The 63,169-nt window shown below is 43.5% G+C and overlaps 2 protein-coding genes and 4 pseudogenes across 5 annotated transcripts in view; all 6 read left to right on the forward strand.

Moving 5' to 3' along the window:
* LOC132457298 (uncharacterized) overlaps nt 1–2,973 on the forward strand; it is a 14,468-nt gene extending 11,495 nt beyond the window's left edge. Inside the window, exons 12-13 of the transcript XR_009525598.1 lie at nt 2,671–2,776; nt 2,919–2,973. The gene's annotated coding sequence lies outside the window, so the exon portion shown is untranslated. The remainder of the gene's footprint in view (nt 1–2,670; nt 2,777–2,918) is intronic.
* LOC132457269 (uncharacterized) overlaps nt 1–13,478 on the forward strand; it is a 17,919-nt gene extending 4,441 nt beyond the window's left edge. For 2 of the 4 annotated variants that reach the window (XM_060051485.1, XM_060051487.1), the window contains 12 exons: nt 7,321–7,536; nt 8,943–9,080; nt 9,696–10,131; nt 10,536–10,653; nt 10,914–11,003; nt 11,112–11,212; nt 11,332–11,433; nt 11,675–11,804; nt 11,989–12,090; nt 12,306–12,461; nt 12,569–12,687; nt 13,098–13,478. In XM_060051485.1, the coding sequence (XP_059907468.1) occupies nt 7,321–7,536; nt 8,943–9,080; nt 9,696–10,131; nt 10,536–10,653; nt 10,914–11,003; nt 11,112–11,212; nt 11,332–11,433; nt 11,675–11,804; nt 11,989–12,090; nt 12,306–12,461; nt 12,569–12,687; nt 13,098–13,230 (1,841 nt within the window). In that variant the 3' untranslated portion in view covers nt 13,231–13,478. Of the gene's footprint in view, nt 1–4,908; nt 5,073–7,320; nt 7,537–8,942; nt 9,081–9,695; nt 10,132–10,535; nt 10,654–10,913; nt 11,004–11,111; nt 11,213–11,331; nt 11,434–11,674; nt 11,805–11,988; nt 12,091–12,305; nt 12,462–12,568; nt 12,688–13,097 lie in introns of those variants that run through there. The other 2 variants (XM_060051486.1, XM_060051488.1) reach the window with 2 other exon arrangements.
* Nucleotides 13,479–17,467: 3,989 nt separating this feature from the next.
* Nucleotides 17,468–17,586, forward strand: LOC132458334 (5S ribosomal RNA; annotated as a pseudogene).
* Nucleotides 17,587–27,771: 10,185 nt separating this feature from the next.
* On the forward strand, nt 27,772–27,890 carry LOC132458333 (5S ribosomal RNA; annotated as a pseudogene).
* Nucleotides 27,891–36,290: 8,400 nt separating this feature from the next.
* Nucleotides 36,291–36,409, forward strand: LOC132458336 (5S ribosomal RNA; annotated as a pseudogene).
* A 14,629-nt stretch (nt 36,410–51,038) lies between these two features.
* Nucleotides 51,039–51,153, forward strand: LOC132458341 (5S ribosomal RNA; annotated as a pseudogene).
* Nucleotides 51,154–63,169: the final 12,016 nt, after the last annotated feature.

Raw genomic sequence — 63,169 nt, forward strand, 5'->3', positions numbered from 1 at the left:
TGGTTGTGGATTCCCTCAGGTACGCCTTAAAAGCCATTTCAAAGACAGAGAGGAGGATTTTCTGCTGACGGAGATGAAGGAGATGTTCAGTGCTGAAGACTGTTGTCCAGACGTCCAGAAGGTAGAGGGAGACTTTCACTGGATCTTCTCCCTCGTGTGCTTGGACCTCAGCTGTTGATCAATCCGTGTCCTAATAACATCAGGTGTTGGATTAGCTGTTTTATGAATGACAATCTATTTGCTTTACTTCTCTCTCTCTCTCTCTCTCTCTCTCTCTCTCTCTCTCTCTCTCTCTCTCTCTCTCTCTCTCTCTCTCTCTCTCTCTCTCTCTCTCTCTCTCTCTCTCTCTCTCTCTCTCTCTCTCTCTCTCTCTCTCTCTCTCTCTCTCAGGAGGCTCTTGACCTGGCCTATGAGCGGGTGAGTACCTTGTACCTGCACCGGCTGGTCGTCACCAAGAAGAAGGAGCTGGAGAAGCGATGGGGTCGTGACGTGGGTCAGAGAGTGACTCGGGACGCACAACATCTTCATAAGACCTTCTCAGACCTGGTGAGGGCCCCACACACCGCAGTCAGCCCTGCTCCGACCGTCGTGTAACGCAGGGCTTCGTGTCCGACGTCTGGAGCATGGAAATCTCCTATCAGTGTGTGGACAAAGACGAATGAGCGTGGGAGTGTGTCTGGATGATCCTGTTACACTGTTACAAGGTCCATGCTACCCACCAACTTTAACATTAACTTTGGTACACTTTGGGCAAATAGGTACTAAGTTCAGTACTCGTTCATGTGATTTGACAATTGAGTACAGAACAGTACTACAGTGCTGCTTAATCCGTCCTTACAGTCTGTGTGTGTGTGTGTGTGTGTGTGTGTGTGTGTGTGTGTGTGTGTGTGTGTGTGTGTGTGTGTGTGTGTGTGTGTGTGTGTGTGTGTGTGTGTGGGACAGCACCCTGGTGTCCGCCAACAGAACCATGTGCTCCTGAAGGTGGAGGAGCTGATCCAGAGCCAGGATGTGAACTCAGTGAAGATCATCCTCTCTGGGATGATGCAGCTCTGCCAGTCGGAGTGAGTCCTCTACAGTATCTCCATCTCCATCTCTCTCTCTCTCTCTGTCTCTTCATCTCCCTCTTCATCTCTCAGAACATCTCTTCAACTCTCTGCCTGTCAGCATGTCTGATCCATGTTAGCATATCTGATCTATCTGTCTCCATCTCTCTGCTTCTCTTTGTCTCTTTATCTCTCTATATCTCTTCATCTCTCCGTACCTCTTCATCTCTCTGTATCTCTACATCTCTCTGGTTCTCTTCACCACTCTGCATCTATACATCTCTGTATCTCTTCATCTCTCTTCTTGTCTTCGTCTCTTTCCTTTTTCTCTGTAGCTTTTCACTTCATGTCTCTATTTCTCCATATATATCTCCATATTGTTTGTTTGTTTGTTTATTTGACAGGGACAGTGCATATTAATAGACATTTCTGTAAATATGCCAGATTTAGCCAGAAGGTTAGTTTCCATCTGCAGTCCTTGGCCAGATGTAACAATAGGCTCCCTAAAAAGCAAATAAGCAAATAACAGAAAGAGTTTAAAAAAGAACATAGAAAAGCAACAGATAAAACATTAATTATAACCACATACAAGTATTCAGTAGTTCAAGCATTAAAATACATGAAGCATGCAGGACAAACAAGAGTCAGCATCAAACAAACACAAATTGAAAAGGTAGACTAGGACTTATAGAGGACATCTATATGTGTCAGACATATACCTTTGTCACAGTATCTCTCTTCATCCATCTGTACCCCCCCTTAACCTCTCTCTTCATATCTCCTCATCTATGTCTCCGTCTCTCTTCCTCCATCTTTTAATCGATAATTTTCTATTGTATTCCCATCTATTATCCCTTTGCATTTTTGTTCTATCTTAATCTCTTTTTCTTTCTGTGTCTGTGTAGCTCTATTCACCTTTGTCTCTCTCACTCCTAATTTCTTTCTATCTCTTCTCATCTCTCTCTCTCTCTCTCCCAAGCTTCAGGCTTTTTTGGCATTGAAAATGTTACTTTACATTAATAGAGTTCAGAAAGTAAAACAAGATACAATGTAGGAAATGCAGTATTAAAAATGCAAATGTCATTTTTTTTATTAAAAGGTCTAAAAAACGAAGTAAGACAATTTAATTCTCAACACTCTCTCTCTCTCTCGCTCTCTGTCTCTCTGTCTCTCTCTCTCTCTCTCTCTCTCTCTCTCTCTCTCGCTCTCTGTCTCTGTTCTCTCTCTCTCTCTCTCTCTCTCTCTCTCTCTCTCTCTCTCTCTCTCTCTCTCTCTCTCTCTCTCTCTCTCTCTCTCTCTGTCTATCCGTCTCTCTGTCTCTCTGTCTCCCTGTCTCACTGCTGCAGGAAATCTAAGAAATTGTTGCCTTCTCTGTTGAAGTGGAACGGCCTTTCTGGAGCTCAGGTACAGGAGGTCCTGGAAGCAGTTCAGGTGCCGAACACCAGAGAGACCAGAACATTGTTCTCATGTATCCCCAACTAGCGACCAGCGACTCTACTCTAACGATTGTACCAGATTAGAAGACTCTGCTGGCTGAAGACAATATGAATGCATTAAATAGGTTAACGTGTAAGTTAACCTAGGAAACTGTATATTTATCAATTACATTTACATTTGGGGAATTTAGCAGACGCTTTTAACCAAAGCGACTTACAATAAGTATGTTTTGTCAGAAGAAGGTCAAACAATATATCGCTGTCGGTACAGTAAGGTACAGTTACAGTACAGTAAAGGTATAGTACTCTGTCGGGACAGTAAGGTACAGTTACAGTACAGTACTGGTACAGTATAATCTGTCGGGACAGTAAGGTAGTTACAGTACAGTACAGGTATAGTACTCTGTCGGTACAGTAAGGTAGTTACAGTACAGTACAGGTACAGTATCGCCAACAAAAACTCCCATGATGCATTCTGATGTATTCTGCTCTATTGTTTTATATATGGTTTCATTTATTTGATGATTGTAAATAGTTAATGTCAATGAATCAATAAAGTTTGCGAAACATCAATGCAGCAATGTGTGTTTATATTCTCTCAGACCAACGGAACCACCCTGGTCAAGTGACATGAAGACTCAAGACCTGATCGACCCTCACACAAAGCACTCTTACACAAATTTGCTTCTGGTCCCGGAAGTAAATTTCCCATTCATTTTCTCCATTGACGTTTCTTCAAATCGAGTTTCAAGCCTGGAACCAAGCCAATCATTCGTCATGGTAGTAGTATCTATCAAACATTTGTTTAGGAGCAAAACTATGCGCTCTTTGTTTTAGGCAAGGCAAGGCAAGGCATCGTTAGGCCACTTTATTTATATAACACTTTTCATACACGAGGCCGACTCAAAGTTCTTGACATAGAAACATTGTCATACAATAAAATTTAATACATAAGTAAAAGAAAAATATAGTAAAATATATAGAAAATAAAGGCAAAGTTAAAAAAAAGCATTTTAGACAGTGCATTGTATTTAAAATCAGATCAACAGTCTCTCTGGTACCCAAGTCGGGACTCCAACCCGGGAACTTGGTCCTTTCTCTGGAACTCCAACACGGCCTAAAGAAACTTGTTCCTAATTTTACTGCAAATAATGTTTTAATTTTTAGTAAGGAGGATTTAGGGGAAGTCCCTTATTGGTGCTATGATGAAGCCATTCAAAAAATGTCATTAAAACGGCATGTGTGTATTAGCTATTTTCTTAGTAATCAATAATTAATTTCTAAATTCTTTCTATTTTGTAACTGTTACTGTCATTTTTTATTTAAAAAATAATATACATATAATATTTAGTTTTTCATGCTTGGTTTCGCGCCCCTAGCGACGTAACTGCACATGCATGTACCACGGTTACGGGCTCAGGTGTAGAGGTGTTGCGTCCTGTAATGAGGACCACGGGGACTTTCAGAGTGCAGCCAGGTCACCACGGGACGGGACTGGAGGGAAAGCACCTGAGAACCTGAGCGCTGGGGGAAGCCCCCAGCCCCCCACTCAGGTAGGCTACTGCGGTCACGGGATGTGGACCTTTGTAGATACATGCGACAACCTTATTAGAATTCAACAGATGTTTCATTGAATCCATAATCACCTTTAACCTCACTTCCTGGTTTGGAGCACTGTCCAACATCCATATACCCACTAAACAGAACAATCAAACTGAGCAGCAAAATAATCGGACAACAGCAGGAATCACTCATATATGCCTACAACAAAAGGACTAAGCAAAAAGCAACACAAATCACCTTGGACGTCACACGCCTACACAGCCAGTATTGCCTCTTCCTCAGGCCACATATACAGAGCTCATACAGTAAGGGCAAACAGTGCTCTGTCAAGCTTTGTCCCGGCATTCATACGACTTTTGAATGGTTGAACCCCTTTTCAAACGGTCTCCTCTCGTTTTTAATACTTGGAATCTTTTTTAATTATTTATTTATTTCTCCTCCACTATGGAGGTAATGCTATTTATTCACTAGGCTTAGCAAATATGTTTTATTTGGTGTGTGTGTGTGTGTGTGTGTGTGTGTGTGTGTGTGTGTGTGTGTATGCGCGTGTGTACGCGTTTGCTTATTGTATGTAGCCTACTGTTGGGTATGGACAGACACACCCGGCTGCTCCTCCACATGTGAAGTTCCTAACGGATGAATAAAGTTCTTTGAATTTAAATTGGGATATCAATGCCATGACCGACTTTGATTGAGTTTGACTAGGCGCACTAAGTGACCTCTGTAAGGTGACCTTGGGTGTCTTGAAAGGCGCCTCTAAATAAAATGTATTATTATTATTATTATTATTAAGTGTTGACCGAGAAACTACCTGGTCTAAGTTTACCAATCAGGACGCAGCACGCTACATAAATCCCCCGGCATACCGTGATGCGCTTGCGCTATAAACACCGCACGGCCCGCACCTCACCCCTTTAAACACCTCAGGGAGCGCACATCACAGCCACACTTCGGACCTTAACAAAGATAATTCAAGAGAATTCAACTACGATGGATTCGAGGAAAACAAGCAACGCCTCTGCGTCTATAGGTAAGGTTATTGCTTATATGATATGATATTATATGATTTGTATTAGCAAACATTTTCTTATCTGTCGTCTGATGTATCCGAGTTCCGCCTCTGGATCGTATCCGTCAGTAAAAGCAGGCTCAGGAATGAAAGTGAAACAAACTTTATCAGATAAGAATCCATACCTTTTTTCCAGGGGAAGATTATCAGTTATAATGATCTTATCTTCAGGACTAATTAAAGCATTAAAACGCGTCTCCACTATGGAAATCTGGAGGGACACGTCTCTGCTCTACATGCAAATAAACTCGAAGGCTACAAGATGAGAAAAGGACGAAACCTGACATGTACGAGAATAACAGCTCAGCTCAGCAAGATGCCCAATAACAGCACCAGTCTTATAGGCCTATACAATAATCAGAGATCTAACACTTTGCTGGCCTGGATATAAAACAGTAAATTCATATCAGCAATTATGCGCATTTTCCATTTGTGCATAAAAAAGGGTGCATCCCTATGAGTCTGATTGTATGAAAAGAATGGTCTGTCATGTCAATCGTTTGTTTCCGTGAACGGCCGAACGATTCATCGCTTTTGATGTTTCTGCCGAAAGGACTTCTGGGACGGCCTTACGTCCTTTCCATTCGTAAGGGAAGATGCAGGCTGCGTTCCAAATCGCATATTTTAGTTTTACTTGTAGTACGAACTGCAGCTACCCTGACAAAGTACTACTGTCATTATTATTTGTCGCACACAGTATAAATACAAGTGGAACACACTACAGGTGATTTCACTGATAAGCACACCTGTAGGGCCACCCACGCCTTTTCTTTGCAGAGGATTGTGGGGCATAAAAAACAGTTTGTTCACTAACTGCGAAGAGCGACCTACGGAAGAGGATTAGGGATTTACAGAAGGAAAACAAATATTTAAAGAGTTTAAAGTCAGAACTCTGAGATTAAAGTCAGAACTCTGGCTTTATTCTCACAATTCTGACCGTAAAGTCAGAATTCTGGATTAAAGTCAGAATTCTGAGATTAAATCAGAAATCTGACTTTAATCTCAGAACTATGGAACTCCGAGTATACAGTCAGAATTCTGAGATTAATGTCAGAATTCTGAGATTATTATTCTTTTTCTTCTTATATGTGGCCCTAATCCTCTTCCGTAGCGACCTGATGTAGTACAACATCCTGTGCCGCGTTCCGATATCCATACTTCCATGAGTACACTTAAACGAAGTACACTATCCGCACTCACTAATGCCGCTTTTCCACCGCACATGTAGCTCGACTCGACACGACTCGACACGACACGACTCGACACGGTAGCAGCACGGGTGCTTTTCCACCGCAAATAGTACCTCCTGGACGTGGGCGGGGTCGGCTGCGCGAAAGGGCCGTGACGTATTTGTGTACGCGACGCAAACAACACATACGCAACCCACACATGGACAGAACCCACATAACAACAATGGAGGACATCGATCGCATTACTATTATTAGCTGGCATGTTGAAGAAGTTGGAGAAGTGGAACATGTTGGCTGCGGCGCTGCTATGGATGTTACCAGCATGGTTGCCATGTCGCTCTCGTGACTTCGTCACACTCTCTGGCCAATCAGTCGCCGGCCGTCTGCCGACGTCACCTTTTAGCATCGGCTCAGCTCGCTTGGAACCTAGAGCGAGTAGGTACTAGAAAAAGCAGCCACTTCAGGTACCAGATACCATGGTACCGCGGTGGAAACGCAAAAAATGCGAGCTGAGTCGAGTCGTGTCGAGTCGTGTCGAGCTGGTACCATGCAGTGGAAAAGCGGCATTAGTGCGCTAATTTTCAGATGTCAGTGCTGTTCCAAATCGAGTACTCCGTGGTGCACTAACCGGAAATTACGATCACGACTGCCGCTGCGGCTCCTCCCCCGCAATAAACATCCCGCTTTGAACGGTGAACTCTTTACGCCTAGCAGCTATAAAAAGCTAATAAAACTATAAAAACTACAAAATGACTATTAATGCAGGCTACGTGAAAAATGCGACGACTTTGGCTCAGCCTGGCTCCGCCCTCTTCCGCTACGTAGCTAAAATGGCTGCCGTTGAGTACGCAAAGAGTACATCGCACACTTCGCGATTTGACCGTTTTGAGTACACCATCCGGGTCCCTTCAGTACACTTATTTTCGCCCGATCTGAATCGGAACGCCCTACGTACTCAAACTTAGGCTAGTAAGTACGGATAGGATGGATATTGGAACACTCTTCCTCTCCGTTCACAGATAGCGCCCATGATGACGACCCTTCCATCTCCCGGAGCGACACAAGCGTTGAAGAGGAGACCCAGGTTGACGGCCCATCCGGCGCTCTGGACGATCAGGACCTGGAACCACTTCCCGCGGTTCTGGGTGTGGATACGGACGCGACTGCCAGCGCAGAAGAGCCGATCAAGCGGTCAGCGGGGAAGTACTTCCCCTCGCCACCACCAGGGGGCGACGGTGCGTAAACCTTGGATAGTTACTGTCTATTTTAAATTCATATCAGCAATTATGCGCATTTTCAATTTGTGCATAAAAAAAGAGTGCATCCCTATGAGTCTGATTGTACGAAAAAAATGGTCGGTCATGTCAATCGTTTCGATTGACATGACGATTCATCGCTTTTGATGTTCCTGCCGAAAGGACTTCTAGTCATTATGTCCTTTCCATTCGTAAGGGAAGATGCAGGCTGCATTCCAAATCGCATACTTTTTAGTTTTACTTGTATGCACTGCTGCTACCCTTACAAAGTACGTATGCACTCACAGTATAAATACAATTGGGACACACTACAGGTGATTGTGTAGGCAAGTAGCCTATTGGACAAGCCACGCACCAGGCAGAAATGACACAAGGCCATATACAGAAAGCCAGGGCTGGCTTCAAAAAGGTTGAATGAACAAACGGTTTACCGTCAGAAGAGTTGCAGGCGACGAGTAGTCCTGCTGCTGCTGAAACGTCTAAGTACTGTGTCCTTCCATTCGCTTGTGCATTTGCGTGTCAACAATTTTCGTAAAACCATTTTTTGTTGATAATCAGGCTAACTGTCTATGATATAGGCGGAGAAACTGTCCGCCATATTATTTTCGATTCAAACCAGGATTCTGCGCGCTGCAGCTCAACGTTATGTTGAATCAAATGTCACAATTTATTCAGCAACCAATGAGCATTGACCAAGCCTAACCCGCTATGCATGCACAACCTAAATTATGCGATTTCCCCGTTTATTTATTTTATTTTATTAAGTTACAGTTTGCACATTTAATATTAGAAGAATAACTAAAAGGGATTTATTTTGGCCACGGCATGACCTGTGGAAGGAGGGGCATTAATGACCGCTAGGGGGGGCACGGCCCCCAAAATGCGCCACCTTAGCGCCGGCACTGCTATAAAGTCAGAATTCTGAGATTAATGTCAGAATTCTGAGATTAAAATCGGAAGAATTTTTTTTGTTGCTCTAATCCTCTTCCGTAGCGACCTGATGTAGTACAACATCCTGGTATTTTTGTCATACTGCATTTTCGGCTTCCACTAAAGTACTTCCAGGTCATTTCAACTGGAGGACCGTACCCGCCCCATGTGCCGGTCGACGCTGATTTAATCACCACCTCCATCACATCCTTGGGCCTACGTTACTCTTGCAGAATATCTTCAATGGAGATGGCTCGACCTTGGATTTGCGTGTCGATTTGTGTACACTTGTGGATGGAAGCACTAAACTGCCCCCTTGTCCCTCCAGATTTGAACAGGACAAGGAAGTATAAAAGCACGATGCATCATGTCTCGGAAGTCCAGAGATGGAAGGGTGGGGTCTGCAGAAGTGTGAACACAGCACCACGTGTGACACTCTTCCTCTCCGTTCACAGATAGCGCCCATGATGACGACGTTTCTATCGCCCGGAGCGACACAAGCGTTGAAGAGGAGACCCAGGTTGACGGCCCACCCTGCGCTCTGGACGATCTGGACCTGGAACCACTGGCCGCGGTTCAGCTACCCTTACAAAGTACGTACTGTTGCACACAGTATAAATGCAAGTGGAACACACTAAAGGTGATGTCACTGATCAGCACACCTGTAGGGCCACCCAGGTATCTTCTGCTGCGCAGAGGATTGTGGGGCAGTAAAACCTGTTGGTTAAAGATTAAAGTCAGAATTCTGACTTTAATCTCAGAATTCTGACTTTAAACTCCAAATTCTGAGATTAATGTTAGAATTCTGAGATTAAAGACATAATTCTGAGTTTAAAATCAGAATTCTGAGATTAAAGTGAGAATTCTGACTTTAAAATCAGAACTATGGAATTCTGACTTTAAAGTCAGAATTCTGAGATTAAAGTCAGAATTCTGTCTTTATTCTCACAATTCTGACTTTAATCTCTAAAGTCAGAATTCAGAGATCAAAGTCAGAATTCTGATGTTAAACTCAGAACTATGGAATTCTGAGAATAAAATCAGAATTCAGACTTTAATTCTGAGATTAAAATTCAGAATTCTGAGATTAAATTCAGAAAAAAAAATTATGCGTTGCCCTTATCCTCTTCCGTAGCGACCTGGTGAGGTGGGGTCTGCAGAAGTGTGAACACAGCACCACATGTGACACTTTTCCTCTCCGTTCACAGATAGCGCCCATGATGACGACACTTCAAGCGGACGGAGCATTGAAGAGGAGACCCAGGTTGACGGCCCATCCCGCGCTCTGGAACATCTGGACCTAGAAACACTGGGCGAGTATCTGAAAGTGGAACAGGACGCCTCTGCCAGCGCCGAAGACCTCATCAAGCGGTCAGCGGTGAAGCACTTCCCCTCGCCGCCACCAGGGGGCGACGGTGTGTTAACCCCGGAGCTGCTGAGGGAACACCTGAACGTTGTGAGGTGGGCCGTGCACGACGAGCTGCAGCGGCTGAACCCTCTGCGCGAGAAGTACAAGAACCTGGCCGGTCTGGTGCCGTCGTACCACCGCCTCACGATGGACCACGTGCACGCCCTCCTCGAGAGGATCTCGTCGTCACAGCAGGCCTTTGTGCTCCTGGAGTGGCTCTGCAACACTTACTTAAGGTTGTCCGCAGCGCACACACTTTTCAGAACCATGTATTTAACCATCGGTGGGTGTGGCTACCTGTCAAACACATACACGTGACATACAATGACATTATGAACACCCGTTGGTTAATATATTCATACATACATACATACATACATACATACATACATACATACATACATACATACATACATACATACATACATACATACATACATACATACATACATACATACATACATACATACATGTCATCCATACACCACAGTTGGCAGATGTTTAACTGGAGTCAGGGAAACCTTGTAGTTAGACCTTCAGCTCTAGATAGTACCTTGTTGTTAGAACAGCAGCTTTAGATAGAACCTGTATCTTGTTTCTTGCCTGTATCTTGTTTATTTTTTGTATCTTGTCTTCACAGTCTGGGGTTCATGGGAGACCCAGACTTCAGTGAGAGCAAACAGAGGAGTTCCGTGGACATGCACTTGTACTCTGCGACGGTCGAATGCGTCAACCAAACCCTCCGGACCACACTGGAGGTAGGAAGACATGCTGCAGGAACTAGAACACCCACACAGGGTTTGCCTCTTCACCGGTTCCTGAAACCTTGAGGCTCCTGGAGCATGTTGGTACTGACCATCGACCGCACCTTGTGGAAGGGGATTTACCCCACTGTGGTGGTTTAAAGGTCCCATGGCATGCTACTTAATGAATACCTTTGAATTAATCCCTCTGACGTAACTAACAAACTAACAGAGGACCGGCTGGCCTAGATTCATCTTGTCTTGTTTGACTGCAGAAGGAAGTCAAGAGTTCTCTGGATGAGATCATTAAGCGCCTGGAATTAGAGTTTTGGAGGTCCTGGGATCTCCACAAAGACGTCATTAAGGTACTGCGGACACAGGACGGTTCTGCACACTGGAATAACATTAATACTGTGTAGAAACATATGAGCAGAATATATTGAGGACACAAAATATGTTGTTTTCTTCTGAAGTGCATCGATGGACCGACTGTCAGAGCGGGGTCCATCAGTGAGAACGTGCAGGAGTTCACCCGGCAGGTCTGCAACCCCAAACTCCTGGAGTTCCTAGAGACGTATGACGCCCTTTTCTCCCTGACTTTTGTTGTTTCCATGGTAACGTTGTTATTAAGTTGTTTGCAGTCAGGTTCTTTGGCTGTCCAGAGGCCTAAATGAATCCTCCTTCTGGCTATAGGTTGAACACGGCCAAACAGAAACTTCTGAAAAGATACGAGAAAGATCCCAAGCTGAAAGTGGAGACCTGCCTTAAGACACTCAACACGCTCAACGGCCTTGTGTGAGTGAAGGGCCATGCTACATGCTAGCATGTGCGAGCATCAGATCCATGTCGGCATGCCTGATGTCAGCCTGTCTGATCCATGTTTGCGTGTACTTAGTTTACATGTCTGATCTATGTCAGCATGTCCGATGTTAACGTGTCTGAAGCATGCTAGTATGTCTTCTGCTGTATTGTACACATGTATTGTATCATGGTAGGAAAGTGTCACGGTATATCAATAAAGGTTCTTGTTTTGCAGGAACTACATCCAACCCTCCACTGATGGAGGAACCCGGGACCTCCCACCAGAGGGGACCCTGTCCTCACCAAGGACATTGGAGACAGACGCCCAGACGTCCATGGAACAGGCTCTCGTTAAGATCATCAAGGTGCAGAGAAGAACCGCTACTGTTGTTAGCCAGCAACTTACGTTCTCAACTAATACCGTGCTGACCAGGACCTTCTAGAATACATGAGTGATGCTCCAGTAATACATGCATGGTTGTTATAGCAAGTCTGGTGGTGAGAAGACAATAACCAGTTCATAAAACCTGTGGTTGTGGATTCCCTCAGGAACGCCTGAATGGACATTTCAAGAGCAGAGAGGAGGATTTTCTGCTGAACGAGATGCAGAAAATGTTCAGGGCTGAAGGCTGTTGTCCAGACGTCCAGAAGGTAGAGGGAGACTTTCTACAACTTTCTGTTAGTTGCTGGGTAAGCTGTTTTATGAATGACAATCTATTTGCTCTCTCTCTCTCTCTCTCTCTCTCTCTCTCTCTCTCTCTCTCTCTCTCTCTCTCTCTCTCTCTCTCTCTCTCTCTCTCTCTCTCTCTCTCTCTCTCTCTCTCTCTCTCTCTCTCTCTCTCTCTCTCTCTCTCTCTCTCTCTCAGGAGGCTCTTGACCTGGCCTATGAGCGGGTGTGCACTTTGTACCTGTACCAGCTGGTCGTCACCAAGAAGAAGGATCTAGAGAAGCGATGGGGTCGTGACGTGGGTCAGAAAGTGACTCAGGACGCACAACATCTTCATAAGATCTTCTCAGACCTGGTGAGGGCCCGGGTACAGCACAGTACTTCACACTCAATGTTTCTTACTGCTTTATCTACCTCATTACTTACAGTGTGTGTGTGTGTGTGTGTGTGTGTTTCTGATAGCACCCTGGTGTCAGACAACAGAACCATGTGCTCCTGAAGGTGGAGGAGCTGATCCAGAGCCAGGACGTGGACTCAGTGAAACTCACCCTCTCTGAGATGATGCAGCTCTGCCAGTCGGAGTGAGTCAGGGTCTCCGTCTCCATCTCCCTCTCCATCTATGTGTCTCTTCATCTCTCTCTCTTAATCTCTCTCTCCATCGCTCTCTCCCTATTCTTCTCTCTGTGTCTTTTCATCTCTCAGAACATCTTAGTCTCTCTTCATCGCTCTCTCTTCATCGCTCTCTCCCTCTTCTTCTCTCTGTCTTTCCATCTCTTCATCTCTCAGAACACATCCATCTCTATTCATCTTTCACTCTTCATCCCTCTCTTCATCTTTCTCTTCATCTCTTCATCTCTACATCTCCTTTATCCTTCTCCTTCTCTCTACTAAAATAGAATAAAATTAGACAAATGTTTGTGTATATACAGCACACTGTTGAAGGTAGGATTATAGTATTCAGTCTCTCTCTCTCTCTGTCTCACTGCTGCAGGAAAGTTAAGAAACTGTGTTCTGATCTGTTGGATTGGAAAGGAGGTCTCTCCGTCGATGAGGTCAAAGAGGTCCGGGCCGGTGTCCAGGTTCTGTCCACCAGAGACACCAAAGGGACGTTGGGACCAGAGTAGAAAACGATTTGAGCTGTGCTGGCTAGAGACAACATGAATGTATGAAATAGATGACCCAAGTTCTACTTTAAGATGCACCACCTGGTGGGGGCTCTCGTGATGTTCCTGCTGGTCGTGCTGAGGGGTTTGTCCTTAGATCTCTATGAAAAATAGTAAATATCAATAAATAAACGATTGTTTTCCTTCAAATGAAATATCAGTTAACAGCAATGAATCAATAAAGAATGCGATGGATGCATGCAGCATGACGGTGTGTTTATATTCTCTCAGACCAAAGAAACTGCCCCTGGTCACGTGACATCAAGACTCAATTCAGACTCATACTTCATACGTCACCTTCAATGATGTTGTTTATCTTCAGAGGGGCAGCGCACATTTTAAAGTATTGCCCCAGAGTTATCGCACAGCTAATTTAGATCTGTTTTTTATTTACTTTATGCCGATGTCTAATCCCATGACATCGTGGGAGCTTGATGTCTGGTCCCATTACATCGTGGGAGCTTGATGTCTGGTCCCATTACATCGTGGGAGCATGATGTCTGGTCTTGAAGGCTCTGATGCTTTCATGCAAAGTGTGTTAGTAACTTACTTAACCTTGGACAACAAGTGGCCCCAGTGGGAATCAAACCCCTAAGCCTGCACCGTGTCCTCATCAGTAGTTCAGTGCAGTGGTTCTAGAACCGTTTATACTAGTTGTACCCCCTCTAAGATATTTCTTCGGCTGAGTACTCCCTTCACTGGTACAATTTTGCGATAAAATAAAATGAACATAAATAATGTATGTGTGTTCTATCTGGCACTGCAAACAGTATAAGGGTGCAGATTCTAACAGTTGAGTGAGAAACATGGGCCTGTGCTTAATGCAACTGTTGGCTAATTGCTCCCGGGTAATGAAGCAGAACACCTCGGGAGGGTCAGACCATGGAGAGGGGAATCCTATTCAAGTAATTTCTTCCTACATATCAGACACTTTTCCATTTTCTTGATTTTCAATTTCATTTTATTTACTGTACATTTTCTGAATGCACCCTGCAGTACACCAAAGTACACCTAAGGGTACGAGAACCACCTGTTTAGTGAATAGGATGGTCTGTGACTGGGTGTGTAAGGTGGACCGACTTTGTGGGGCCCAAGGCAGCGCGGGGCCCACGGAAATTTTGGATTATTATCTTTTTTTATTTTACTACCACCTCCTAGTGGTAGGAGCCTCACACTGCGCCCAGTGGCCACTTGCTGCTGTATTTAGGTCACGTGAATGAGAAATCGCGAAATGACTGGCTTTCCATCCCACTGCCAGCTCTGCCAGTACTCTTCCCGATCACCCGCCTGCACCGCCCACCTCATCCGTGCCACCACCTTCACCTGTGTCCCCTCACCTGATTTAAACCCACTCCTTCCACTCAGCCTCCAGATTGTCTTCAACAGCATGAAAAGCTCTCTAGCACTATTTCCAGGATTGCCTTCTTGGTTTCGACCCTGCTTGTCCCTGCCCCGTCCTCGTCGTCCCTGCCCCGTCCTCGTCGTCCCTGCCCCCGTCCTCGTCGTCCCTGCCCCGTCCTCGTCGTCCCTGCCCCCGTCCTCGTCGTCCCTGCCCTGGTGACCCGAACAGCCTTCTGTCCCCCTGACCCCTCTGCCTGCTCGCCCCCTGTCTGTCACCAGTAAGCTTGGATTCCCTTTTTGGACAATAAACTATTGAACCGTTCCAACGCAGGTCTCGGTCTGTGCTGTTCTTGGGTCCAACCTCACGTCTGTCTCCACAGATAACTTTTCACTTTTTTTCCCCGCACTTGCTCTAGGATAGGAAATACAACCAAATGACATGCTAAAGTATGCAGATAGGATGGAAACATTACTAGCAGCTTCTCCCAACAGGGACGCTCGATGGGCGGCGTTGAACATTTGCAATCGTTATTTGCACAGGCTGACATTGCTAGTTTGAATGCCTGACCCCACCTGACCCGCCGATTGAATATAATCTGATAATATAATACAATTTGAAGTGAACCATCGCAACCGCAATTTACTTTTTATGTCAACGCGTTCTATGAAGGATCAGGGGAAAGACTTCCCTTTGATCTGTTGGGATGTCAACGAGGAATGGATTTATTTTTTTACATGTTCAGGCTTATTAGCCTTGTCTTGGAAACTTGCAACTGCACCCATTGTACAGCTGGGAAGTTTGAAGGTGGTTGGATATTTGCAAACATTATTTGGATTATTTGGATATTCGGTATGGTCCTAAGCAGGGGCGGTGCTAGACCTAGAGCTTTACGGGGGCACAGGCCCCCACCTCCCAATACTCTTCTTTTCTTTTATGTGCGTGCAATAGGAAATATAGTGTAGGCTATATGTTAAAGCACTGGTAAAGATTCAAAGAGTCATGAGTACCGTACAATGATATTATTTAAACACATGCAAACCTCATAGATTTGCAAACAATAAGATCCTCTTACTGCAACCAACCAAGATAAGAAAGACTGATTCTTAGCTACCTCAATCCAAATTTAAAATAAGTATTTCAGCTAAATAAAGTAACTAAAACAGTCTCTTTATGACCTACACCACTATATGACCTTCACCTTATCTAAAGCAGTCATATGCAGGATGCTCTCTTTTAAGGAGAAGTTGTGCCTTAGGATAACAAACTCTTACAAGATGGCAAAATCTAAAACGCACATGTATACTTATTTACAAGCTGTGTGGAAACAGCATCAATTTGGCAGAACGACATGGACACACAATATATCTCCCCTAGGTCACAGATATCCTCCTCCATATTCTGATCCAGCCCCCCATCATGTCCTCATCCGATTCTTGCCTGTCTCTCTCCTCCTCCTCCTCCCGCTGCCTGGCTCTGGACTGCCCAACCTGATCTCCTTCTCACCTCTCTCCTCCTCCTCTCCTCCTCCTCTTCTTCCTCCTCTTCCTCCCCCTCCTTCTGCAGCACTCTGCCCCACAATTAGTGTAGCAGCCACTGGCCAGCAACATCCACATAGGCCTAAATATACTCACTGCATGCATTTCATAGGCTTTCCTACTTAACGACCAGGAAGCTGACCTATTTCAGTTTAGACTAAACTGAAATAGGCAAAATTGAGATGGACTGGCAAAACCAGTCAGAAAGCCTATTACAGTTGTTTTTTTGACAATGATAAAACTATTACATTTACCGTAGGGTCCTATAGTCATCCTGTCAATACTGCAGTTCTTTTTTGAGACTTGAGACAGTTTTGTTTACAGCTCAAGTTTAAAAAAAATAATAATAAAGCAGGCTACATTTGTATTTTGTAACACAGTTGAGGCATTTTCATTATTTAAGAGCAGATTGAATCAAATCGAATCGTGATTAATGGATTCAGAACCTTATGAATCGAAATCGAATTGATTCAGGAAAATTGGCCACGATACCCAGCCCTGATAATTTGTATAGACTATTAGGTATAAGTATACTGACTGGACCGGGAAATTGCTCATTTAACACCATGTGACGCGTTATCAGCGAGCCATTAGCCAAAAGTCTTTGTGTGAGACACGTCAACAAGCTGCATAAAAGAGAATATGTGATCTCTGTGTGAGAAAGGGAACATGGACACAGTGTCTCCATTCTATTTCTTGTTGTTCCTTTGAATTGAGCTACCGACTCTGCGGGTGAGTAAATCTCAAATCAGAGAGAGAGAACTCTTTTAGAGTTTTATTGTTTTGCTTTTTGATTGTAGATTCCTCACTTTTGAAAGAATGTTAATACGATGTCTACCAAGTAGCTTGTACTATTTATTATCTGAACAGGTTATTTCTCAAGTATCAACTATGGGGTCCATTCGTCTCATTTGCAGTTTGATTGGTAGGTTTTCCACGGAGCAGTATTAATCATTATCCAGTTCATTGAATTTAATTTATGAAAATGTACCTGCCGTAACTTTTTCACGGCTTAACTCTTTTTTTTTTTTTATACACACACACACACACACACATAAATAAATATATATATATATATATATATATATATATATATATATATATATAAAAATTACAGATATAAAAATCATTTTTGTCACGGATTGAACATTGCACATATTGACAAAACAGGCATGAGGGTCATGAATGTAATGCAGTTCAATACAGAGTATTTAAAATAAGAAATAAATATCCAAAAGAAAACATTGATCAGGGTTTCCAGAAGTGTACAGTATTAGGTCTCAGTCTTGGCCCTTTATGTACAACAGTGGAGGGTCCCAGATCAGACAGACTTACCACTATGAACCCGCCCGGTCTCGTCTGATCTCGGAAGCTAAGCATGGTTGGGTCTGGTTAGTACTTGGATGGGAGACCGCCTGGGAATACCAGGTGCTGTAGGTGGTGTCGGGTGGTGTCGGGTGGTGGCTAAAAGGTGGAACTCTTCCCTCTGGCCTTAACATCAATCCCAGTGCAGTGACGGGGACACTGTGCTGTGGAAGGCGTCGCCCTTCGGAGGAGACGTAAAACGGAGGTCCTGACTCACTGAGGTCATATAAAGATCCTCGGGCACTTATCGCAAAGAGTAGGGGTTTTCCCCGGTGTCCTTGCTAAAACTGACCAACCAGGCTCATTCAATCTTGCCCCATAATCATCCTCCTGCATAATTGGCTGACTCATTAATTCCCTCACACTCCACCTCAAGCTGGTGTGTGGTGAGCGTTCTGGCCCAGATTGGCTGCCGTTCATCACCCATGTGGGTGCTACACACTGGTGGTGGTGAGTGAGGTACCCCCGTTCACTGTGAAGCGTCTTTGAGCGTCTAGAAAAGTGCTATATTAATTCAATCTATTATTATTAGATCTAATCAAAGTATTTCAATTTTTCATTGTTGTGAATGTGATATCTGATCTTTTCAAGGCTTAGTACTTTCCCCATCTCCCTTTGCCACGATTCTTGACTTGTTGCAGAGTCATTTATCCACATAGTTGCGGGATATATGCTTGTAAATATTAGCTGATAATAGCTGAGATATTTCTTATTTTCAGTAAATAGTATTTTCTCTTCACCAGGTGTTTTGGTCCTCTTGTGGAAGTCACCTGGTTTTTCAGGTATTTCTATGTGCCCAATTTAGGGGCAGATTACAAGTTATCCAATCAGGCAATTATTTCAATATGTTTTTTCAACTTGACAAACTAGTCTTTGGTTTCACTCTCCATTAGCTGCAGCCCGCATTAACGTAGCGTTGAGTGGTACGGCTATTCAGTCTTCAACCAGTTCGGGAGGGCTGGCCGAACGCTCCATCGATGGGAACAACGACCCTCAGTGGGAGCACAACAGTTGCAGCTGTACCGCCGGACAGGCTAGAGCATGGTGGAGGCTGGAGCTGCCTGGTGTGTACCGGGTGTCAGAGATTGAGGTCACCAATAGGAATTCCAATAGGTGGAGGCTCAACAACGTGGAAATTCTCATCGGGGATTCACTGTCAAACAACGGCAATGACAATCCAAGGTGAATCACTGGTCACCGTCCCTACATTTACTCAAAACTGTTAGACTCCCAGCAAATCTTTCTGGGTTTTATCTCTCATGACCTCAACCTGCTTTTAAGTGTCTATGGATAAAAGTATAGAATAGGAAACACAACCAGTGCTCTGCTCTAGTACACTTGGACACACACCAGTTACTGGAATTTAGCCTCTGATACCTACCTTCACCAGACTACTGTATCGTCTCTCTCTCTTTCGCTCAGGTGTGCCATCATCAATGATGACCCAGGCTGCTTGACTCAGACTGTCAAGTGTTGGGGAATGGAAGGAAGGTTTATCAACTTCTACCGGTCCTCTGATGCACCAGAATCTCTGCAGTTCTGTGAGGTCAAGGTGTACGGAGGTAGGGACCCCGTCCATCATTACATGATCATCATAGGGGGATTGGTGTACCAGTACCATTGCTGGTAAAACATATTTGGTCAATGGTCAAACACTGCTGGTCTTGTGTAGCTCAACTGGTTGAGCATGGCAGTAACACTGCCACGTTAGGGGTTTGTTTTTCTCTGGGCTACCTGTTATAGCAATGTAGGCAGAGGCAGTATTGTAAGACACTTTGGTAAAAATACGCTTACTACTGGTGGAACACGAGGGTACTGCAGGTGGTACGCTTACTACTGGTGGAACACGAGGGTACTGCAGGTGGTACGTGGAATTTTATTTTTGAAAGAGGCAAATGCAAGATAAAGGAAAAGAAAATACAGATCAAAGATTTAATTATAAATATTCAGTAAACAAAGTATTATGGTTTGTTTGTCTAATGTTCTCAATTGATGATTTGTGTTGATTGGTGTTTGCTGAATATACACAAAGGTAGCATAAGCAGCGTTGCTGACTTCTTCTTTCCGCTGTTTCCCACTGGCCATGGCCTTCCTGCAGTAATACTTGTGTATAAAGGGTTTGATGGCACTCTTTGCTCAAGCACTGCATTTGTATTTACCTTTTTTCTGCTGTTTGCATATAAGGTGGTCAGTGAATGGTCTTGACGACAATTTAGTGGTAAAAATAAAAGGTTAGTCCCCACTGATCTACATGACTGTTCTGTATTGGGATATTTCAGAGTGAAATATGAAGTATGTGGTTTTCTGTATGGGCCAAGACATCCAATAGACGTCGACATCAATTGAGTTCACGTGTGCTGAGATTTCTGAGGGAAAAGTAAAGCCAAGTGTCTGAAGGTGTTGTATCTGCATTTTAAAAAACATCCCACACTGTTTGACGATTTAGTGTCAGAAATGACTCTTTGGTAGATGTAAAAGTGTCTGCTAAATGTCTTAATAGTAGGTAGGGATAAGGTGTCTGCTCAAAGAGACATAAAGGGATACTTAAATGGCTGAGAGTAGTAATCCCTCACAGCCACACTGTCTTTTGGTTCCCCAGAGTTAGGGCATGCTCCACCCTCCGTCAGCATTCAGGAGACGGGGAGGAACATCACTCTGGTGGGGAGGCGGCTGTGCTGGTCAGACGCCCTGCTCTACTGCAGAGACTTTCACTGGGACCTGCTGAGCCTCAGGGACCCAGAAGACCAGGAGAGGATTGATGAGCTGGTGGCTCGCGCCCCCTTCCCACTAACCAGCCACCTCTGGGTGGGCCTGCGCAGGTACTGCCCAGACCTTAGTGTCTATCAGGCAATCAAGTCCTTAGGATCATCTTGTTGTCCATCACTTTGTCTGATGAAATACTATGAATATTACAAAAGCTAAATATTTGGCCACATTATTCTTGCTTCAAACCAGCTCACCCTTTATCTCTGTCAATGTTGTTAGGTCCATTTTAGGAAGCTCCTGGTTTTGGATGTCCGGTGACCCGATGGACTTCAGCCAATGGGACGAAGGCTCTCACCACTCCAGCCCCTGTGGGGGCGTGTCCAGTGTGGAACCTTCCACATGGAGGCAACGCTCCTGTGAAGAACATCTTAACTTCATCTGTTTCACAGGTTGGTCCAGACTATTAGCAGGTCCTTATCAAGCTAAATATATATATACATTTATACCATGGTCTTGGGGATTACTCGATTCTGATTGGCTAATCCCTGATATATGGACACCTACTAAGTAGTTCCAGTTAAATTGTCTGTTCAGCCTTCAAAACGAGAGCTGGTAAATTGTGTACAAATTATAAATTCGTACACTTCATGTAGAAAGTATAAACCGTCATGATTCCCTTTGAAACGAATGGCGCGTTATTTCTCTTCAAAACAAGAGCTGGTGAATTGTGAAAAATTCATAAAACTGTAATCAGACAACGCGGTTATATGTTATATACCCTAGACTCTAGGGTATATAACATATCGAAATTCGTCCCAGCCTTTATACCACAGATACTCTAGGGCCTAGAGTATCTGTGGTATAAAGGCTGGGACGAATTTCGAATTATAATATGTACAATGTATAACGTTAGCTCTCAGATTCAGATTCAGCTTTATTTGCCAGGTTTGCGTAACAAACAAGGAATTTGACTTCGGTTAGGGTGGGGGCTATTTCTGAGCGTTCAACAGAAGCTGACTTTGTGTCTGCTGGTTTTGGCAAACAGCGTCCTGTATCGCGTACCAGAGGGAAAGAGGTTGTATAGGTTGTGACCATGATGTGAACAATGTTTCCGTTGCATAAGGAGGGTAATGATTGTTCCAGGTATTAGTCAAACCCTCAGGCATACCAGGGAAACTAAATTATGGCTTGTGAAAAACTTATATCTGGATTGTCTGGAAATCTAAATTAATGGTCTTAATTTATTTTCTTTGGCAAGTGACCATGGTATAAGCGGGAAAATGCCCTTCAAGGTGTCGTCCTCCGCGCGTCAGACGGTTCAAAGACCTCCACGTCGTCCATTAATTCCTGATAATGGACACCTCGTCGGGCATTATCACTTGAATATATATATCTATATATATATATATATATATATATATATATATATATATATATATGTATACATTCAATCCTTTTTAATTGGACATTTAAACAATTACGAACTGCTTTACACAGTAAGAGGGTCGAGATTCCAGTTTGGGTAAATTAAAGTCCTCGTAAGTATTGTGCTCAACCTAGGAGTGTGAATGAGTGTAATCAGCTGTAGGTATTCTACGCCACTTTCATTATCCTTCTTGTATATATTTATGTTTCCGCAGGTCAGACCGAGGGAGTGAAGAAGTTGCACTTCTATAGTTCCACAAGAGAGAATCAAATTCGCTGCACCTAACTTGGCCTCACTGGGGAACAGAGCTGCTGATTCCGACAAGGTCCTCAGTAGTGAAGCCTCTGAATGCTGTAGCTCAGAGTGTCTGTGGTAGATGGCTTGTTCTGCATAATATCACATTATGGACAATGTGACATAGCATGTAGAATACATTCACTTTAGAAGTTAATCAATTCATTCCTTCACGAGCAGATGTAGGTGTGTCATGCATCAGTCTTTTGTTTTGAAATGTTGAGCTTGTGAGTTCAGGATTGTATCGAAAGACTAGATAAAGTATCTGTTGGCTTCTTTCTCTGTCTGGCTAAGCTGATTCAGAAATAATATCCACACAGTAGAAATGTTTCTTAAACTCTGATCGATTGAGTTGTTTTCAGGGAATTTAGAGGGGGGGTAATATTTATTTATGATTTGGATGATGAAAGCAGTTCAAACACAGAGATACACCATTTGAGAATGTGTAAAATGTTATTTCCAGTCAAACTTTATGAACCAGTGTGTGCGTTTTAATAATGTTAACACTTTATCCAGTTGTGATTGTGCTGTTTTTTCTTTCTTTTTGCATATAATTGCAACATAGCGAATGTTTGTTGCTAGTGTCATCCTGCTATCACGGACCCAAATACCCAATCATTAGAGTTTGAGATCCATATATATATATAAGGCTAGCCTATTCTGATAGGTCATTCTGGAGGTGGCATCTAATTGTTCTGATAGTCCCTTGACCGCATCCGTTGTCAAATTGACCAAACCGTTGCTGATTATAGCATATATAATTTATCCAATCGACATTTTTGTTAATGGTGGCCCACCAAAACAACTGATTCAAACCCTGCCACTATTTGATTGCATCATGTGGCTGTTGCTCTTGGCGCGGCTGGCTCTGGGCCTGGGGTAGTTGGTCGGCTCTGTGCGTGTATGCATCTGGCTCCGGAACTTTGTGTTTCTCTTGTTGGAATACAAACTCATGTATAGCTGTTAGTTATCAAACATATATTTCTTAATTCTATGTCTAATTGCTCCCTTATGGGGCCCTCGAAATGTAGGTGAAGGCATGAGTCGACCCGTAAGCATTTCATGCGGGGTTAGATGTGTCATTCTGTTAGCTTGCATGTGATAACTCATTAGTGCTACTGGTAGTGCATCTACAAAATTCAATTGAGTAAAATTTTTGATTTCAGCATCCGCACTTTGATTTAATTTCTCACTAGGGTAGAATAAAGAGTCATTCGAACTTGTAGCAATTCATAAGTCATACGATAATAATGGTACAGTGACATACAATAAACACACACGCACATGGTACTTTCTTCTTCTATTTTATTTTCACTTCACTGTGGATAACGTGAATTAGAAATGTAGGTAACATTTTATCCTACTTATTTCGTCAAATTTTAGGCATTGTCGATTATTATCTCTTGATTAAATGATCACTTTTAATATAATGTCTGTAATTAACGTATCTCTCAGGGAATATGCTGTGGACAACTTTAAATGCTAATTGTTGCTCTAGATTATAAAAGGTACATTTTCAAATGCAGCAAACTTATTTAAGTTTGCCATTAAACCATTAATCAAATCACAGCACATCATAATAGCAATTACCAGCATAAATATTAATGTTAACGTTAATGTGGGCAATTATTATACCTCCCTCGTCCACCTCAGCTCTCCTCACTGCTCCTCTGCCTCTGCCTCTGTTCATGAAGAATTTCCTGAAGTCATTATTCAGAAGGCTAATGTGTAGTTTTACAGGACATCTTCACAAAACAAAGGCCTATACTTTTACAGGGCTCCTCGAGTATGGAAGACTCGAGGAGCGAATGCTTATTACGTGGGCAACATTCTCTAACAGCAATCAATTTGTCATTGTTTCTGTCCAACAGGTTGTGAATTTGTTGTAACATTATAACAGGGGATTACTTACTCTATGCTGTTTCCAGCTCCCGTGGTTTCCACTGTGTTTATGACGAAACATTCAGAAGAATAACGTGAACGATTCCAGAATTACTATTCTCCAGTCTTTTTTCATGTTGTACCTTAAAATCGAATTTAGCATAGACAGAGCAAACCTTGTTTACCTTGTTATGTCCGACACCTCACAATTGAATAGCATAGTATATTTTCCACACCCCACTTTTGACCTTCTTCCTTCTCCTGGTCGACATCCTCAACCCTTCCCAACTGCGCCGCCTCAGTGGCCAAGACAAAAGCCCACAGTGAGCGCACCTTGGCTTCAGGGCACAAACCACAGGGGGCTTGAGGACTGGGGAGGCAGCAAGAGGCATCCGTCTGCGACACCGAAGACCCAGGCTCCAGAAGGGAGGTGGGGACAGGTACTCCCTGGAGAGGGTGGAGCAGGCTCAAGGAACCAATGGGGTGTCGCAGAATATACTTTTTGGGTTAATTGGGAGACGTCAGACATAACATGGTTAACCAGGGGTTAGCAAGACCATGTGACAGAGATTAACATTATCCTTTGTGACATTGACGGGTCTCACGCAAAGTAAATTGCTCGCTGCATGTGAGTTAGGTGACCTTCAGCACTCACTTGATCGGCTGGCGGCCGAGTGTGAATCGGCTGGGATGAGGATCAGCACCGCTAAATCTGAGGCCATGACTCTTAGCAGGAAACCGGTGGATTGCTTACTCCGGGTAGGAAATGAGTCCTTAGCCCAAGTGAAGGAGTTCAAGTACCTCGGGGTCTTGTTCGCGAGTGAGGGTACTATGGAGCGTGAGATTGGCCGGAGAATCGGAGCAGCGGGGGCGGTATTGCGTTCGCTTTACCGCACCGTTGTAACGAAAAGAGAGCTGAGCCGCAAGGCAAAGCTCTCGATCTACCGGTCGATCTTCGTTCCTATCCTCACCTATGGTCATGAGGGCTGGGTGATGACCGAAAGGACGAGATCGCGGGTACAAGCGGCCGAGATGAGTTTTCTCAGAAGGGTGGCTGGCGTGGCATCTGGTAAGGATGCCCACTGGGCGCCTTCCTTGGGAGGTGTTTCAGGCACGTCCAGTGGGGAGGAGACCTCGGGGAAGACCCAGGACTAGGTGGAGAGATTATATCTCAACACTGGCCTGGGAACGCCTCGGGATCCCCCCGTCAGAGCTGGTCAATGTGGCCCGGGAAAGGGAAGTCTGGGGCCCCCTGCTTGAGCTGCTCCCCCCGCGACCCGACCCCGGATAAGCGGATGACGATGACGACAGGGACGCAGGAAGTGGGGTGCTCCGGGTGCTGCAGCACCCCCCTAGTGGACAACAGACGCAACTACAACACTTGAACTCAGGCAATGCCGCGTTTTTTTATTTTTTTTCTCCGTCATTCGATTACATACAGCACCCAGTGCCGCCGCTCTAATGACGTGCGCATCACGCTGCGCGTTATAGGAGCGTTTATTATTCCTCCCGCACCCCCCCTTCATATGACTTCCTGCGTCCCTGGATGACGATGAGGATGAGGATGTGAGTTAGGTGAGATCAGGCAGTAAAATGAGTTGTGTCACAGACCGGTCGTCAGTTGACTGTGACCATACCTAATCTAGTCTATGGAAATAATGTTTGCAAATATCCAACCACCTTCAAACGTCCCTGTTGAATGGGTGGAGTTTAATGTTTCCAAGACAAGTATTATCAGCCTGGACATGTCAAAACTATTTAAAAAAATAAATCTATTACTAAGAATTACAAATAATTACATATAATACTTCTAAAATTATACTTCAGAATGAATACATGGAGGAAGAAATACACACATGTATTTCTCCCTCATTGAATATCTTTGCACATGAAATTGGAGAAGAAGGTACAGAGACTGACAAGAAAGACAAGGCCCTAGCTGGTGATCAAACACTTCAATGACAAGATTCTCCTCAGCCCATAGATTACCCAGCCAGACAATATCATGTGCATGTAATAAGCCCCATGGTTATTTTATTGTTCTGCCTGTAATACTTTTAAAGTGAGCTACTCACACTTCAGCTTTCTAAATTACGTTTGATGAATTGCTTATGTTAGCTTGTTTGTTGGTTGGGTGAAGGTATTAGGTTAGAGGTTATTTACTGCAGCTATAGAGATTAAAGGTATAATATGTAACATTTCCACATTAAATTATTCACCAACAACGAGATGTTTTATATTGTGTATCTGTGAGAATATCTCTTCTGATGACAGATAGATAGAAGGGAAACATTACTAGCAACTGCAGAGGGAAATTTGAAGGAGGTTGGATATTTGCAAACATAATTTGTGTAGACTATTACGTATAAGTATACTGACGACCGGAACGGGAATTTGCTAATTTTACACCATGTGACGCGTTTTCAGCGAGCCATTAGCCAAAAGTCTTTGTGTGAGACACGTCAACAGTGTCAATCAGTGTCTCCATTCTATTTCTGTTCCTTTGAATTGAGCTACCGACTCTACTGGTGAGTACCATCTCAAATCAGAGAGATAACTCTTTTAGAGTTTCGTTGTTTTGCTTTTTGACGGTAGATTCTTCACTTTTGAAAGAATGTTAATATGAAGACATGTCTACCAAGTAGCTTGTACTATTTATTATCTGAACAGGTTATTTCTCAAGTATCAACTATGGGGTCCATTCGTCTCATCTGCAGTTTGATTGGTAGGTTTTCCACACAGCACTACAGTATTAATCATTATCCGGTTCATTGAATTTAATTAATGAAAATGTACCTGCCGTAACATTGGACTGCTTACCTCTTTTTATATATATATATATATATATATATATATAAATATATATATATATATCATTTTTTTTTACAGATATGTTATAAAAATATTTTTTGTTATGGATTGAACATTGCACATATTGACAAATCAGGCATGAGAATCATGAATGTAATGCAGTTCAATACAGAGTATTAAAAATAGGAAATAAATATCCAAAAGAAAACATTGATCAGGGCTTCCAGAAGTGTGTACAGTAGGGATGGGCAAAATGATTCTTTTCCGGGAACTAGTTCTTTCAGTTCAGTTCACTATAACGATTCGTTTATTTGATTCGTTCGTTTTGATTCGTTCGTTACGTCAGATTACATCTTAAAAAAAATAAAAAATAAAAAAACTCTTTTTTACAATTTATTAATTGGTCGTGGGTCCGGTTGGACCTTCAACACCGCAGTCCGCCGTTTGGAGATGCCTGCAGTTTAGTATGTTGAACGTCCCACCAATATTTATACCACTTGCTTACTCTCTATATTTCATTCATGGTTTTACATTTATAATTTTATTTTACTTTACATTTAATTCTTCATTCTTCAGGCATTACAGAACTTGCATGGTCATAAATAAAAAATACGAACTGCAGTTTAATTTCTTTGTTTGTTCTTAAATTGACGTCGAATGGAGCAAAGACTCCTGGGATTGGGAAATGCGTTTATCCAATAAACAGATGGAGGTCAAGTCTATTTTTGAAAAAATGTAGGAGGATATATGAGTCGAATGGTATGACCCAAGATACGTCAGACAGAGAAAGCGCGCATATTCGACGGTACCGCCTTGTCATTGGTTTACCCAGGTGCCATTCCAACACCATTGCTACCTCTCATTGGTTGAATCTTTGAGAAAGTTGTAGACTCAATCAATGGAAGTTGCGGGGAGACGGAGCTCTGTTCGTTTGTATATTTTATTTACGTGACCATATGTTTGGTTTATGTAAAAAAAAAAAGAATCAAAGAACCAGTTCTTCTTGTTTTGGGGAACCAGTTCTTGTCGTTCACGTGCGGGATTCGTTCGTTGTAACGAATCAGTCGCGACCGACACATCCCTAGTGTACAGTATTAGGTCTCAGTCTTGGCCCTTTATGTACAACAGTGGAGGGTCCCAGATCAGACAGGCTTACCACTATGAACACGCCCGGTCTCGTCTGATCTCGGAAGCTAAGCATGGTTGGGTCTGGTTAGTACTTGGATGGGCGACCGCCTGGGAATACCAGGTGCTGTAGGTGCTGTCGGGTGGTGGCCAAAAGGTGGAACTCTTCCCTCTGGCCTTAACATCAATCCCAGTGCAGTGACGGGGACACTGTGCTGTGGAAGGCGTCGCCCTTCGGAGGAGTCGTAAAACGGAGGTCCTGACACACAGAGGTCATAAAAAGATCCAAGGGCACTTATCGCAAAGAGTAGGGGTTTTCCCCGGTGTCCATGCTAAAACTGCACAACCAGGCTTGTTCTTGCCCCATAATCTTCCTCCTGTATAATTGGCTGACTAATTAATTCCCTCACTCTCCACCTCAAGCTGGTGTGTGTTGAGAGTTCTTGCGCAGATTGGCTGCCGTTCATCACCCAAGTGGGATATAAACACTGGTGGTGGTGAGTGAGGTACCCCCGTTCACTGTAAAGCGTCTTTGAGCGTCTAGAAAAGTGCTATATTAATTCAATCTATTATTAGAGTCATTTATCCACATAGTTGTGGGATATATGCTTGTAAATATAAGCTGATAATAGCTGAGATATTACTTATTTTAAGTAAATAGTATTTTCTCTTCACCAGGTGTTTTGGTCCTCTTGTGGAAGTCACCTGGATTTTCAGGTATTTCTATGTGCCCAATTTAGGGGCCGATTACAAGTTATCCAATCAGGCAAGTATTTCAATATGTTTTTTCAACTTGACAAACTAGTCTGTGGTTTCATTCTCCATTAGCTGCAGCCCACATTAACGTAGCGTTGAGTGGTACGGCTATTCAGTCTTCAACCAGTTCGGGAGGGCTGGCCGAACGCTCCATCGATGGGAACAGCGACCCTCAGTGGGAGCACAACAGTTGCAGCATTACCGCCTTCCAGGCTAAAGCATGGTGGAGGCTGGAGCTGCCTGGTGTGTACCGGGTGTCAGAGATTGAGGTCACCAATAGGAATGCCTATGAGTGGAGGCTCAACAACGTGGAAATTCTCATCGGGGATTCACTGTCAAACAACGGCAATGACAATCCAAGGTGAATCACTGGTCACCGTCCCTACATTTACTCCATACTGTTAGACTCCCAGCAAATCTTTCTGGGTTTTATCTCTCATGACCTCGACCTGCTTTTAAGAGTCTTTGGATAAAAGTATAGAACAGTTTATTCCCAGAAAATAAGGAAACACAACCAGTGCTCTGCTCTAGTACACCTTGACACACACCAGGTACTGGAATTTAGCCTCTGATACCTCCCTTCACCAGACTACTGTATCATCTCTCATTTTCGCTCAGGTGTGCCATCATCAACGATGACCCAGGCTGCGTGACTCAGACTGTCAAGTGTTGGGGAATGGAAGGAAGGTTTATCAACTTCTATCGGTCCTCTGATTTAACAGAACATCTGCAGTTCTGTGAGGTCAAGGTGTACGGAGGTAGGAACCCCGTCCATCATTACAAGATCATCAAAGGGGGATTGGTGTACCAGTACCATTGCTGGTAAAAACATATTTGGTCAATGGTCAAACACTGTTGGTCCTGTGTAGCTCAACTGGTTGAGCATGGCAGTATAACTCCCAGCATTACAGGTTTGTTTTTCTCTGGGCTACCTGTTATAACAATGTATGCACAGGTATTGTAAGATGCTTTGGTAAAATAATCTAGCAAAGGACAATCTGCATACAGTGTTTTCAACCTGTGGTACGCTTACTACTGGTGGAAAACGATGGTACTGCAGGTGGTACGCTTACTACTGGTGGAACACGAGGGTACTGCAGGTGGTATGTGGAATTTTATTTTTGAAAGAGGCAAATGCAAGATAAAGGAAAAGAAAATACAGATCAAAGATTCAATTATAAATATTCAGTAAACAAAGTATTATGGTTTGTTTGACTAATGTTCTCAATTAATGATTTGTGTTGATTTGTGTTTGCTGAATATACACAAAGGGAGCATAAGCAGCGTTGCTGACTTCTTCTTTCCGCTGTTTCCCACTGGCCATGGCCTTCCTGCAGTAATACGTGTATAAAGGGTTTGATGGCACTCTTTGCTCAAGCACTGCATTTGTATTTACCTTTTTTCTGCTGTTTGTATATAAGGTGGTCAGTGAATGGTCTTGACGATAATTTGGTGGTCCACCAAAAGTCAAACGTTAGGCCCCACTGATCTACGTGACTGTTCTGTATTGGTATATTAAACATCCCAATTGCTTTGGGATGTTTCAGAGTGAGTGTGTGAAGTATGTTGTTTTCTGTATGGTCCAAGACCCCCAATAGACTTCGACATCAATTGAGTTCACGTGTGCTGAGATTTCTGAGGGAAAAGTAAAGCCAAGTGTCTCAAGGTGTTGTATATGCATTTTAAAAACATCCCACACTGTTTGACGATTTAGTGTCAGAAATGACTCTTTGGTAGATGTAAAAGTGTCTGCTAAATGTCTTAATAGTGGGTAGGGATAAGGTGTCTGCTCAAAGAGACATAAAGGGATACTTACACGGCTGAGAGTAGTAATCCCTCACAGCCACTCTGTCTTTTGGTTCCCCAGAGTTAGGGCGTGCTCCACCCTCCGTCAGCATTCAGGAGACGGGGAGGAACATCACTCTGGTGGGGAGGCGGCTGTGCTGGTCAGACGCCCTGCTCTACTGCAGAGACATTCACTGGGACCTGCTGAGCCTCAGGGACCCAGAAGAGCAGGAGAGGATTGATGAGCTGGTGGCTCGCGCCCCCTTCCCACTAACCAGCCACCTCTGGGTGGGACTGCGCAGGTACTGCCCAGACCTTAGTGTCTATCAGGCAATCAAGTCCTTAAGATCATCTTCTTGTCCAGCACTTTGTCTAATGAAATACTATGAATATCACAAAAGCTCAATATTTGGCCACATTATTCTTCCTTCAAACCAGCTCACCCTTTATCTCTGTCAATGTCGTTAGGTCCATTTTAGGAAGCTCCTGGTTTTGGATGTCCGGTGACCCGATGGACTTCAGCCAATGGGACGAAGGCTCTCACCACTCCAGCCCCTGTGGGGGCGTGTCCAGTGTGGAACCTTCCACATGGAGGCAACGCTCCTGTGAAGAACATCTTAACTTCATCTGTTTCACAGGTTGGTCCAGACTATTAGCAGGTCCTTATCAAGCTATATATATATATGTACATTTATACCATGGTCTGGCGGAATACTCGATTCTGATTGGCTAATCCCTGATATATGGACACCTCCTAAGTAGTTCCAGTCAAATTGTCTGTTCAGCCTTCAAAACGAGAGCTGGTAAATTGTGTACAAATTATAAATTTGTACACTTCATGTAGAAAGTATAAACCGTCACGATTCCCATTGAAACGAATGGCGCAGTTATTTCTCTTCAAAACAAGAGCTGGTGAATTGTGAAAAATTTATAAAACTGTAATCAGACAACGCGGTTATATGTTATATTCCCTAGAGTATCTGTGGTATAAAGGCTGGGACGAATTTCGAATTATAAATATGTACAATGTATAACGTTAGCTCTCAGATTCAGATTCAGCTTTATTTGCCAGGTTTGCGTAACAAACAAGGAATTTGACTTTGGTTAGGGTGGGGGCTATTTCTGAGCGTTCAACAGAGTGGCTGCCTGGGGAAAGAAGCTGACTTTGAGTCTGCTGGTTTTGGCAAACAGCGCCCTGTATCGCGTACCAGAGGGAAAGAGGTTGTACAGGTTGTGACCATGATGTGAACAATGTTTCCGTTGCATAAGTACCTTACAGGAGGGTAATGATTGTTCCAGGTATTAGTCAAACCCTCAGGCATACCAGGGAAACTAAATTATGGCTTGTGAAAAACTTGAATCTGGATTGTCTGGAAATCTAAATGAATGGTCTTAATTTATTTTCTTTGGCAAGTGACCATGGTATAAGCGGGAAAATGCCCTTCAAGGCGTCGTCCTCCGCGCGTCGGACGGTTCTAAGACCTCCACGTCGTCCATTAATTCCTGATAATGGACACCTCGTCGGGCATTATCACTTGAATATATATATCTCTATATATATATATAGAGATATATATATGTATACATTCAATCCTTTTTAATTGAACATTTAAACAATTACGAACTGCTTTACACAGTAAGAGGGTCGAGATTCCAGTTTGGGTAAATTAAAGTCCTCATAAGTATTGTGCTCAACCTAGGAGTGTGAATGAGTGTAATCAGCTGTAGGTATTCTACGCCACTTTCATTATCCTTCTTGTATATTTTTATATTTCCGCAGGTCAGACCGAGGGAGTGAAGAAGTTGCACTTCTATAGTTCCACAAGAGAGAATCAAATTCGCTGCACCTAACTTGGCCTCACTGGGGAACAGAGCTGCTGATTCCGACAAGGTCCTACGTAGCAAAGCCTCTGAATTATGTAGCTCAGAGTGTCTGTGGTAGATGGCTTGTTCTGCATGATATAACATTATGGACAATGTGACGTAGCATGTAGAATACATTCACTTTAGAAGTTAATCAATTCATTCCTTCACGAGCAGATGTAGGTGTGTCATGCATCAGTATTTTGTTTCGAAATGTTGAGCTTGTGAGTTCAGGATTGTATCGAAAGACTAGATAAAGTATCTGTTGGCTTCCAGCTCTGTCTGGCTAAGCTGATTCAGAAATAATATCCACACAGTAGAGATGTTTCTTAAACTCTGATCAATTTAGTTGTTTTCAGGGAATTTAGAGGGGGGGGAATATTTATTTATTGATTTGGATGATGAAAGCAGTTCAAACACAGAGATACAACATTTGAGAATGTGTAAAATGTGATTTCCAGTCAAACTTTATGAACCAGTGTGTGCGTTTTAATAATGTGAACACTTTATCCAGTTGTGATTGTGCTGTTTTTTCTTTCTTTTTGCATATAATTGCAACATAGCTAATGTTTGTTGCTAGTGTCATCCTGCTATCACTGACCCAAATACCCAATCATTAGAGTTTGAGATCCATATATATATATAAGGCTAGCCTATTCTGATAGGTCATTCTGGAGGTGGCATCTAATTGTTCTGATAGTCCCTTGACCGCATCCGTTGTCAAATTGACCAAACCGTTGCTGATTATAGCATATATAATTTATCCAATCGACATTTTTGTTAATGGTGGCCCACCAAAACAACTGATTCAAACCCTGCCACTATTTGATTGCATCATGTGGCTGTTGCTCTTGGCGCGGCTGGCTCAGGTCCTGGGGTAGTTGGTCGGCTCTGTGCGTGTATGCATCTGGCTCCGGAACTTTGTGTTTCTCTTGTTGGAATACAAACTCATGTATAGCTGTTAGTTATCAAACATATATTTCTTAATTCTATGTCTAATTGCTCCCTTATGGGGCCCTCGAAATGTAGGTGAAGGCATGAGTCGACCTGTAAGCATTTCATGCGGGGTTAGATGTGTCATTCTGTTAGCTTGCATGTGATAACTCATTAGTGCTACTGGTAGTGCATCTACAAAATTCAATTGAGTCAAATTTTTGATTTCAGCATCCGCACTTTGATTTAATTTCTCACTAGGGTAGAATAAAGAGTCATTCGAACTTGTAGCAATTCATAAGTCATACGGTAATAATGGTACAGTGACATACAATAAACACACACGCACATGGTACTTTCTTCTATTTTATTTTCACTTCACTGTGGATAACGTGAATCAGAAATGTAGGTAACATTTTATCCTACTTATTTCGTCAAATTTTAGGCATTGTCGATTATTATCTCTTGATTAAATGATCACTTTTAATATAATGTCTGTAATTACCGTGTCTCTCAGGGAATATGCTGTGGACAACTTTAAATGCTAATTGTTGCTCTAGTCTAGATTATAAAAGGTACACTTTCAAATGCAGCAAACTTATTTAAGTTTGCCATTAAACCATTAATCAAATCACAGCACATCATAATGGCAATTACCAGCATAAATATTAATGTTAACGTTAATGTGGGCAATTATCATACCTCCCTCGTCCACCTCAGCTCTCCTCACTGCTCCTCTGCCTCTGCCTCTGTTCATGAAGAATTTCCTGAAGTCATTATTCAGAAGGCTAATGTGTAGTTTTACAGGACAGCTTCACAAAATAAAGGCCTATACTTTTACAGGGCTCCTCGAGTTTTGAAGACGGACAATTATTTATTCATTATTCATTTTCTGCGTGTGTGCGTGCACGCATAGTGTGTGGGTGTGAGAGGGAGCAGACTGTACAACTGTTGGCTAGCTGCTCAATTTAGGCTACAGACGCTCAGTATTGAAAAATTGATGCTTATTATGTGGGCAACATTCTCTAACAGCAATCAAGTTGTCATTGTTTCTGTCCAACAGGTTGTGAATTTGTTGTAACATTATAACAGGGGATTACTTACTCTATGCTGTTTCCAGCTCCCGTGGTTTCCACTGTGTTTATAACGAAACATTCAGAAGAATAACGTGAACGATTCCAGAATTACTATTCTCCAGTCTATTTTCTTGTTTAAAATCGAATTTAGCATAGACAGAGCAAACCTTGTTTACCTTGTTATGTCCGACACCTCACAATTGAATAGCATAGTATATTTTCCACACCCCACTTTTGACCTTCCTCCTTCTCCTGGTCGACATCCTCAACCCTTCCCAACTGCGCCGCCTCAGTGGCCAAGACAAAAGCCCACAGTGAGCGCACCTTGGCTTCAGGGCACAAACCACAGGGGGCTTGAGGACTGGGGAGGCAGCAAGAGGCATCCGTCTGCGACACCGAAGACCCAGGCTCCAGAAGGGAGGTGGGGACAGGTACTCCCTGGAGAGGGTGGAGCAGGCTCAAGGAACCAATGGGGTGTCGCAGAATATACTTTTTGGGTTAATTGGGAGACGTCAAGACATGACATGGTTAACCAGGGGTTAGCAAGACCATGTGACAGAGATTAACATGATCCTTTGTGACATTGACGGGTCTCACGCAAAGTAAATTGCTCGCTGCATGTGAGTTAGGTGAGATCAGGCAGTAAAATGAGTTGTGTCACAGTCCGGTCGTCAGTAGACTGTGACCATACCTAATCTAGTCTTTGGAAATAATGTTTGCAAATATCCAACCACCTTCAAACGTCTCTGTTTAATGGGTGCAGTTTAATGTTTCCAAGACAAGTATTATCAGCCTGGACATTTCAAAACTATTTAAAAAAATAAATCTATTACTAAGAATTACAAATAATTACATATAATACTTCTAAAATTATACTTCAGAATGAATACATGGAGGAAGAAATACCAACATGTATTTCTCACTCATTGAATATCTTTGCACATGAAATTGGAGAAGAAGGTACAGAGACTGACAAGAAAGACAAGGCCCTAGCTGGTGATCAAACACTTCAATGACAAGATTCTCCTCAGCCTAGACTACCCAGCCAGACAATATCATGTGCATGTAATAAGCCCCATGGTTATTTTATTGTTCTGCCTGTAATACTTTTAAAGTGAGCTACTCACACTTCAGCTTTCTAAATTACGTTTGATAAATTGCTTATGTTAGCTGGTTTGTTGGTTGGGTGAAGGTATTAGGTTAGAGGTTATTTACAGCAGCTATAGAGATGAAAGGTATAAGATGTTAACATTTCCACATTAAATTATCCAACAACAACGAGATGTTTAATATTTTGTATCTGTGAGAATATCTCCTCTGATGACAGATAGATAGAAGGGAAACATTACTAGCAACTGCAGAGCGAAATTTGAAGGAGGTTAGATATTTGCAAACATCATTTGTATAGACAATTAGGTATAAATATACTGACGACCGGAACGGGAATTTGCTAATTTTACACCAGGTGACGCGTTTTCATCGAGCCATTAGCCAAAAGTCTTTGTGTGAGACACGTCAACAGTGTCAATCAGTGTCTCCATTCTATTTCTGTTCCTTTGAATTGAGCTACCGACTCTATTGGTGAGTACAATCTCAAATCAGAGACATAACTCTTTTAGAGTTTTGTTGTTTTGCTTTTTGATGGTAGATTCTTCACTTTTGAAAGAATGTTAATATGAAGACATGTCTACCAAGTAGTTTGTACTATTTATGATCTGAACAGGTTATTTCTCAAGTATCAACTATGGGGTCCATTCGTCTCATCTGCAGTTTGATTGGTAGGTTTTCCACACAGCACTACAGTATTAATCATTATCCAGTTCATTGAATTTAATTTATGAAAATGTACCTGCCATAACTGTTGACGGATTGCCTCTTGTTTTTTTATATATATACTATATATAATTTCTTTTTTACAGATATAAATAAATGTCATTTTTGTAATGGATTGAACATTGCACATATTGCAAAACAGGCATGAGGGTCATGAATGTAATGCAGTTCAATACAGAGTATTTACATTAAGAAATAAATATCCAAAATAAAACATTGATCAGGGTTTCCAGAAGTGTACATTAGGGCTCAGTCTTGGCCCTTTATGTACAACAGTAGAGGGTCCCAGATCAGACAGGCTTAGCACTATGAACACGCCCGGTCTCGTCTGATCTCGGAAGCTAAGCATGGTAGGGTCTGGTTAGTACTTGGATGGGAGACCGCCTGGGAACACCAGGTGCTGTAAATGATGTCGGGTTGTGGCAAAAAGATGGAACTCTTCCCTCTGGCCTTAACATCAATCCCAGTGCAGTGACGGGGACACTGTGCTGTGGAAGGTGTCGTCCTTCGGAGGAGACGTAAAACGGAGGTCCTGACTCACTGAGGTCATAAAAAGATCCCAAGGCACTTCTCGCAAAGAGTAGGGGTTTTCCCCGGTGTGCTTGCAAAAACTGCCCAACCAGGCTCATTCTTGCCCCATAATCTTCCTCCTGTATAATTGTCTGACTCATTAATTCCCTCACACTCCACCTCAAGCTGGTGTGTGGTGAGCGTTCTTGCGCAGATTGGCTGCCGTTCATCACCCATGTGGGTGCTACACACTGGTGGTGGTGAGTGGGGTGCCCCCGTTCACTGTAAAGCGTCTTTGAGGGTCTAGAAAAGTGCTATATTAATTAAATCTATTATTATTAGATCTAATCATAGTACTTCAATTGTTCATTGTTGTGATATCGGATCTTTTCAAGGCTTAATACATTCCCAATTTCCCTTTGCCACGATTCTTGACTTGTTGCAGAGTCATTTATCGACATAGTTGCGGGATATATGCTTGTATATATAAGCTGATAATAGCTGAGATATTACTTATTTTAAGTAAATAGTATTTTCTCTTCACCAGGTGTTTTGGTCCTCTTGTGGAAGTCACCTGGATTTTCAGGTATTTCTATGTGCCCAATTTATGGGCCGATTACAAGTTATCCAATCAGGCAAGTATTTCAATATGTTTTTTCAACTTGACAAACTAGTCTGTGGTTTCATTCTCCATTAGCTGCATCCCGCATTAACGTAGCGTTGAGTGGCACGGCTATTCAGTCTTCAACCTACATGGGAGCGCTGGCCGAACGCTTCATCGATGGGAACAACGACCCTCAGTGGGAGCACAACAGTTGCAGCCTTACCACCTTCCAGGCTAAAGCATGGTGGAGGCTGGAGCTGCCTGGTGTGTACCGGGTGTCAGAGATTGAGGTCACCAATATGAATATCGGTAGGAGCAGGCTCAACAACGTGGAAATTCTCATCGGGGATTCACTGTCAAACAACGGCAATGACAATCCAAGGTGAATCACTGGTCACCGTCCCTACATTTACTCCATACTGTTAGACTCCCAGCAAATCTTTCTGGGTTTTATCTCTCATGACCTCGACCTGCTTTTAAGTGTCTTTGGATAAAAGTATAGAATAGGAAACACAACCAGTGCTCTGCTCTAGTACACTTGGAAACACACCAGTTACTGGAATTTAGCCTCTGATACCTACCTTCACCAGACTACTGTATCGTCTCTCTGTCTTTCGCTCAGGTGTGCCATCATCAACGATGACCCAGGCTGCTTGACTCAGACTGTCAAGTGTTGGGGAATGGAAGGGAGGTTTATCAACTTCTACCAGTCCTCTGATGTAACACACGCTCTGCAGCTCTGTGAGGTCAAGGTGTACGGAGGTAGGAACCCCGTCCATCATTACATGATCATCAAAGGGGGATTGGTGTACAAGTACCATTGCTAGTAAAACATATTTGGTAAATGGTCAAACACTGTGTGGCTCAACTGGTTGAGCATGGCAGCATAACTCCCAGCATTAGAGGTTTGTTTTTCTCTGGGCTACATGTTATAACAATAAATGCACAGGTATTGTAAGACGCTTTGGTAAAATAATCTAGCAAAGGGCAATCAGCATACAGTGTTTTCAACCTGTGGTACGCTTACTACTGGTGGAAAACGATGGTACTGCAGGTGGTACGCTTACTACTGGTGGAAAACGATGGTACTGCAGGTGGTACGCTTACTACTGGTGGTACACGAGGGTACTGCAGGTGGTACGCTTACTACTGGTGGAACACGAGGGTACTGCAGGTGTTACGCTTACTACTGGTGGAACACGAGGGTACTGCAGGTGGTACGCTTACTACTGGTGGAACACGAGGGTACTGCAGGTGGTACGCTTACTACTGGTGGAACACGAGGGTACTGCAGCTGGTACGTGGAATTTTATTCTTGAAACAGGCAAATGCAAGAAAAAGGAAAAAAAAACGGATCAAAGATTCAATTAAAAATGTGCAGTAAACAAAGTGTTATGGTTTGTTTGTCTAATGTTCACAATTGATGATTTGTGTTGATTTGTGTTTGCTGAATATACACAAAGGGAGCATAAGCAGCGTTGCTGACTTCTTCTTTCCGCTGTTTCCCACTGGCCATGGCCTTCCTGCAGTAATACGTGTATAAAGGGTTTGATGGCACTCTTTGCTCAAGCACTGCATTTGTATTTACCTTTTTTCTGCTGTTTGTATATAAGGTGGTCAGTGAATGGTCTTGACGATAATTTGGTGGTCCACCAAAAGTCAAACGTTAGGCCCCACTGATCTACGTGACTGTTCTGTATTGGTATATTAAACATCCCAATTGCTTTGGGATGTTTCAGAGTGAGTGTGTGAAGTATGTTGTTTTCTGTATGGTCCAAGACACCCAATTTCTGAGGGAAAAGGGAAAAGTAAAGCCAAGTGTCTCAAGGTGTTGTATATGCATTTTAAAAACATCCCACACTGTTTGACGATTTAGTGTCAGAAATGACTCTTTGGTAGATGTAAAAGTGTCTGCTAAATGTCTTAATAGTGGGTAGGGATAAGGTGTCTGCTCAAAGAGACATAAAGGGATACTAACACGGCTGAGAGTAGTAATCCCTCACAGCCACACTGTCTTTTTGTTCCCCAGAGTTAGGGCGTGCTCCACCCTCCGTCAGCATTCAGGAGACGGGGAGGAACATCACTCTGGTAGGGAGGCGGCTTTGCTGGTCAGACGCCCTGCTCTACTGCAGAGACTTTCACTGGGACCTGCTGAGCCTCAGGGACCCAGAAGAGCAGGAGAGGATTGATGAGCTGGTGGCTCGCGCCCCCTTCCCACTAACCAGCCACCTCTGGGTGGGCCTGCGCAGGTACTGCCCAGACCTTAGTGTCTATCAGGCAATCAAGTCCTTAAGATCATCTTGTTGTCCATCACTTTGTCTAATGGAATACTATGAATATCACAAAAGCAAAATATTTGGCCACATTATTCTTCCTTCAAACCATCTCACCCTTTATCTCTGTCAATGTCGTTAGGTCCATTTTAGGAAGCTCCTGGTTTTGGATGTCCGGTGAACCGATGGACTTCAGCCAATGGGACGAAGGCTCTCACCACTCCAGCCCCTGTGGGGGCGTGTCCAGTGTGGAACCTTCCACATGGAGGCAACGCTCCTGTGAAGAACATCTTAACTTCATCTGTTTCACAGGTTGGTCCAGACTATTAGCAGGTCCTTATCAAGCTATATATATCTATACATTTATACCATGGTCTGGGGGAATACTCGATTCTGATTGGCTAATCCCTGATATATGGACACCTCCTAAGTAGTTCCAGTCAAATTGTCTGTTCAGCCTTCAAAACGAGAGCTGGTAAATTGTGAAAAATTTATTAAACTGTAATCAGACAACGCGGTTATATGTTATAGACCCTAGAGTATCTGTGGTATAAAGGCTGGGACGAATTTCGAATTATAAATATGTACAATGTATAACGTTAGCTCTCAGATTCAGATTCAGCTTTATTTGCCATGTTTGCGTAACAAACAAGGAATTTGACTTCGGTTAGGGTGGGGGCTATTTCTGAGCGTTCAACAGAGTGACTGCCTGGGGAAAGAAGCTGACTTTGTGTCGGCTGGTTTTGGCAAACAGCGCCCTGTATCGCCTATCAGAGGGAAAGAGGTTGTACAGGTTGTGACCATGATGTGAACAATGTTTCCGTTGCATAAGAACCTTACAGGAGGGTAATGATTGTTCCAGGTATTAGTCAAACCCTCAGGCATACCAGGGAAGCTCAATTATGGCTTGTGAAAAACGTATATTTGGATTGTAAATCGCATGGAAATATAAATGAATGGTCATCATTTATTTTCTTTGGCAAGTGACCATGGTATAAGCGGGATAATGCCCTTCAAGGCGTCGTCCTCCGCGCATCGGACGGTTCTAAGACCTCCACGTCGTCCATTAATTCCTGATAATGGACACCTCGTCGGGCATTAGCCCTTACATATATATATATGTATATATATACATATATATATGCATTCAATCCTTTTTAATTGAACATTTAAACAATTAAGAACTGCTCAAAGTAAATAAAAGTCCTCATAAGTATTGTGCTCAACCTAGGAGTGTGAATGAGTGTAATCAGCTGTGGGTATTCTACGCCACTTTCATTATCCTTCTTGTATTGTATGTATTTATGTTTCCGCAGGTCAGACCGAGGGAGTGAAGAAGTTGCACTTCTATAGTTCCACAAGAGAGAATCAAATTCGCTGCACCTAACTTGGCCTCACTGGGGAACAGAGCTGCTGATTCCGACAAGGTCCTACGTAGTGAAGCGTCCGAATGCTGTAGCTCAGAGTGTCCGTGGTAGATGGCTTGTTCTGCATGATATAACATTATATGTTGGTTAAATATACTGTTAAGTATAGGGATCGACCGATACATCCGGCCGATACGCGGCTGACTTTCGCCGATATTTTTTTGCATTTTTTTTTTTTTCTGCAATATCAGTGCAGTCAATATACGGTCAGAGATTTAAGATTTCAATATAAATATAAATACAGTGCAAGGCAGTTCAGTGCAATGGCAATATATTAAAAACAACAATATTGGAAATGGAACAAATTAGTGGTGCAACGGTTCACGGGTTTCCCGTGATCCGTACGGATCAACCATCACGGTTCGGGACGCAAGTGATCCGCGGATCGGCTGATAAAAAAAAAATGTTGTGCGTTGACTTGATCAGCGCATGTTTAGAGGACAATTCCGGTATTAACAACATCATCAAGTATCGTAGCGAAATACAGTTTCTGTTGTGTTTTATTTGGCGTTCCGTAAATCCCATTGAACGTAAACCGGAACCGGAACCGGACTTGTTTAGGTTTCGTTGTAGTCTTTTCGCTCGGTTCACCGTATCAACAGTAGGGCTAGAACCGAGCGAAAAGACTACAACCAACCCCCCTTGCAATGAGCAATGAGTCTCCCAACCGAAATCAATGGATTTACAAAATGCCAAATAAAACACCACAGAAACTGTATTTCGCTACCAAACTAAAAAAAAAGAAGATAAGGATGTCTGCATTGCCTTGGGAGAGTGTAGACTCTAAACTCTCCACAGGAAATGCAGACATCCTGAATTGTAAATCCAGGGTTAGGGATCATTTACTATCCTATCCATGTTAAAAAGAAGAAGGAATAATGCCTCAGATTGCAAATTTCTTAAATATTGACCATGCTTAAAGGAAGCAGGATTATTAACTAATTTGTCACTTTATTTTGTTTTTACACAGTTGAAGATTTTATTTAAAGTCACATTTGTCTTGTTATCTTCATTGTTGTTGTTGATCCGAAAATGATCCGACCCGTGACTCAAAAACCGTGACCCGATCCGAACCGTGAGCTTTGTGATCCGTTGCACCCCTAGAACAAATATTGGAAATATACATGAGGTAGATGCAGAACAGTATTGATAGCCCTTGTTCAGTGAAAGGGTGGGGGCTATTTCTGAGCGTTCACCAGAGTGAGTGCCTGGGGAAAGAAGCTGACTTTGTGTTGGCTGGTTTTGGCAAGCAGCGCCCTGTATCGCCTATCAGAGGGAAGGAGGTTGAGCAGTTTGTGGCCAGGATGTCTGGGATCTAGGGCGATTTCTGCTGCCCTTTTCCTGACCCTGGACTGGTACAGGTCCTCGATGGTGGGAAGGTCAGCTGCAATGACCCTCTCCGCAGCCCGTATTGTCCGTTGCAGTCTGGCCCTGCCCCGTTTGGCGACTGACCCAAACCAGACAGACCGAGGGAGTGAAGAAGTTGCACTTCTATAGTTCCACAAGAGAGATTCAAATTCGCTGCACCTAACTTGGCCTCACTGGGGAACAGACCTGCTGATTCCGACAAGGTCCTCAGTAGTGAAGCCTCTGAATGCTATAGCTCAGAGTGTCCGTGGTAGATGGATTGTTCTGCAAAATGTCACATTATGGACAATGTGACATAGAATATAGGATACATTTACATTAGAAGATAATCAATTCATTCCTTCACAAGCAGATGTAGGTGTGTCATGCATCAGTCTTTTGTTGCGAAATGTTGAGCTTGTGAGTTCAGGATTGTATCGAAAGCCTAGTTAAAGTATCCGTTGGCTTCTATCTCTGTCCGGTTGATTCAGAAATAATATCCACACGGTAGAGACGTTTCTTAAACTCTGATTGATTTAGTTGTTTTCAGGGAATTTAAAGGGGGGGGGTAATATTTATTTATTGATTCGGATGATGAAAGCGGTTCAAACAGAGATACACCATTTGAGAATGTGTAAAATGTGATTTCCAGTCAAACTTTATGAACCAGTGTGGGCGTTTTAATAATGTTAACACTTTATCCAGTTGTGATTGTGCTGGTTTTTCTTTCTTTTTGCATATAATTGCAACATAGCTAATGTTTGTTGCCAGTGTCATCCTGCTATCACTGACCCAAATACCCAATCATTAGAGTTTGAGATCCATAAATAACCCATCCATCCCACCCAGACAGCCCTGCAACACGTGGCCCGTCAAGGCAGCAGCCCAGGCCTCTGGTCACCAGGATGGAGGGGGGAGGTTGCCTAGAGGTCACGCTTGGGCAGGTGTGGGGAGTGGGGACAATGTTTTTTTTTAATTTTAAGTTGGTTAATTTAATAATAATAATAATTAATTTCATTTGAGGGAGCCTTTCATAGCACTCAAGGTCACCTTACAGGGCGGTGTTTAAAAAACAAAATCAACAATCATAAAAACACGAGAACAAGATACATTACAATTTACACAAGTGGGGTGAAATGGGTGGGAGACAATGAATTAGATAGATTATGTCAGTTTAAAAAGATGTGTTTTTAGGACTTAAAAGTGGAGAGAGTGTCAGAGTTCCGGATGTCAGGTGGGAGGGTGTTCCAGAGGTGGGGGGCAGATCGGCTGAATGCCCTGGTCCCCATGGTGACCAGGCGGGCGGGTGGTACAGTGAGATGAATGGAAGAGGAGGACCGCAGAGTGCGGGTGGGTGTGTTGGTGTGCAGGAGTTCACAGATGTATGGAGGGGCGAGGGTGTGGAGGGCCTTGAAGGTTGAGGAGCAGAATCTTGAAATGGATGCGGGTTTTGACCGGGAGCCAGTGAAGCTGCTGAAGGACAGGGGTGATGTGATTAATGGAGGGGGTTCTGGTGATGATGCGGGCGGCAGAGTTCTGGACCAGTTGGAGTTTGCGGATGGACTCGAGGGGGAGACGGAAGAGGAGGGAGTTACAGTAATCGATGCGGGAAGTGACCACGGTGTGAACAAGGATGGCTGTGCTATGGGGTGTGAGGGATGGGCGGAGGCGGTTGATGTTGCGTAGATGGTAATAGGCAGATCTGGTGATGTTATTGATGTGTGCTTGGAATGAGAAGAGTCTGTTGTTTTAGTTGGGTATGGTAAGACTGGTCAGAGCCCATTTTGTGTATTTAGTTTTATGGAGTGTGGATTAGTGGTTGTGGGGCTGGGTGAAGCTGCACACCTGTTGTACGTTGATTAATCAATGTGCACAGGTTAAGTCAGCCATCACCACACACACTCTGTAGGCAGATGTCCTACATGGCAACATGGATCACTATCTTCCTGTCTTACTGTCTGCAAACTCTACAATAAACCGGCTTTAAACATTAACACATGTGTCTGCGTGTCATGACAATAACAGTTAAAGGGACTTTTGGAATGAAGTCACATTTCCGTAACTATGGGATCAGGATATGTGTTTGGGCAGTGGGACAGTGTCAGTCCTAAGATTAATTAAGTCTCTTGAGCTCAGGGTTTAGAGTATAGCCTCGCATCATGGAACCAGATTCTAGCATCATGGAGACGATATGTGGTGGTGGTGGTGGAGTGCCCGGTTCAGGTAGTGATAAGGGGTGTCAGGGAGCCGATGGGCAGGCAGACGGCTTCACCCAAGCGCTAGAACATCAAGACATGAATCAGGAATTGCTTGCAACATTTTCAATTTTTATTGAATGTTTAACCATCAACAAGAGCTAAAATGATTTAACCTTTTTAACTTGGTTTTCATTATAAAAAAAAATTAGGAGCAGTTACTTTAAAACTTCTATAAGAAAAGAAGTTCCCCCGATTGGATTCTGAGGAAAAAGCAAAGTCCTGTCGCAGCGCTCTGTAGTCCCGGACCTGGTATAAGAAAAGTTGAATCGACATGAAGTTGGAACAATCACAGAGAACTCTGAAAGAGATTTGATTAAAATAATAATTATTTCAGTCGCCATTGTAAGAACTATATAGAGGAAGCAAAGAGCAAAAATTGTAGAATAATGAAGCCGAGGGACACTATAATCTGGCTTCAACAAGGGGTCGAGGGACACTAAGTCTGGCTCCACATTAGAAGTCGAGGGACAATAAGTCTGGCTTCATCAAGGTTAGGGGTCGAGGGACAAAATATATTGTCTGGCTCCATTGTGGTTAAGTTTGAAGTCGGCAGACACTAGTCTGGCCCCATTATATTTCAAGTTGTGATAAGACGTTGGTTTGGAAGTTATATTCCTAGCGGTAGCAAGACGCCGCCTCGAGTCAAATCAGTTATACTTCTAACCCCGAGGGGCTAAGCCAACTTGCATGAATCACAAATATTTTTTGGTGAATAACCCTTTTATGTACTACTAATGCATGCTTGTATGTTACGTTGGATGCTATTTATTCCTCCTGGGTGAAAATTTTTCATGTGGCAGACAAATCCCTTTGTCTGTGAGAGAGGGCCAACATTCCAACATTATCTGTTGTTTACATCTGTAGCATATGTCACATATAATCATAGATGCCACATATGTCCTTGGCATCTAGAGAGGCGTCCAGCTCATAAAAGGAGCTATTCATTCATGTATCAATTCTGGAGGTACCAGCACGCCAGTTGGCTGAGAAACTCAAGACGCTCGAGGCCACAAATGCAAGTGTAATTCCCGCACATAGCCACTAGAGGACAGCACCAAGCCAGAAACCAAGTTGCAATGCCCACACATAGCCACAAGGGAACAACATCAAGTTTTAAAGTCACAACACATAGCCAAGGGGGCCAGAACGCTCTAGGTAACGCATCCATTAGATGTCTTACCAAGCGTATCTCCACGTGTGCCCATAAAATTTCTCTCCTTTTGCTTCATAGATATCATAACGATCCTTTATCAAATAAAGTGAGTTACAAGCGATCCTGACTCTGCAACCTTTTTCCAAAAGAACACAGCAAGGTTGGTAGCACGATCACATGTGAGCGTCCTCCTGGCATCCAATTATCTGCTCGCCCGTACCAGAAGTCAGGAACAATTTCCCAAACGGGGAGCCGGATCAGGTCGGGCCCCTCTGGCAGATTCTCGCCTGTGTTCACCGATTCATCCTTGATCTCCATGTAAGCTTGGATGGCACCTGGCGCTCCTGGAGCACTCACCGCAAACAGGTTCTCCATCCATCCAGTGAGGTGTATTGTTGGGGATAAAAGTGCAACATGTCGTCCCTATCATCCAACACACCCCTTCTTGCTCTGCCAATAATATATCGGAACCTAGCCTATTCTGATAGGTCATTCTGAGGTGGCATGTAATTGTTCTGAAAGTCCCCTGACCGCATCAGTGGTAAAATTGACCAAACTTTTGCTGATTATAGCATATATAATTTATCCAATCAACATTTTTGTTAATGGTGGCCCACCAAAACAACTAATTCAAACCCTGCCGCTATTTGATTGCATCATTTGGCTGTTGCGCTTGGCTCGGCTGGTTCAGTTTCTGGGGTAGTTGGTCGGCTCTTGGTGTGTATGCATCTGTTTCTAATTGCTCCCTTATGGGGCCCTCGGAATTTAGATGAAGGCATGAGTCGACCCTCAAGCATTTCATGCGGGGTTAGATGCGTCATTCTGTTAGCTTGCATGTGATAACTCATTAGTGCCACTGGTAGTGCATCTACACAATTCAATTGAGTCAAACTTTTGATTTCAGCATCCACACTTGTAGCAATTCATAAGTCATACGGTAATAACTGTACAGTGACGTACAATAACCACACACACACATGCTTCTTTCTTCTTCTATTTTTTTTTCACCTCACTTCTTCACTGTGGATAACATGAATTAGAACTTCAGGTAACATTTTATCCTACTTATTTAGTCAAATCTTAGGCATTGTCGATTATTATCTCTAGATTATATGATCACTTTAAATATAATGTCTGTTATTACCGTATCTCTCAGGGAATATGCCGTGGACAACTTTAAATGCTAATTGTTGCTCTCGTCTAGATTATAAAAGGTACATTTTCAAATGCAGCCATCTTATTTAAGTTTGCCATTAAACCATTGATCAAATCACAGCACATCATACTAGCAATTACCAGCATCAATATTAATGTTAACGTTAAAGGCACCCAGTGCAACTTTATGTAAACATTCAATGAAAAATAAACATTCCATTTCTAGTCTTTTTTACACGTAGTAAGTTTCAATAACTCCATACCATTACATACCGACATTCAAGGAGCAAAGATGAGACGTCGTTGTGTGGTGAGAACTGATAGAAAATCGTAAACAACAACAATCGCCGGTGGGGAGAAGCCATTTTTCCATTGACTGGAAGCCTGCTTTATTTATTGTAGGTTACAAAAAATAAAGAAAATGCCGGCATTGTTGTTGTTATCGATTTTCTATCAGTTCTCACCACACAACGACGTCTCATCTTTGCTGCTTGAATGTCGGTATGTAATGGTATGGAGTTATTGAAACTTACTACGTGTAAAAAATACTAGAAATTGAATGTTTATTTTTAAGCCTCGAAAGTTGCACTGGGTGCCTTTAATGTGGGCAATTATCATACCTCCCTCGTCCACCTCAGCTCTCCTCACTGCTCCTCTGCCACTGTTCATGAAGAATTTGCTGAAATCGTTATTCAGATGGCTAATGTGTAGTTTTACAGGACAGCTTCACAAAACAAAGGCCTATACTTTGACAGGGCTCCTCGAGTTTTGAAGACAATTATTCATTCATTATTCATTTTCCGCGTGTGTGCGTGCACGCATAGTAGGCCTATGTTCAAACTCACCTGTTCAAACTCGCACACAACGTCTAACTGATCACTGTTTTGATTGTTTTTTAGTTTTGTCCTGTTTTTGTTTTATTTATTTATTATTGCTTATGTTTATTTATTTATTTATTTATTTATCTTTTTCCACAATGCCTTGTTTTTTTAAAAAATTGTATGATGACTATATGCTCTGTAAGGTGACCTTGGGTGTTTTGAAAGGCGCCTCTAAATTAAATGTATTATTATTATTATTATTATGTGTGTGGGTGTGAGAGGGAGCAGACTGTACAACTGTTGGCTAGCTGCTGAATTTAGGCTACAGACGCTCAGTATTGTTGAAAAACTGATGCTTATTATGTGGGCAACATTCTCTAACAGCAATCAATTTGTCATTGTTTCTGTCCAATAAGTTCTGAATTTGTTGTAACATTATAACAGGGGATTACTATGGCGACACATTAGTGCCATAATTCACTAATGTGATAAAAGATGCATTCGGGCGTATTATATTATTCCACACGCGTAGATATTAACTGCGAGCGCGCAAATTATCTCTGCGTGCGCGCAAATTACCTCTGCTCGCGCAAAACAGCCTCTCGCGAGCGCAAATGACCTCAGCGCGCGCAAAACAGCCTCTCGCACGTAACAGCCTCTTGCGAAAGATGTTTTTACGCTCGCTCGAATTTAATTTTGGCACTATGGGGGAGGGAACCAAGGCAGGGCAGGCTTTCCTATGATTGGCCGTTTCTGAAGCACGATATTTGATTGACAGCCCTCCTCAGCCTTCCTCTCATTCAATTCTGAATTGTACAGTAAATGGCTGAAACGATAGTTACGTATTGTAACTCTAGATTCTATGAGTATAGGCACAGCCTTTTAAGGCTATCGCTATTGGGTTATCCCTAGGCGTGAGCCGTAGCACTGAAAAATGTGTAATCCCCGACCACCAACAGCGTGGGCCTCAATTACGTCCGCGTGCGGCGTGCCTCAACGAAGTCTGCCTTTCGCAGATATAGTCGGGCGCCGGCAGACGTTCTGCTCCCAATAAACAGCTTTTCTTCAGCTATTTAAAGGACAATGAGGCCGACACTTAAAAGGCTGCGCCTATACTCATAGAATCTGGAGTTACAATACGTAACTATCGTTTCAGCCATTTACTGTACAATTCAGAATTGAAAGAGAGGAGGGCTGTCAATCAAATATCGCGCTTCAGAAACGGCCAATCATAGGAAAGCCCGCCCTGCCTTGGTTCCCTCCCCCATAGTGCCAAAATTAAATTCGAGCGAGCGTAAAAAAATCTTTCGCGAGAGGCTGTTACGCGCGAGAGGCTGTTTTGCGCGCGCTGAGGTAATTTGCGCGCGCGAGAGGCTGTTTTGCGCGCGCAGAGGTAATTTGCGCGCGCTCGCAGTTAATATACGCGTGGGGAATAATATAATACGCCCGAATGCATCTTTTATCACATTAGTGAATTATGGCACTAATGTGTCGCCATAGATTACTTACTCTATGCTGTTTCCAGCTCCCGTGGTTTCCACTGTGTTTATAACGAACCATTCAGAAGAATAACGTGAACGATTCAAGAATTACTATTCTCCAGTCTATTTTCTTGTTGTACCTTAAAATCGAATTTAGCATAGACAGAGCAAACCTTGTTTACCTTGTTATGTCTGACACTTCTCAATTTAACCTAGAAAGTAAATTTCGACCCTCTGCATTCTCCTGGTCGACATCCTCGACTCTTCCCAACTGCGCCACCTCAGTGGCCAAGACAAAAGCCCACAGTGAGCGCACCTTGGCTTCAGGGCACAAACCAAAGGGGGCTGAGGGCTTCAACATCCCCACCTTGGCTTCATGTGTCAGAGCAAGACCATGTGATAGAGTTTAATATTGTTGTGGCGACACAACAATATAACACACAGATTTCCCATGATCCTTTGTGGCATTGACGCGTCTCACACAAAGTAAATTTCTCGCTGCATGTGAGTTAGGTGAGATCAGACAGTAAAATGAGTTGTGTCACGTTCCGGTCGTCAGTATACTTTGACCATACCCAATCTAGTCTATGGAAATAATGTTTGCAAATATCCAACCACCTTCAAACGTCTCTGTTTAATGGGTGCAGTTTAATGTTTCCAAGACAAGTATTATCAGCCTGGACATGTAAAAACTATTTAAAAAAATAAATCTATTACTAAGAATTACAAATAATTACAAATAATGCTTCTAAAATTATACTTCAGAATGAATACATGGAGGAAGAAATACCAACATGTATTTCTCACTCATTGAATATCTTTGGAATTAGAAATAGAAATAGAAATTGGAGAGGAAGGTACAGTGACAGACAGAGAAAGACAAGGCCCAAGATTCTCCTCAGCCTAGACTACCCAGCCAGACAATATCATGTGCATGTAATAAGCCCCAAGGTTATTTTATTGTTCTGCCTTTAAGACTTTTAAAGTGAGCAACTCACACTTCAGCTTTCTAAATTACGTTTGATAAATTGCTTATTTTAGCTGGTTCGTTGGTTAGGTGAAGGTATTAGGTTAGAGGTTATTTACAGCAGCTATAGCGATGAAAGGTATAATATGTAACATTTCCACATTAAATTATCCACCAACAACGAGATGTTTTATATTGTGTATCTGTGAGAATATCTCCTCTGATGACAGATAGATAGAAGGGAAACATTACTAGCAACTGCAGAGCGAAATTTGAAGGAGGTTGGATATTTGCAAACATCATTTGTATAGACTATTAGGTATAAGTATACTGACGACCGGAACGGGAATTTGCTAATTTTACACCATGTGACGCGTTTTCAGCGAGCCATTAGCCAAAAGTCTTTGTGTGAGACAGGTCAACAAGTTGCGAGAATACGTGATCTCTGTGTGAGAAAGGGAAAACGGACACACAAGTGTCTCCATTCTATTTCTGTTCCTTTGAATTGAGCTACCGACTCTACTGGTGAGTACCATCTCAAATCAGAGAGATAACTCTTTTAGGGTTTCGTTGTTTTGCTTTTTGATGGTAGATTCTTCACTTTTGAAAGAATGTTAATATGAAGACATGTCTACCAAGTATCTTGTACTATTTATTATCCGAACAGGTTATTTCTCAAGTATCAACTATGGGGACAATTCGTCTCATCTGCAGTTTGATTGGTAAGTTTTCCACATAGCACAACAGTATTTATCATTATCCAGTTCATTGAATTGAATTAATGAAAATGTACCTGCCATTTTTTACATATATGTAAAAAATTACATATATGTAAAAATCACTTTTGTTATGGATTGAACATTGCACATATTGACAAAACAGGCATGAGAATCATGAATGTAATGCAGTTCAATACAGAGTAGGTACGGTATTTAAAATAAGAAATAAATATCCAAAAGAAAACATTGATCAGGGTTTCCAAAAGTGTACAGTATTAGGTCTCAGTCTTGGCCCGTTATGTACAACAGTGGAGGGTCCCAGATCAGACAGGCTTACCACTATGACCACTCCCGGTCTCGTCTGATCTCGGAAGCTAAGCATGGGCCTGGTTAGTACTTGGAAGGGAGACCGCCTGGGAATACCAGGTGCTGTACGTGGTGTCGGGTGGTGGCCAAAAGGTGGAACTCTTCCCTCTGGCCTTAACATCAATCCCAGTGCAGTGACGGGGACACTGTGCTGTGGAAGGCGTCGCCCTTCGGAGGAGACGTAAAACTGAGGTCCTGACTCACTGAGGTCATATAAAGATCCTCGGGCACTTATCGAAAAGAGTCTGGGTTTCCCCGGTGTCCTTGCTAAAACTGCCCAACCAGGCTCATTCAATCTTGCCCCCTAATCATCCTCCTGTATAATTGGCTGACTCATTAATTCCCTCACTCTCCACCTCAAACTGGTGTGTGGTGAGCGTTCTGGCGCAGATTGGCTGCCGTTCATCACCCAAGTGGGTGCTACACACTGGTGGTGGTGAGTGAGGTACCCCCGTAAAGCGTCTTTGAGCGTCTAGAAAAGTGCTATATTAATTCTATCCATTATTATTAGATCTTATAATAGTATTTCAATTCTTCATTGTTGTGATATCGGATCTTTTCAAGGCTTAATACATTCCCCGTTTCCCTTCGCCACGATTCATGACTTGTTGCAGAGTCATTTATCCACATAGTTGCGGGATATATGCTTGTAAATATAAGCTGATAATAGCTGAAATATTACTTCTTTAAGTAAATAGTATTTTCTCTTCACCAGGTGTTTTGGTCCTCTTGTGGAAGTCACCTGGATTTTCAGGTATTTCTATGTGCCCAATTTAGGGGCAGATTACAAGTTATCCAATCAGGCAAGTATTTCAATATGTTTTTTCAACTTGACAAACTGATCTGTGGTTTCATTCTCCATTAGCTGCATCCCGCATTAACGTAGCGTTGAGTGGCACGGCTATTCAGTCTTCAACCGGTTGGGGAGGGCTGGCCGAACGCTCCATCGATGGGAACAACGACCCTCAGTGGGAGCACAACAGTTGCAGCTGTACCGCCGGACAGGCTAAAGCATGGTGGAGGCTGGAGCTGCCTGGTGTGTACCGGGTGTCAGAGATTGAGGTCACCAATAGGAATTCCAATAGGTGGAGGCTCAACAACGTGGAAATTCTCATCGGGGATTCACTGTCAAACAACGGCAATGACAATTCAAGGTGATTCACTGGTCCCCGTCCCTGCATTTACTCCATACAGACTCCCAGCAAATCTTTCTGTGTTTTATCTCTCATGACCTCGACCTGCTTTTAAATGTCTTTGGATAAAAGTATAGAATAGGAAACACAACCAGTGCTCTGCTCTAGTACACCTTGACATACACCAGTTACTGGAATTTAGCCTCTGATACCTACCTTCACCAGACTACTGTATCGTCTCTCCGTCTTTCGCTCAGGTGTGCCATCATCAACGATGACCCAGGCTGCTTGACTCAGACTGTCAAGTGTTGGGGAATGGAAGGGAGGTTTATCAACTTCTACCGGTCCTCTGATGCACCAGAACTTCTGCAGTTCTGTGAGGTCAAGGTGTACGGAGGTAGGGACCCCGTCCATCATTACATGATCATCAAAGGGGGATTGGTGTACAAGTTCCATTGCTGGTAAAACATACTTGGTCAATGGTCAAACACTGCTGGTCCTGTGTAGCTCAACTGGTTGAGCATGGGGTTTGTTTTTCTCTGGGCTACCTGTTATAACAATGTAGGCAGAGGCAGTATTGTAAGACACTTGAGTAAAATAATCCAGCAAAGGACAATCTGCATACAGTGTTTTCAAACTGAGATACGCTTACTACTGGTGGAACACGATGGTACTGCAGGTGGTACGCTTACTACTGGTGGAACACGATGGTACTGCAGTTGGTACGCTTACTACTGGTGGAACACGAGGGTACTGCAGGTGGTACGCTTACTACTGGTGGAACACGAGGGTACTGCAGGTGGTATGTGGAATTTTATTTTTGAAAGAGGCAAATGCAAGATAAAGGAAAAGAAAATACAGATCAAAGATTCAATTATAAATATTCAGTAAACAAAGTATTATGGTTTGTTTGACTAATGTTCTCAATTAATGATTTGTGTTGATTTGTGTTTGCTGAATATACACAAAGGGAGCATAAGCAGCATTGCTGACCTCTTCTTTCCGCTGTTTCCCACTGGCCATGGCCTTCCTGCAGTAATACTTGTGTATAAAGGGTTTGATGGCACTCTTTGCTCAAGCACTGCATTTGTATTTACCTTTTTTCTGCTGTTTGCATATATAAGGTGGTCAGTGAATGGTCTTGACGACAATTTAGTGGTAAAAATAAAAGGTTAGGCCCCACTGATCTACGTGACTGTTCTGTATTGGGATATTTCAGAGTGAAATATGAAGTATGTGGTTTTCTGTATGGGCCAAGACATCCAATAGACTTCGACATCAATTGAGTTCAAGTGTGCTGAGATTTCTGAGGGAAAAGTAAAGCCAAGTGTCTGAAGGTGTTATATATGCATTTTATATATGCATTTTAAAAAACATCCCACACTGTTTGATGATTTAGTGTCAGAAATGACTCTTTGGTAGATGTAAAAGTGTCTGCTAAATGTCTTAATAGTGGGTAGGGATAAGGTGTCTGCTCAAAGAGACATAAAGGGATACTTACACGGCTGAGAGTAGTAATCCCTCACAGCCACACTGTCTTTTGGTTCCCCAGAGTTAGGGCGAGCTCCACCCTCCGTCAGCATTCAGGAGACGGGGAGGAACATCACTCTGGTGGGGAGGCGGCTGTGCTGGTCAGACGCCCTGCTCTACTGCAGAGACTTTCACTGGGACCTGCTGAGCCTCAGGGACCCAGAAGAGCAGGAGAGGATTGATGAGCTGGTGGCTCGCGCCCCCTTCCCACTAACCAGCCACCTCTGGGTGGGCCTGCGCAGGTACTGCCCAGACCTTAGTGTCTATCAGGCAATCAAGTCCTTAGGATCATCTTGTTGTCCATCACTTTGTCTAATGAAATACTATGAATATCACAAAAGCTAAATATTTGGCCACATTATTCTTCCTTCAAACCAGCTCACCCTTTATCTCTGTCAATGTCGTTAGGTCCATTTTAGGAAGCTCCTGGTTTTGGATGTCCGGTGACCCGATGGACTTCAGCCAATGGGACGAAGGCTCTCACCACTCCAGCCCCTGTGGGGGCGTGTCCAGTGTGGAACCTTCCACATGGAGGCAACGCTCCTGTGAAGAACATCTTAACTTCATCTGTTTCACAGGTTGGTCCAGACTATTAGCAGGTCCTTATCAAGCTATATATATATGTACATTTATACCATGGTCTGGGGGAATACTCGATTCTGATTGGCTAATCCCTGATATATGGACACCTACTAAGTAGTTCCAGTCAAATTGTCTGTTCAGCCTTCAAAACGAGACCTGGTAAATTGTGTACAAATTATAAATTTGTACACTTCATGTAGAAAGTATAAGCCGTCATGATTCACATTGAAACGAATGGCGCGGTTATTTCTCTTCAAAACGAGAGCTGGTCAATTGTAAGAAATGAATTAAACTGTAATCAGACAACGCGGTTATATGTTATAGACCCTAGAGTATCCGTTGTATAAAGGCTGGGACGAATTTCGAATTATAAATATGTACAATGTATAACGTTAGCTCTCAGATTCAGATTCTGCTTTATTGGCCAGGTTTGCGTAACAAACAAGGAATTTGACTCCGGTTAACCCTTTGCCCTCAAAGTACAACACTCAACACTTAACCTATTGTTAATACATCAAATAACTATAATATATAAATATACTGTTAAGTATACAGTATAACAATACAATATAATGTACTAATTTGCAAAAAAGAATATACAATAACAACATAAGAGAGGGAAGAAATGGAGCAATATCAATATATACGGTGTCAATATACGGTCAGAGATTTAAGATTTCAATATAAATATAAATACAGTGCAAGGCAGTTCAGTGCAATGGCAATATATTAAAAACAACAATATTGGAAATTGAACAAATATTGGAAATTTACATGAGGTAGATGCAGAACAGCATTGATAGCCCTTGTTCAGTGAAAGGGTGGGGGCTATTTCTGAGCGTTCACCAGAGTGAGTGCCTGGGGAAAGAAGCTGACTTTGTGTTGGCTGGTTTTGGCAAGCAGCGCCCTGTATCGCCTATCAGAGGGAAGGAGGTTGAACAGTTTGTGGCCAGGATGTCTGGGATCTAGGGCGATTTCTGCTGCCCTTTTCCTGACCCTGGACTGGTACAGGTCCTCGATGGTGGGAAGGTCAGCTGCAATGACCCTCTCCGCAGCCCGTATTGTCCGTTGCAGTCTGGTCCTGCCCCGTTTGGCGGCCGACCCAAACCAGACAGTGATCGAGGTGCAGATGAGGGACTGAACGATGGCTGAGTAGAAGGTGGTCAGCAGCTCTTTAGGCAGATTAAACTTCCTTAGTTGTCACAGGAAGTATAACCTCTGCTGGGCCTTTGTCTGGACAGAGTAAATGAGGGACACCATTTTAGGACCTGTGAAATGGTTGTCCCCTGGAAGCTAAAGGAATCCACAGTGGACACTGTGTCGTTCTGGATGGTGGGGGGGGGGGGGGGGAGTGGGGGGGGACTTCTCTGAAAGTCCAGTGTCATCTCCACAGTCTTCTTGTTGTTTAACACCAGGTGGAGCTGACTGCACCATTGGACCGGCTGTTCCACCTCCTGTCTGTAAGCAGACTCATGGCGGTGGTGTTTTACGGACGGGTTCTTTGAGGTGCAGTAATTAGTGTAGAGGGAGAAGAGCAACGGGGAGAGGACTCACCCCTGGGGGGCGCCAGTGCTGATGACCGGGTTTTGGATGAGATGCTCCCCAGTCTGACATGCTGCTGCCTGTCAATCAGGAAGCTGATGATCCACTGACAGGTGGTGACAGGCACTGCCAACTGGGTGAGCTTCTGATGTAGGATTTCAGGGATGATGGTGTTGAAACCGAGCTGAAGTCCACAAACAGGATCCTGGTATACGTCCCTGGGTAGTCGAGCTGGTGCAGTATGTATTGCAGTCCCATGTTGACCGCATCATCCACTGACCTGTTTGCCCTGTATTTACTGGAGGACTGAACAACGTTTCCGTTGCATAAGAACCTTACGGGAGGGTTATGATTGTTCCAGGTATTAGTCAAACCCTCAGGCATACCAGGGAAACTAAATTATGCTCCGCAAAAACATTATATTTGGATTTTAAATCACATGGAAATATAAATGAATGGTCATAATTAATTTTCTTTGGCAAGTGACCATGGTAAAAGCGGAATAATGCCCTTCAAGGTGTCGTCCTCCGCGCATCGGACGGTTCTAGGGCCTCCAAGTCGTCCATTAATTCCTGATAATGGACACCTCGTCGGGCATTAGCCCTTACATATATATAAATATATATATATTTATATATATATATACATTCAATCCTTTTTAATTGAACGTTTAAACAATTACGAACTGCTTTACACAGTAAGTGGGTCGAGATTCCAGTTTGGGTAAATTAAAGTCCTCATAAGTATTGTGCTCAACCTAGGAGTGTGAACGAGTGTAATCAGCTGTAGGTATTCTACGCCACTTTCATTATCCTTCTTGTGTATATTTATGTTTCCGCAGGTCAGACCGAGGGAGTGAAGAAGTTGCACTTCTATAGTTCCACAAGAGAGAATCAAATTCGCTGCACCTAACTTGGCCTCACTGGGGAACAGAGCTGCTGATTCCGACAAGGTCCTACGTAGTGAAGCTTCCGAATGCTGTAGCTCAGAGTGTCTGTGGTAGATGGCTTGTTCTGCATGATATAACGTTATGGACAATGTGACATAGCATGTAGAATACATTCACTTCAGAGGTTAATCAATTCATTCCTTCACGAGCAGATGTAGGTGTGTCATGCATCAGTCTTTTGTTTCGAAATGTTGAGCTTGTGAGTTCAGGATTGTATCGAAAGTATCTGTTGGCTTCTATCTCTGTCTGGCTAAGCTGATTCAGAAATAATATCCACACAGTAGAGATGTTTCTTAAACTCTGATCGATTTAGTTGTTTTCAGGGAATTTAAAGGGGGGGTAATATTTATTTATTGATTCGGATGATGAAAGCGGTTCAAACACAGGGATACACCATTTGAGAATGTGTAAAATGTGATTTCCAGTCAAACTTTATGAACCAGTGTGTGTGTTTTAATAATGTTAACACTTTATCCAGTTGTGATTGTGCTGTTTTTTCTTTCTTTTTGCATATAATTGCAACATAGCTAATGTTTGTTTCTAGTGTCATCCTGATATCACTGACCCAAATACCCAATCATTAGAGTTTGAGATCCATAACTAACCCATCCAGCCCGTCCAGACAGCCCTGCAACACGTGGCCCGTCAAGGCAGCAGCTCAGGCCTCTGGTCTCCAGGATGGAGGGGGAGGTCGCTCAGAGGTCACGCTTGAGCAGGTGTGGGGAGTGGGGACAATGTTATTATTATTTTTTTTAAGTTGGTTAAGAGTCTGTTGTTTTAGTTAGGTATGGTAAGACTGGTCAGAGCCCAGCTTATGTATTTTGTTTTATGGAGTGTGGATTAGTGGTTGTGGGGCTGGGTGAAGCTGCACACCTGTTGTACGTTGATTAATCAATGTGCACAGGAGCCACTAGAGGTCAGCACCAAGCCACAAACCAAGTGGCAATGCCCACACATAGCCACAAGGGACCAACACCAAGTTTTAAAGTCACAACACATAGCCCAGGGGGCCAGAACGCTCTAGGTAACGCACCCATTAGATGTCTTACCAAGCGTATCTCCACGCATGCCCATACAATTCCCCTCCTTTTGCTTCATAGATATCATAACAAAACCTTTACCAAATAAAGTGAGTTACAAGCGATCCTGACTCTGCAACCTTTTTCCAAAAGAACACAGCAAGGTTGGTAGCACGATCACATGTGAGCGTCCTCCTGGCATCCAATCATCAACTCGCCCGTACCAGAAGACAGGAACATTTTCCCAAACGTCGAGCCGGATCAGGCCAGGCCCCTCTGGCAGATCCCCGCCTGTGTTCACCGATTCATACTTGATCTCCATGTAAGCTTGGATGGCACCTGGCGCTCCTGGAGCACTCACCGCAAACAGGTTCTCCATCCATCTAGTGAGGTGTATTGTTGGGGATAAAAGTGCAACATGTCGTCCCTATCATCCTGCACACCCCTTCTTGCTCTGCCAATGATATATATAAGGCTAGCCTATTCTGATAGGTCATTCTGGAGGTGGCAACTAATTGTTCTGATAGTCCCCTGACCGCATCCGTTGTCAAATTGACCAAACCGTTGCTGATTATAGTATATATCATTTATCCAATCAACATTTTTGTTAATGGTGGCCCACCAAAACAACTGATTCAAACCCTGCCTCTATTTGATTGCATCATGTGGCTGTAGCTCTTGGCGCGGCTGGCTCAGGTCCTGGGGTAGTTGGTCGGCTCTGTGCATGTATGCATCTGGCTCCTGAACTTTGTGTTTCTCTTGTTGGAATACAAACTCATGTATAGATGTTAGTTATCAAACATATATTTCCTAATTCTATTTCTAATTGCTCTAATTGAAGTCCCTTATGGGGCCCTCGAAATGTAGATGAAGGCATGAGTCGACCCGTAAGCATTTCATGCGGGGTTAGATGTGTCATATGGAAGCATATATGTAGCAAAATTCAAATGGCAATGCAATTTGCAATTTGCAATTCAATAAGTAATTACGTTATGCAATTGACAATGCATTTGTTACGCCCCAGTCTAGGGGTGCCTAGGGCCTAACATGAATGAGCCCTTGTCTTCCTCAACTCCCAAGTAGCCACAACCCAAATCATCAGTGGTGTGAAGGAAAGATTTATTTATGCAAGGAAAATAAATCTATAGATATACAAGATAAACTTCAGGGCGGACCAAGGCCAAAATAACAAATAACACAAACCTATCTAGAAAGTAAGAAACTAGCTTTAAGAAAACAAACTACAAATCTTACCTCCCTATCTAAGTAAAACAAGAGAAAACACCGTAAACAAAACTGGCAGTCCACCCTTACGATCACACACGTTAACTTTCAACTATCAGGTAATGTCCCACAAGACAGAACGACAATGTGGCCGGTTGGAAGCGGAAGAGGACGAGGGAAAAACCGGCTGCCCTCAGACGGCCGCCATCTTGGCTCCTTTGTAGTGGTTGGTTCCCGGCTGCAGCCAACCACAGGCCAGGGATCGCAACTCGTCCACCAATCATCTCCGCGTCCTGGCACACTCGTTTATGCATGTCAGGAGAAAGAAAAAAGCACAGGGCACACAAACACACAGCAGAACGAACACAAGAAATTACCATAGTCATAACACCCCCACACCCAAGAATCAAACATACCCCTAAATGTTTGCTTCCTGATCTGAGGAACACCTAGACAAAGCGTCTGCTATTACATTTTCTGTACCCTTCTTGTGAAAAATTTGCAGATTAAAATCCTGCAGGAGAAGAGACCAGCGCATAAGCCGCTGGTTAGAATTGCGCATGTGTGCTAGAAATACTAATGGATTGTGATCTGTGTACACTTGGACAGGCTGCGAAGTAGATCCGAGATAAACCTCAAAATATTGCAAGGCAAGCAGGAGGGCGAGAGCTTCCTTCTCGATAGTGCTATAATGAAGCTGATGTTTATTAAACTTTCTTGAGAAGTAACAGACCGAGTGGTCAATAGCCTGATCGTCCTCCTGCAAGAGCACAGCACCTGCGCCACACGCACTGGCGTCAACCTCTAATTTAAACGATCGCGTAAAGAGGGGCGCGGCGAGGACAGGTGCGCTACACAGTAACGCCTTGGCAGACACGAAGGCAGCCTGGCAAGCGGGGGACCAAACGAACGTTTTCAAAGGACTTACGAGACCTGTGAGAGGAGCCACCACATCCGAAAAGTTTCGACAGAAACCACGATAATACCCACACATTCCAAGAAAACGGCGCAGCGCTTTCTTGGACTGTGGGACCGGAAAATCAATGATCGCCTGCACTTTTTCTGCCAACGGACGCACTTCCCCCTGACCTACCTGTTTACCCAAATAGGTAACAGTGGCCTTGCCAAATTCACATTTTGCGAGGTTTAATGTGAGGGAAGCCTCACGGAGACGGCTGAAAATGAGGGACAGTGTGTGGAGATGATCGGACCAGGTGGAGGAGTAGGCAACTACATCATCTATATAAGCTTCGCAATTCTTGACGCCAGATAACACGATATGCATTAAACGTTGGAAAGTAGCGGGAGCATTTCGCAGCCCGAATGGCATAACGGTATACTGTAGGAAAGTGTCGGGTGTGACGAAAGCTGATATTTCTGAGGCCCGTGGTGTTAAAGGAACTTGCCAGTAACCTTTTAACAGGTCCAGCTTTGTCACAAATTTGGCGGAGCCTACACGATCTATGCAATCCTCCATCCTGGGGAGCGGAAAAGAGTCGGGTTTAGTAACTGCATTTACTTTTCTATAATCGTTACAGAAACGAGGGGTGTTGTCGGGTTTTGGAACCAAAACACAGGGTGAGCTCCACGCACTAGCACTGGGAACAGCTAATCCATGCTCAACCAGATAACTCACCTCCTGCTGCATCATGGCCCTTTTAGTCGGGTTTACTCTATATGCGTGTTGCTTTATGGGTTTGTGGCCCTCCACGTCAATGTCATGATATAGGACAGACGTTTGACTGGGATGATCAGAGAAAAGCAACAGGTTATCCTCAATCAAATGTATGATATCCGCACGGGCTGAGGCAGACAGATGGGACAAAAAACCCTCCAAGGTACTCAGTATTTCTGAATTTCTCAAACGAGCGGTCGGCATCAAACCACTTTTCTCTGCCAACCCATCATCGGCAAGATTGTACTGAGGAGGCGCAACGGACACGGACATCACGGGCGCAACAGGCGATGCCGGGGAATCACTCACTCTGGAAAAGTAACGCTTAAGCATGTTAATATGGCATACTCTGGATTTTCTTTTCCGATCTGGAGTCTGAACAACATAGTCTGTCTCACTTATTTTTCTCTCCACAGTGTATGGACCTGAAAATCGAGACTGCAAACTGGATCCAGGTAACGGAAGCAGCACCAGAGCTTTTTCACCTGGTTGGAAAACACGGAGGACAGACTTTTTGTCATAGCGAAGTTTCATTTTAGTCTGACTTTGTGCCAAGTTATCGCGGGCTAACTGACACACATAGTTGAGACGCTCACGAAAAGAACTGACATAATCCAGCACGTTATGCTCAGTTTTTGGCGACTCTGATAGCCATTTTTCTTTGAGGAGCCGAAGGGGACCGCGCACAGTATGGCCGAAGACTAAATCACAAGGACTGAAACCTAAAGACTCCTGCGGAGTTTCACGCACGGCAAACAACAGAAGAGGGAGGCCCTCATCCCACTCTCTGTTGGACTCGAGGCAGTATTTGCGCATCATGGACTTTAATGTTTGGTGGAACCTCTCAAGTGCGCCTTGGGACTCTGGATGGTATGGGCTGGATGTAACATGTTTAACTTGTAGCTCTCTCATTACCTGTGAAAACAGTTTGGACATAAAATTTGTGCCCTGATCACTCTGTATAGTTTTTGGCAAACCAAAAGTTGTGAAGAATTTAGTGAGAGCTTTCACAACTGGCTTGGCTCTGATGGTGCGCAGTGGGATGGCCTCAGGGTACCGCGTTGCAGCGCACATCACCGTCAAAATGTATTGATGTCCGGATTTCGTTTTTGGTAACGGACCCACACAATCCACCAACACTCGTTCAAACGGCTCCCCAAGCACCGGGATTGGGTGCAGGGGGGCCGGAGGAACCGGTTGATTGGGCTTTCCCACAACTTGACATGTGTGACAGGTGCGGCAATACTTCACTATGTCGGTTTTTAACCCGGGCCAAAAGAAATTGCGCAACACACGATGGTACGTCTTCTTAACACCAAGGTGGCCAGCTAAGCTGGAGTCATGTGCGAGACTCAAAATTTGCGCTCGATAGTCTGTTGGCACAACCACCTGATTAACAACGCGTATCTCACTGGAGTCGGGACTCCACCGTCTCATCAAGACACCGTTGTCCAGAAAAAACACACAGGGTTTGCCGTCTTCCTCAGCGGCTACAACAGAGGACAGACACGAAGTTAGGGACGGATCATTTCTCTGAGCATCAATCAAAATCTCTCGGGTCACATTTAAACTCAGGTCCTTGTCAGCAGGAAAGAGATCAGACTCATTGACACAGTTTACCTTTTCACACTCAGTAGCGGAAAACACTGAAGAGGGCTCACCCTCATCTAATGTAGCCATAAAGGATTCACCCACGTCCACATTTTCACTCAATTTACGAGCCTGTGCGCGCGTAACTGCGCACACTGGAAACAAGTTGGGCACCGACACAGCAGAAGATGCAGAGGCGGGGCAGCAAACAGACGCAACTGAAATGGGACCATTAATTACTTCGGGCAGAGGAAACACCTTTCCTCCGGCCAAATCGTTACCCAAGATAAACGAGATGCCATCAATCGGAAACCGTGGAAGCACGGCAACTTTCACATGTCCCGACACGAGCGGTGAATGTAAATGGATCATGTGAAGGGGGGCGTTAAGTGCACTCATTTTAATACCCCACACTAGCAGATCAGAAGAACACGAAGTGTCGTTTGAGAGTGGTAGGACACTAGCCAGCAGGAATGAATGATAGGCGGCTGTATCTCGGAGAATGGTTACCGGCACTTTATCCGATTCCTCGCCGGTTACCGAAACAAACCCGTGAGAAACGAACGGCTTGAAACGAGGGACAACCTTCACGTGTACCTCTGGTTTAGGTAACAACTCTGTGGGTTTTAGAGGCGGGGATGCGGCGTTTATGAAACCCACACCTGCGGGAGGTTTAGGATGCCTGTATTGTCCTCTTTTCCTAAGAGCCGGACAAACAGCGATCAAATGGCCTGGCTCATGGCAATAAAAACACTCGCGGCTGCCACCCGCAGCTGGTGAGGTGCTTTTACGCATCAGCTTTGGCAATCCATTTCTACGCTCAGGCATATCTGAACCACGAGGT

Source organism: Gadus macrocephalus, chromosome 5 (genome assembly GCF_031168955.1).
Source record: "Gadus macrocephalus chromosome 5, ASM3116895v1".
NCBI lineage: Eukaryota > Metazoa > Chordata > Actinopteri > Gadiformes > Gadidae > Gadus > Gadus macrocephalus.